This window comes from Gekko japonicus, unplaced genomic scaffold (assembly GCF_001447785.1).
Source record: "Gekko japonicus isolate JY-2015 unplaced genomic scaffold, Gekko_japonicus_V1.1 scaffold1920, whole genome shotgun sequence".
Lineage (NCBI taxonomy): Eukaryota > Metazoa > Chordata > Lepidosauria > Squamata > Gekkonidae > Gekko > Gekko japonicus.
The window spans coordinates 299,526-366,179 of record NW_015173193.1 but is presented as its reverse complement, the minus strand read 5'-3'; the positions used below and the strand labels follow the sequence as shown (position 1 = coordinate 366,179).

The 66,654-nt window shown below is 43.6% G+C and overlaps 2 protein-coding genes across 3 annotated transcripts; both read left to right on the top strand.

Annotated features, from left to right (window-relative positions):
* Positions 1 to 9,555: 9,555 nt before the first annotated feature.
* Positions 9,556 to 13,041, top strand: LOC107119988 (mitochondrial ribonuclease P protein 3-like; the record flags this gene model as incomplete). Its single annotated transcript, XM_015422621.1, has 3 exons — positions 9,556 to 9,704; positions 11,002 to 11,197; positions 12,913 to 13,041. Coding segments are annotated over 3 exons (474 nt in total), but the record flags the coding sequence as incomplete, so codon positions are not given.
* A 5,096-nt stretch (positions 13,042 to 18,137) lies between these two features.
* Positions 18,138 to 32,720, top strand: PSMA6 (proteasome subunit alpha 6). 2 transcript variants are annotated; one of them, XM_015422622.1, is made up of 7 exons: positions 18,138 to 18,346; positions 22,388 to 22,482; positions 24,540 to 24,621; positions 24,993 to 25,148; positions 26,223 to 26,401; positions 31,234 to 31,328; positions 32,529 to 32,720. In XM_015422622.1, exons 1-7 carry the CDS (start codon positions 18,271 to 18,273, stop codon positions 32,584 to 32,586), a joined length of 741 nt encoding a protein of 246 aa, XP_015278108.1. In that variant the 5' UTR covers positions 18,138 to 18,270; the 3' UTR covers positions 32,587 to 32,720. The 2 variants fall into 2 exon arrangements, with proteins under 2 accessions (XP_015278108.1, XP_015278109.1); XM_015422623.1 differs by having other exon boundaries at positions 18,289 to 18,342.
* Positions 32,721 to 66,654: the final 33,934 nt, after the last annotated feature.

Here is a 66,654-nt window from a genome sequence, read left to right as displayed (position 1 = left end):
TCTCGATGCTTGGGGATCCAACACAGTTACAGCAGAAGTAGAAGTTTTGCTATGTTGCTGGGGTTGCCACTGCCTTTTGCAGGGATGGAGGGCAAGCATCTCTTCTCCTTACTGCGTTTGCTGATAACATGACACCATAATGAAATAAAGAAGTTGCCACCTATGCAGTGATGTTATTGACCTCATGGAATATTTAACTATATTTGAACAAAGAGTGACACACCAGCTGTAATTTCAGTAGAACTGTTAAACTTGTGTTTGCTCAAGAAAGCTGGCTTTTTTATTTGTTTGAGGTTCATAGTGGAGGTAGAAAGAAGAAAACTAGGAAACTGGGAGCAATCAAAACATGTTCTTTTCCCCTTTCTCCACTTAATTTCTGAGTGAGCTGTGAATTCTCATTAGTTTAATGAATAGGGAGCAACATCAAGCAAGAACCACGTGTGTAAATTGATTTGCACTGACCCAGGATTGAACAGAGGCTGGGCAACTTTCTGATACACTGAGCAAGTTGTGAATAATGAGCAGCTACTCGCATCTCATTTCCAACTGGCATAGCACAGTTTAGGGGAAATGTACAAAGGAAGGCAAGAGATATACATGTATGGGTAGCGTCATGCAAACCTCTAAGACTGAGTGTGATTAACTGTCAAGGGTTAATGCCTAACAGAGTCTGAGAACCTTTGAGTGACAGGAATTCTGTTGAGAGAGTCAGTTAAGGAATGACAGTTGGGTTAAGAGTTAAGCACTGACTGGGAAAGAGGCTAAGAGAGTGAGTGGATCAAGGAGGATCCTCATTCAAGCCAAAAAAGGGAAATAGCTTCTAGTAAAGAGAAGTGATCTCTGCCCAGTTAAGAAGGAAATTAGTTTCTAGAAAAGAGGAGTGATCCCTCATCTGTGTATAAAAAAGGATTTTGGGAATTTGGTTGTATGTTCCTGCCTTCTAAACTTTACTTGTCGTGACACTCAGAAACCTATGTGTGAGTGTTTAAGCAGGAACTGAAAAGAAAGCCTGTCTTTTCAAAGTTTTGTCAAATAGCAGAAAGACTTGCTTGTTGGCAACAAGTTATCTGGTGTTTTTGTGAATACAAAGTTACCTCAGTTTTATTATCTGTTACCTCATATATCCTAAACCTGATTACGCCTGACCTTTTTGCCTCCAAGTTAAATAAAACATTTTGTTTATTTTTAACTTTCAAAAGCCTCTCGTGTGCCATTTCAAAAGCAGAATATAAGAAGGTGATTTTTTTTCTCCTCCCTCAGTTCCCTGGGCTGGGCCAGCATCAGAATATGTATATTTGGTGGCAGCATCGTGATACAAAAATAAAACCGACTACTAGTTTGAGAAGAATTACCTCAGAATTGTTGTCAGAAATGGCACCACCACACAGACCCAGAGAGGCACATGGTGATAGTCAGGGAGAGGAAGAAACTACAGCTGGGGAAAATCCTAGACAGAAGGTGGAAATTATGAGAATGAAAATTGAATTGGCTATAATAGAAGTTAAGAGAGAAAAGGAAAAAGCCAGGATTGAGGCAGAAAGAGTATAACAAATACAGTTAGTCTGGATTGAGGAAGAAAAGGGAAAGCTAAAATGGCACAACTGGAGAAAGAAGAGGAAGCGGAGATAGAACATGAAAAATAAATGTATACTATGAAGATGAAGAAAATACAGTTTCCACATGCTCCCTGCCAATCAGCTGAACGGCCCTTTAAATCTTGCAGGAGGGGAGGGAGAGGGGTGGCTGTCCCTAGTCAGGCTTGGGGGCAGGGCTTCCCTCCCACCAGCCAGCTGGCCAGCAGCAGATTGGAGCTCCCAGAACCAGGTGAACCCCCACCAGGACCTGGGGGTTGGCAACCCTAGGTATAAATGAAGTAAGTAAATATGCCCAAAGGCCTCAAAAAGCCACTCTGGGATTTAAAGCAGGAGAAGGGCGGGTTCAGCCACTTCCCCATCTGTTGTTTCCCTGCTTCCAACTCTTTTCATCTTCTTGGGGTGGTGTGTGTGTGGACTTTGCTAGCATTCTGTTGGTAAATAAAACTTGGCTTTTTGGAAAGTCTTTCCCGCTGGCTAAAGCTGAATGGACTGTTTCTTTCACTGCTGGAATTATACTAGCATTTCAGTGAGGTTTTTAAAAGTCATGCTGTGACTGTTAATTTATTTTAATTGTACACCCTCCCTCAAGTGTCACTGTATTGGCAGAGCGGGCTGGTGTTTTGCTATTTTGCATAATTTATTCTGGTTGCTAGTCATTGGGAGTGGCCACTCCCACTCATCCTCCAACCAATGGAAATCTTAACTTGGATCCAACAGTGTTTCCACAGATGGCAAGATTTCTTTTCACAGAGCCTCTTCACTTTCATTGCAGCGCAAAGCATGGGGGCAGCAGTGGGGGGGGGGGAGAAAGAATGTTGCTCTGTTTGATCTAAGCCCCTTATTCTGCCTCTCCTGACTGCTGAGACTTCACCAGACATTGCTCACTCTGCAGTATCTTTGCAGCCATAAGGACTACACAATTCTCTTTTAAAGAGACACACAACAGGGAGGGTAGAGTATTCCTCAAGAAGCTGCTGTGGATATTCTGTGTTCTTACACAGAGTTGCCACCCATGTACTTGTCTGTTTTGAGGACTAATTTGTATGCCTGAGTCCCTGAAGCGCTGGAAAGGGTTGGTTCTGACTGGATGGCACAATCTGATCTGACCCGTTCATTTCTTTGACTCTCTTTTTACAAATTTGGTTTATGAGAACTAATCCGTGGTTAACTCATCCTATTGGTGACTTAAGCTGTGATTAGCCATCTGACAAATTGGGGACCGGAAATTGAAGTAAATGTTTGTACTACCTCTGGCCTTTATTATTATTTACTGGCCAGTAAACCAGATATTATGCCAAATTGTTAGAGGGATAAAAGGTATATTGGTTGTTAGGATAGGTGTAGACTGTTGTTATGTTGGATAAATAGGGATAGATTACCTGTTAGTAGCATCAGGAAAACTGTTGGTAGTACCGTCCCCCCTCATATTACATACCTCAATGGTCAGCTAATCTATCATCTGGTCTGCGGCTCTGCGAAGACCATTGATAGATGATGGCTGGGCAGGCTATACCAGTATTCTTGGGGAGGGGAAAGTATAGCAGTGGGACTAGGCATGGAGTTAAGGGAAGGGGACGGAGAAGCAACTTAGCTCGGCCCCCTTCCAGCCTATGTCCCATCCCAAAGGTTGCAGGCAGGGGGGCTAGGATGATTGACCCTCCTCCGACATTGGTGCTGTGTAACGCCAGGTTTATAAACAATGACCGCAGTCCTTCAGGACTTTCGGCAGGAGCAGAATATAGACCTGGCGTGCGTGACCGAACCCTGGGTGCGAGAGGGAGAGACAGTATCTCTTTCCCAAGCTGCTCCTCCTGGGTACTCGGTCCTTCACCAATCCCAGAGTAGGGTCGGGGGGGAGGAGTGGCATTATTCATCAGGGAGGCTTACACCTTCAGGGTGCTCCCGCTGCCAAGGATCACGGGCACTGAGTGTGTTGGCCTGGTATGGGAAGCTGAGGGAGTGTGGCAATTTGGCTGGTGTACCCACCACACAACGCACGGGCCAATAGCCTACCGTCCCTGGTTGAGGTCATATCAGGCTGAGCTTTGGAACATCCTAGACTGATAGTCCTGGTGATTTCAATGTTCATGTTTTTAATCTGTTTTTATGTATCGGCACACAGTGCCCTTGTTTGTGAGCCGCCCTGAGCCCATTCATGGAGATGGCGGGGTAGAAATTTAATAAATAATAATAATAAGAAGAAGCTGACTGTACGCTGAGGAATCAAATGCTAGCACTTTATTATGTTGTTACATTCATGGTTTTAAACTTGTGATTGATTGGATTTTATACTGTATAGTGTATTGTTATATTCTATATTTATATTGTTATGTAAGCTGCCCTGAGCCAGCTTTGCTGGGAGGGTGGGGTAAAAATCGAATAAATAAATAAATAACAAGATGTTCACTATGCAGACAGTTTTCACGTCTAAATACCCAGCTGTCCTGGTTGGCGTAAAGTGATCAGGAAACAAATTTCCCTAGAACAGAACATCTGATTTGCATTCAGTGCAAAGCTGCAATTGTTGCAGGTTAGAATCTGTTCTGCTACTGTATGTTGCTCACAGAAGCTTTTCTGAATATTTCTAACTTCAGTCTTTACAGCTTTATAAAACTATGGTATAATGCTGACCAAGTCTCTGATCAACAGAGCTGGCTCAAGGGTAAAAAAAGGGGGGGAGTACTCCACAAGCAAAAGGTACTATGATCCTTAGAGCCTGTTTGATTTTTGTGTTCCTCCCCTCCACTAGCACATACACTCACTAGAACACATGAATCCAGAGGTCATTTCGGGGGGGATCGCGGGGGAACACAGTTCCCCCAGGTGAGGGGCGGGGGGCGGGGCACATGACGAAGCCCCGCCCCCTGCTTCCAGCCGCCCCGCTTCCGGCCCTCATTCAGCCAGGAGGAGGCAGGAGAAGAGGGAGGGTAAGTTGCTTCCTCCCCGCCTCTCCCCACCCCTGCCTGCCTGGAGCCAGGGAGGGCCTTGGCGGGGCTTCCTCGCACTCCTGCCGGCCTTGCAGGTCCACCGCCGGGCCCCTAATATCAGGGGGTGTGGCATATGCTAATGAGTTATGCTAATGAGTTCCCCTAGCTCTTTTTCTACGAAACGACCCCTGCATGAATCTACCTTGTACCAAGTCAGGTTATTTGGTCTATTAAGCTCCTCATTGTCTGCTCTGACTGACAGAGGGCTGAGGTAGATTGGGAAGTGAAAGTGGCCCTGTAGCTAGCCAAGTACTCAGTATGGCCCAACAGGCCAGTGTTGGAGGAGCCACTAGGCTCAGCAGTGCCAACAAATGGGCATTTGTTCACCCTTTGCGTCATTTTGCAAGCTGGTAGCAGTGCAGGGGGAGGCAGTTGGTGACCTGCAGTAGTTGCCTTTGCCACTGTAGGATCTGAGCCCAATGGCCCAAGAGGCACTCAGGGAGTTGCTGGGGCTTGGCTCTGCTTGCTTCCTGCTGCAGCCCATCAGAAAATTTCCCTGTGGCTCTGGCTAGGGCTCTCCAGAACACAAGGCCTTTGGTATCCACTGCCACCCAATGCTAAAACTAGAGATGTGAAGTACTGTTCCATGCAAAGCACGTGCTCTGCCACTCAGCCACAGTCACTCACTGGCTGTTTGACAGAAAACTGCTAAGTATTTTGAATCACTCTCATGGCAGCAAAGGTGACTGCTCTTGAAGGTGACTTCCTTGTATGATACAGTTTCAGCAGGTGAGTGGCCTTTTAGCTGAGTCATAATCTGTAGTGCTTTCTTACAAAAGTATTCAGGGAATTCCCATCCGAGAAATGTTCCCATGTTTTGAGAAGGAAGGTTGTTGAAGTAAAAGCCTGACCTTTTAAAAATGTATGATGCATAAGTACATTATGTGATTTAGCTCTTAATGTCTGTGATTAAGAATTAAGATTTTTGGATGCTGTACCTTGCTTTATACAGTGATCTGGATCCATTTTAATTCTGTTTTCATTGCTGAATTCCCATTGATTGCAAAAGTGTCAGAAATGCACCTCTGCTAATAATGATGACATAATCCTGTGCTTTTCCCATGTCGATACGTAATAAATTCTATGACGTCTAGGCAACTGAATTCTAATCATGTAAATGGTCTCCTCCAATTAAGCCCCAACTGTTGTCTTTAACACATACTACTCTTTTGAATCACCTATCCTGTTCTTGACCATAAGGCTATCTGCTCCCAGAATTCCAATTTTCAGTTTCTCCCCTGCATTCTATTGTAATCTTTGACCAACAAAAACAGCCGGAGTGAATCTAACCATTTCAATAACACTTTAAATTGACAGTCCTGTGAAAATTGGTCTGTAAATGGATGGAAGCTTTTGGACATGTTTGGGTGAATGAATATACCCTAGGAAACTATGCAGTAATGCTTACTGCAGGTATTTTGTTATTTCCTTCATTTATATACCCTGCCTTTCTTCACAAAGTGGATTCCTGGCTTACAGTATTCTCCTCCCCTCCATTTTACCCTTACAACAAACCTGAAAAATAGGGTAGGCTTGAGTGTATGTGACTGACCCAAGATCATCCAACAAGCTTCCATGGCAAAGTGTGGGTTTGAACCTGGGTTTTCCAGGTTTTTGTCCAACAATCTAACCAGTACACCAACCTGGCTGGTTTTGGCTTTAAAAGAAGTTGGTTTTAAAAAGATGTTAACTGTGCCACTTAGTTTCCAGTCTTCCTCATAAATCTGTTGCTTTAAGCACCTGACAGTAAGTTGAGTTTCAGGTGGACAGTTGTGCTGGTCTTCAGTAGAAGGGCTAGATTTAAGTCTAGTAGCACTTTAAAGACCAGCAAGGTTTCCAGGGTATGAGCTTTTGTGAGTCAAAGTTCTGATGAAGGGAGCCTGGACTCTTGAAAGCTTATAAACTATTATTCAGTGAGTAGAGAGAATGGTATACACGCACATTTTAAAGCAAGGAACTTTTGCCTGCATTCTTACAATTTGCACTATATTCAGTTTTCTTTATGAGTAAAAGGAGGGGGTTTGTCACATATACCTTTCTTGAGAAACAGTTACGCGTGGGAGTAGTACCAGACAGGAAACCTCTCTGCCATGAGGACAGTGTAGCTAAGTATAGACCACCACAGTCCTGTTCAAGCCTAATTTAGATAAAACAGTTCATTGGATGAGTAACAAGTGGGTAGATGGAGGGGTTTTTCAACTGCTAAAAACCAAAGTACTATGTTTCCTTTGGGGGGGTTAAGTAACAGTAATTTTTTATATAAGCATACACAATAGTTTTCAGCCATTCTGTGGTGACTGTCGTTCTTTTTCACTGGTGTTCATGCAACATGCCTAGTCACCCAGAAGTGACATAGGCACGTTGGTGATGTTGGGGGCAACATTATGTTTTTGGGGCAAAACTCTATGGTTAAAATCAGCCTCAAACCATAGAGTTTTGCCCATAAACCAGAGTGCCCCACTCCCTATGTCACTGATGTGCCTATGTCATTTCTGGGTGACGTAGGCATGTCGCGTTTATTTCCAATGACACTGCTGTGGGGGGGGTTGGGGGGGGTTCCTCCTGCCGGCCAGTGGGCAAGGAGCCCACAAAACAGGAGAATCCCCCAACTGAGGAATGGCAACCCTGGATGTGTTCCACTCTGAGAATGCCAGCCCCACTGCTGTCAGGGAGCATGAGGGTCAAGGTGAAACTGGGCTCTGTGCTGAAGAAAGGGGGAATGTGTCCTCAGAAATGACACCTTCTACAGTTTGTGAACAGGCATCCTTACACACCAAGGAACCATCCCTGGAAAGGGAGGAAGGGGGGCTCTTGGTGGTTGGTGATTCGATCCTTAGGCGTTTAGATAGATGGGTTGCGAACCCATGTACTGACCGCATGGTGACTTGCCTGCCTGGTGTAAGGGTAACAGACATTACACTTGGTCTAGATAGGCTGGTAGTAAGTGCTGGGGACGAGCCAGTGGTTGTGGTGGTACATGCTGGCACCAATGATGTGGGGAAATGTAGTTGTGTGGTCCTGGAGGAAAAATTTAGGCTGCTAGGTAGGTGTCTCAAGGCCAGGACCTCCAAGGTAGCCTTCTCAGAAGTGTTGCCTATTCCATGCACAGGGCCAGCTAGGCAGGCATGAATTAGGAGTCTCAATGTGTGGATGAGATGATGGTGTAGGGAGGAAGGGTTTCAATATGTTAGGCACTGGGATTCTTTTTGGAACAAGTGAGACCTGTACAAAAGAGATGGCCTCTACTTGTTCTAAGAAGGAACCAGGTTGCTGGCATTTAAATGGAAAGGGTGGCAGAGCAGTTTTTAAACGAAATCCTGGAGGAAAGCTGACAGATAAAATCGTCTCTGGTTTAGAATGGCTCATCTCTAAGAGATGAAGGGGTAGCTACTACTGTTCAAGAGAGAAGTAGATTAGGACTGGCCACTGAGAGGGTGACAAACAATACTGACTGGCAAGGTCTAGAGGCCACAAGAGGAAGGTTGCAGGCCTAACATGTCTGGGGAATTATAGATGTTTATATGCAAATGCTAAAAGTGTCCAAGGTAAAATGGAGGAGCTGGAATGCTTAGTGTCAGAGGAGAACATAAACATTGTGGGTATTTCAGAAATTTGGTGGGATCGGGAGTTTTGCAAAAAAGATAAGTTGGAATTGTGACAGCGAGAAGTGCCTGATAAGCGCTTATAAGTCAACAATTGCGAGGAGGACCCATAGAGAGTCTGGGAGCGAATATAAAAGCGAAAATGAAATTGATACCATTCTCGAAAATGGGGACCTCCGGGGCATGAAAGGAAGAGGATTTATAGTACATGAACTGAGCGTTTTAACAACAACCCGAAGGAGGATCTAACAAGCCGGAAGGAGAAGACAACAGAGGAAGCTCCTCCACGTCAGCGATAGTAAAAGTACCCAGCATGCAAAGAAGCGGTTCTGAATGTGCACAGAAGAGATCCTTTTTATTAACAGAATCTCAAAGGAACATTACTAACATACTAACAGAGATTACATGTAACAGGACTAAGAAAAGAAGTTTGGCAACACACAGAAGAAGCCCAAGAAGATTAATTGGACATTACTAACAGTTTAATTTACCAGTTTATATATCACTCAGCTTTCTCTTTCTCCCACTGTCTACCCCTCCCTTTTTTTCTTTTAAGCGAAATACCTCCCCTTTTTAGGGGAGCCAATAAAACCTTTATTAAAAAAAAAAAAGAAATTTGGTGGGATGAGGATAATCAGTGGGGTACAGTGATGCCTGGATATAAATTGTATCGGAAGGATAAGGAGGGAAGGGTCGGAGGTGGAGTGGCACTGTATGTCAGAGAGGGTACACAGACCAGTAAAATTGAGAATCTAAGAGAAATAGATATGCTTATAGAAACGCTGTGAATGGAAATAGTGGGTCCAAAAGGAAGCTTAACTCTGGGAGTTTATCGCCCACCAGATTCCAGTCTGACATTCTAGCCATTGCAACACAGTTCCCTCTGATGTCACAAGAGATTCTAGGTTGCACTCAGTTCATGCAAGGACAGCCTCGCCCTGCCTAAGGCAGAAAGGCAACCTAGGTGTGTGCCTATTCTTTCTATGATTCAATTCTGTTTCCTTCCCTTTTTTATCCTACTTCACCCATAACGAACCCCGGTTCAATACAGTTTTCCCCTAACCATCAGCCTCTTTAGCAAGTGACGAATCATGATGGAAACGTAAAGGGACAGAGGCAAGTCAGTGGAGTAATATACATTTCTACACTGATTCTCAAAATGTTTAACCTAGGTGTTACTAAAGAGCTGTTAGTTAAATCAGCTTCAGCAGTGTACAGTAGTAACACTATGATTTAGATACGCTCATAGATCTTTGGTATTAAGCTAGAAAGAGAGAACAGATAACAGAAAGAATTCCATGCATTAAAAACTTGTTTCTCTTGCAGTACCATAAGTTCTCCGGTTGTTTGCTTCCCCCCCTCTTCTTACAGCTGCTAGATGTTGTCCTCTACTTGGCAAATCACAATTTGCGATTGCTTGTGCTGGGGCGTAAACACATGCTGAAAGGATCTCGCTTTTGGGACCGAAAAAATATGGCTGCTATGCAGAAGAAAGCAGACTTCTTCTTTACTGAAAATGTGTACGTACTGTTGCGAATGAACTGTAGCCATTTTTTCAGACCAGAAAAGTAAATGTGGTGGATTCCAAGCTAAACAAATGGTTGGCCCTAGCATCAAAACTGGCCTCTTAACAGAAACTAATCATAAACAACAGTTAAGTCATGTAACAGTGAACTGTATTGTTGTCATTGTACATTCCACTAACAATGGTGTATGGATGTAAAGGAGAAAATGAGAGAAACTAAATAATGAAGAGTTTGATCTTTCAGCTGAATGCTTGCAAAGCTTTCAACTTCATTTCTGCACCATGTTGCTCCCTTAAGACTTTTCAAAACTGGTGCCATCAATTTTGTAAATCTCTGGAATGAGAGAGGCAGCTTTAAGAAGCCCAGCTTTATACTGATAAGTACTATATCAGCTTTTTTGTCTTAATGGCTAGGCAGGTACATTTCCTGTGTTCAAATGTGGTTGATCATCAAAGCAGATGATCATCAGTTAAATACAATGCAAGGCTACCACATAGCAGAGCTACAAGGAAATGGATGGATTTGTTTTACATTTACCCTGGGGAGCGGAAAGTATTGCAGAATATGCTATACAGTAGATCAAGAATATGTTGTTGAATAGATCAAGAATATTTTGTATACTTACTTGCACTACAGGAGTCCAGATGAATGTAGCACTTGTTTTTCTGACAGTGCCATCCTGTGTGGAGTTACTGCAGTCTAAACCCATTCAGATCAGCGGGTTGGATTCAGATCAGCGGGTTGGATCCAGACTAACAGTGAATCCTAAAAATGTTTTCCTGGGAGTAAGCCTAACTGAGTAGATCCAAGTAGGATTCTGAATAGACCTGCTTAGGATGGCACTCTAAATTTTCTGTCAGCAAAATGAGACTTCTGCTTCTCTCTTCCCACTGCAGCCTACTGATCTCCATGAAACACTGCTCATGGGGGACAAGGGATCCTGAGGAGCTACATGAGCAGAGTTTGCAGTGAGAAGGGAAGAATCATTGGAAATTTCCAACTGAGTCTGGATCCAACCCCATGAGTTTAGATTAGAGGACTGCACTGTGTGTTAATCCGCAACCTCTGCACAGTGCTGATGTCTCTCTCAGATGTGTATCACAAATGTATCAACCGATAGTACCGGAAGGAGAAACTTTCTTAAGTTCTGTTTCTTAAAATGTAGATGTTTTGCCAAATAGGAAAAAGTCAAGAATAGTTGTGCAATTAATGACAGCAAACAAAATTTCATTTTGTAGCCATTCACTAAGCTCTGTAGTGTATGATGACTCTTTGTCTTTTCCTTTTCAAGGTCTGAAGATGATCCCTTCCTGCTGTATGCCACTCTTCACTCAGGCAGCCACTGTAAGTTTGTTACCAGAGATCTGTTACGCGATCACAAGGCTTGCCTTCCTGACAGTCTCACTCGACGCCTGTTCTTTAAATGGCAGCGTGGACATCAGATGGTGGTTTCTGATTATGTACCAGGAAGGAGGATAAAGTTTGAGGTATCAGTTCACTGTAGTAATCACTGGTTTGATATGCTCTTGTCAGTGCATCTGATAGTGTATTTAATAAGTGCCCTAAAATGGGGAATGATTTTGGAGGGGGGAATAATTTTTTTACCCTTTGTGGCAGAACTGCCCTGCTCTTACCTGTGAACCCTATTCCTCTGTGTTTTCCAAGGTGTCTGGGCATCAGTGGCCATCCAAGGTCATTGCCTGGCACATGCCACACGCTGGGCTTCACAACACCTTTTCTTTCCCTCTCTTGGTTCATCCACTGCCATGACCTGGACTTTGTAGAAATTGCCTACTGAGAGATCCAGGGCTCCCAGCTTCCCTTCCCTGTTCTGAGTCCTCATCTCTGTGTCTCCTGCTGTCCAGTATCTGGTTACCATGGGGACAGCTTACTGCCTTGTACACCATGGTGGGAGTAGCCACAAGCCAACTGACTGCTTCTCCCCTTCTTCCTGCACTCCTTTTAAAATAGCATGCCCAGAACAATGGAGGTCTCGTGTGGTACAGAGAACCACTACCAGAATTAAAAGTTTTAAAGTATTTATTAAAAAGAAAATGTCCACTCACATACTCTCAGCATAGGGTACCCATTCCCCAGGTGGGGGCGAGGGATCCCCTGCTTTGGGGGGCTTTTACCAGCTGCCAGTTGGCTGGTGGGGGAACTGCACCCCCAAACAGTGATGTCACACAGCAAAGTCCGTGATGTGATGACATCACGTGGAAGTGACATCATCAGGTTGGGGATGTTGTGTAGCGACGCTCTGGTTTTTGGGCAAAACTATTGTTTGAGGGCAATTTTACCATAGAGTTTTGCTCTCATCACCACACGACGTCCCCAAGGAGATGACACCACTTTTGTATGATGTCATCACATTGGGAATGTCGCCATACAACATCACTGTTTGACATCACATTCAAAGTACTCAGTTTGGTATTTTAGTCCCTTAGTATCATAGAATCATAGAATATTAGAGTTGGAAGGGACCTTACAGGTTATCTAGTCCAACCCCCTGCACTCCGCAGGAGCATAGCTGAAAGATAGCCCTACATACCTACAACATACCCGAAAGATGCTCATCCAGCCTCCTCTTGAAAACGTCCAGCAAAGGAGCATCCACCACCTCCCGAGGCAGACTGCTCCACTGCTCAACCACTCTCACAGTTAGGAAGTTTCTCCTGATATTTAGCCAGTAACGACTCCCTTGTAATTTCCACCCATTAGATCTAGTCTTGCAATCTGGAGCAAGAGAGAATAGATCTGCTCCATCTTCTACATGACAGCCCTTCAAATACTTAAAAACTGCAATCATGTCCCCTCTAAGCCTTCTCTTTCCCAGGCTAAACATACCCAACTCTTTCAGCCTTTCCTCATAAGACTTGGATTCCAACCCTCTCACCATCCTGGTTGTCCTCTTCTGGACATGCTCGAGCTTGTCAGCATCCTTCCTAAAATGTGGTGCCCAAAACTGGACACAGTACTCCAGGTGAGGCCTGACCATAGCAGAATAAAGCAGAACTACCACCGCCTGTGATCTGGACACAATGCTTCTGTTAACTCATTTATCAAATCATATAATATTTTATTGTTGAGCAGGTCTACAGAAGTGGCATATTTGAAAAGAGGGAAAATGTATTCTAGGAAATATGCATCATTTGTATTGTTATATATGCTAAAAACTAACATCTCTCTTTATACTCCCCAGCCTATACTGAATTATGATACCATTGTGCAGACTACAGGTAGCACATGGCATATTCCGTATGATGACTGTCTTTTGGAAAGATCTTCTTATGAAGTGCCAACAAAATGGCTTTGTCTTCAACTGAAATAAAGGATCCATTTTTCTAAACTGACATTGTGTGTGTTGTAGCTCTATTATTTTAAACAAGCCAGATGCTGGACATCCATTATAGAATTCACTTTCCATTTCTCTACTACATTTTTTATTCCACCTTTCCTCCAAGGAGCTCAGAGCAGCATACATGGTTCTCCCTTCCTAATTTTGTCCTTACAACAAGCCTATGAGGTAGTTTAAGCTGATAAATAGTGATGGGCTTAAGGTCACCCAGCAGACTTCAGGACAGAGGTGATATATGAATGCAGATCTAGCTCCTTGTCCAGCCCTTTAACTGTTTATTTATTTATATTTATTTATTGTATTTATATCCCGCCCATCCCGTGAACAGACTCAGGGTGGGTAACATCATTTACAATAAATACAGTCAAAATATAAAATTTTAAAACACAGAACTATATAAAACATTAAAATTGGTAGTTACAGCTTAAAATACAAATTCAGCTGGCTATAATGGTTTCTGGCCCATTGATATAGATGGGATGGTGGCCAGCTATCAGTGGATACATGAAGCAACCTCAGGGAGACCATATATGGGTGCCCACTGCCTCAGCTAAAGGCCTGGCAGAACAGCTCCGTCTTGCAGGCCCTGCAGAATTGAAGAAGATCCCACAGGGCCCTAATCTCAATAGGGAGCATGTTCCACCAGGCTGGGGCCAGGGCAGAGAAGGCCCTGGCCCTGGTTGAGGCAAGACAGACACCCTCAGGCCAGGAGAAGGAGCAGGAGAAGGCTCCCAGAGTCCCTTCCTGGTCCGCTCGCAAGGGCACGGGGGGGGATGTTTCAAAGCCTCCCCTTCCTTCTCCTGCCCGCCTGCCAAGACAGACGAGCAGGAGGAGGCTCCCAGAGCCCCCTCCCGTCCCTTCCTGGCCTGCTCTCGGAGGCACGCAAGCCGGGAAGGGCCCAGGAGGGAGCGGGGGGCCTTTCAAACCCTCCCCTTCCTTCTCCTGCCCGCATGCCCAGATGGACAAGCAGGAGAAGGCTCCCAGAGCCCCTTCCTGGCCCGCTCGCCAGACAGGTGAGGCAGGGGGCTTTCAAGGCCTCCCCCTTGCTTCTACCCGCCCACCGAGGCGCATCACCAGGACCCCGCACTTGCCCAGGCCCTCTTTCTAGACCTGGTTGCATTCATTTCCGCAACGGGGCTTTCTCCTAGTTAGTATATAATGCAGAACCCATTTTTCCTTTATGCCCACCACTGATTTGTGACAATCACAAAATTAAGTGACTTTTTTCTATTATTAGATAGACTGCTTTCTTGAAAAGAAAATCCTTTAAAAGTATTGGTATTTAGAAACAAATCGTTCATCAGATGGAACATTATCAGAAGCTGTGTGTGTGGGGGGGTGTCATTTGAGGAGTGAAGACTGAGTTCACTATGCAGCATTAAAAGGTACACTGATCCTTGTTTGTAGATGCATTTGCATACACCCAAACATAACTCTATGAGAATAAATATGCTGAGAAAGAGGTAAGCTTATTCAGATATGGGCTACTGCTGTCCTCAGTAGTTTTCGTTTTCTTCCGTAGAACAAAGTTTGAGTCCAGTGGCACTTTTAAGACCAACAAAGTTTAATTCTGGGTATAAGCTTTCGTGTGCACACGAAAGCTTATACCCAGAGTTAGACTTCGTTGGTCATAAAAGTGCACTGGACTCAAACTTTGTTCTAGTGCTTCAGACAAACATGGCTACCCACCTGAATCTTTCATAGGACAACATAATAAATGAGCTGCAAGATGGAGCGCAGTTGGGTTGGTTCTAAAACTGATCCTCACCCCAGACTCACTGGGGGGCACTGGGCAGGTATCCTCAACTGTATCCAGCAGAACAGAGATATAGCCTGTACAGTTGAGAAAGAAGAAGAGATTGGATTTATACCTGAAGGCGTCTCAGAGCGGCTTATAATCCCTTTCTCCTTCTCACAACAGACACCCTATGAGGCAGATGGGGCTGAGAGAGCTCTCTTGAGAACTGCCCTTGAGAGAACAGCTCTGAAAGAACTGACCCAAGGTCACACCAGCAGCTGCACATGGAGGAATGGGGAATCAAACCTGGTTCTCCCAGATTAGAGTCCGTGTTCTTAACCACTGCACCAAACAGTATACACGTCCCTCCTTCCATACACACCTGACTCATCAAAATGGCAGACATAGTGCTGAGTAACAAGGAGAACATGATGTTTCATTAATACCTCTAGTCTTCCCTGTTCTTCAGAGTTTCTCACAGGTATTCAGCATACATCTCTCCATACAGGAGCAAATAATAACTGGAACATTGAATACATCCAGTCTTGCAGCATATTCCTGATCACTTGCATAGAAAAAGGAAAATACAACAGTAATACATGTACGCTATAGTCAAAGATGAAGAGCGAGAACTCTGGAAATAAAGACAAGAAATCTGGTGTTAATGTAGCAAATGATTGGGGGTCAAAGATGCACAATCTAGTCATATGTGTTATTACTCAGAAGTAAATTTTCCAGTGAATTGAGCAGGACTTATTTCCTGTTAAATGTGCACAAGATCACAGTCTTAAGGCTGTTTCACTCATCAGCTTTCAAAATATATTGTAGCTTTCCATTGTTTGTGCCTAGACCAAAACAGTATATCTTGCTGCTACTGTTCAGCCCTAACAGCATATATTACTTGTGTAGTAAAGGTGATGTGGGATGTAACACTTTATGCATCAGACAAAGGCTATGACATGATTATTTATTATTTGCATTTATATCCTGTCCATCCTGCAGGCGGGCTCAGGGCGAGTAACATCATTGAAATAAATACAATTTCAGTTTAAAACATTAAACATTAAAACACAATAAAACATTATAACAATTAAAACAATGGGTGCAGCTTGGAAGAGCATAAGTTGGCTATAAAATTCTGGCCTAATGGTACAATGAGTTAAAGGCCAGTTGTTGATGGTCAGTAGACAGGTGACAGATGGGTGACAGCAACCTCAGGTTTGGCAGAACAGCTCTGTCTTGCGGGCCCTGTGGAATTGAAGAAGATCCCGCAGGGCCCTGGTCTCAATAAGGGAGTATGTTCCACCAGGCTGGGGCCAGGACAGAGAAAGCCCTGGCCCTGCTTGAGGCAAGACGGGCATCCTTCAGGCCAGGGACCACCAGGAGGTGTTGATCTTTTGAGCGTAATACTCTTTGAGGCATAGATAGGAAGAGGCGGTCCCTTAAATATGTTGGTCCCAGGTCATGTAAGGCTTTAAAGGTCAAAACGAGCACCTTGAAGCGAATCTGGTACTCAACTGGCAACCAATACAATTGGCAGAGCACGTGCCTAACGTGAGCCACACAGGCATTGACGTCAGCAGGCATGCCACCGCATTCTGCACCAGTTGTAATTTCCAGATCAGCTTCAAGGTTAAGCCTGCGTAGAGCGAGTTGCAGTAATCAAGTCTGGTCACCGTTGCTAGATCTTGGGGGGACAGATAGGGCTTCAGTAGCCTGATTTGCCTAAGATGGAAGGGGCGAAACGTTACCTTGCCTCCCTGAGCCCCGGGGTGGTGGCTTTGGACTCCTAGGGGTAAATTCCACCTCTCGTGAGAGGTCATTCTTGCTACCCCAGCTCTCCTTCGGGGCTCCTTAAAAAGTTATGGCCCGCGCTGCTGTTCTTGGCGGCAGCTGCGATGCCCGCGCAGGGGCGCGGGGCGAAACATTTGCCTCCGTGCCAGGGCACCGGGCCTGAAAAACGGCCTGCAGAGCCGCCACCCCCCGCCCACCCCTCCTTTTTCAGGCTCCGCGCTAGAATGCTGGCCTGAAAAAGGGCCAGCCAAATGTCAATTTCGGCCCCATTATATCCTATGGGCCATTGATGTCAATGGTGAAAACATAGGGTATATTCTGGGGGCTGGAGGGAGGGGGTTTGAGGGAGAGGCTCCAAACTCGCAGGGTAGCTGCTGGAGCCCCTCCCCAAGATACCAACCAAGTTTGAAGAACATTGGACCAGGGGGTCCAATTCTACAAGTCCCCAAACAGGTTGCCCCATCCCCTCCATTGTTCTCTATGGTGGGAAAAAAGTAACTTTTTTCCCACCATAGAGAACAATGTTTGTGGGGAATATTGGTGAATTTCCTGCATCGTGCAGGGGGTTGGACTAGATGACCCTGGAGGTCCCTTCCCACTCTATGAGTCTATGATTCTATAATTCACCCAGGCTGGCTGTGGGCACACCAGCACCTCTGTCAGGCAGAAGCGCCTGAGATCCTCCCCCTCCCCTTTTCCTTCGCCCGACTTGGAGGCGAAGGGAAGGGAGTGGGAGAAAAGACTGGATCCCAGGTGCTTCTGCCTGTCAGAGGGGCTGGTGCACACTTCTGGTGATGTCGGGGGTGTGGCATATGCTAATAAGTTATGCTAATGAGCTCCTGCAGCTCTTTTTCTACGAAATGACCCCTGCTGCTTACCCTCTACTGTGTGGACTGGTAATTTCAATGTATCTAAAGAAGTATGCATGCACATGAAAGCTTATACCTTGAGTAAAACTTTGTTGGTCTTAAAGGTGCCACTGAAATCGAATTTTATCCTCTTTTCTGGCAGTGCTCCTATGCCTATTCTGTCACCTGCACAGTAGATCTTGTGAGGACACTGCAGCAAGAACCAACCCTGTCTAATTACGGCTTATCGCTGTCCAAAAAAGATGCCCTTGCAAAAAAGGGGGGGGGGACAAAACAAAAGAGACTGCTCTGATCACATTTCGGCTGACGAAAGAAATTCCAGGGAGATGACCTGTTAGCTGTACAGCAGAAATAATGGCAGATTTATTTGTGCATAACTGTCATAATCTTACAAAGTATTAAAAAAATTCCCTCCTCTTATGTTTCTGAGGCTGGGTAGAACGTAAGATTCCCACGTGTGCCATCAGCAAAACGGATGCAGTAACTTTACAGCAACCATAACGCTGGGGGATGCGCATCCTCAGAAAGCAAAGACTTCTATACATACAGCAGAGGTTTTGCTGACTCTTTTGCGCCTGCGCGTTTTACACAATGAGTAAGGAGGGAAGTGAGTCGGAAATGACGCAACGAATCGTTCACTACTTAGACAGCTAGTTGCCAACTGCGCCTGCGCGAGGGGCTTGTGGCCCCGGAAGTATTTCCCTGTTATCCACAGTTCGGTTGGTGGCGGTGGAGTCTATACGACGTGTCTGTAGACGGTTCCTTTTTCTGTCCCTGTTTTCTCCCTTTTTCTGTGTCACCATGTCCCGAGGTTCCAGTGCCGGCTTTGACCGGCATATCACTATTTTTTCCCCCGAGGGGCGCCTGTACCAAGTAGGTGAGTGTGTAGTATGAACCGCCTAGTCATGGTGTAGGGCCGCTGTGCTCGGTAATGGGTGAAGAGAGGGGGGGAGGATGCCCAATCATAGGAGCAACTATTCCTGCTTTCTGTGGTAGATGGGAATAACGTGGCATAGGTAATAGGCAGCGGCGCTTCTGTTTCTAGAGACGCAGCATCTAAGACGCAGCCCGCGTTATCCTGCCCAGCAAATGTATATCACTGTGGGGAGAAACAGAATGCGCCATGCACGCAGGTTAGATCCCTTCGTTGTAAAAAAATGAGCAACTTAACGCTTACCGGGAACACTAGCCAAACTCAAAAGCGAAAGTGAAACATCCGTCTCTGTTGGGTGGTGTGCTGACGCTAGTAGATGCAAGGCTCTTATTATCTCTCAAGATTTGCTAATGTTCTTATCCTAAGTTGCACTGTCTGCTATTCTCCCGTTTGACACAACTGTTAGAGCTGCAGGATTTCTGACCTCCTTTGTATCAGGTTGTTTTGTTTGGCTCATTTATAATTGGGGCACAAAGGTTAAGAGTAGGGTAAGCAGCTGAAAACAAATACAGTAGGCTATATGCTAGCACTGTTTCAAGCAAATAAGTAGGGCAACCTTGCAGACTTTTATAAATGTAATGGTGGGGAGGGCAGGGTATAAATTGAACAAATAAATAAATAATAAATACAGTCAATTTGGAACAGGTAATCTAAATAACATTCACTCATCTGAGACAATCATACATGGATGATGTAGTCTTTAACATATTAATTTTCTGGTGAAAGAAGGTAACTTTGCCTTTTCCTCCTTTTTTACCAAAGTTTAATGGCAGTATTCCCAGTGATGTCACAATCTTGCATATCTTTATTTTCTTTCCAAGGAATTTGAGATTACTACTTCAGTTATAGTCTACCTTTCTCATTGAATCTCAAGGCAATGTAATACATACAACAAGCAGTGCACTAAAACTAAATTACATAATTAGAGACCACTGAACTAAAAAGAGTAACCCAATAAAAATTCTTTCTTACTGAATATTCCCCTTTTTTCCCGCCATACTATTTCCCTTATAAAAATGCTTTCTTGAACAATTTCCGGTCAGGTCAGGAGTTGATTCCACAAAGTAGGAGTGACCACAGAGAATGCTTCAGTACGAGTTGCTGTTGATATTACTGTTTGCCTGATGGCACTTTCAGAATGCTTTCCTCAGATGAACTAATTTGTCTCAGAGGAGCATATTAAGAGCGTTGGTTGCTCAGGTAACCTATGGCATTGGTCAGGTCCTGTGCGGCTTTTGACCAGGCATTCTGAGCTTTAGAACTTGGATAAAATTCAGAACAGCAGTAGGTGGTTAATCATTTCGTAAGTAGCCAGTTGTTTTTCTAAAATGTCTTTGATTACTTTCAGGTATTCAATTTTGTGCAGAGTACCTACTGGTCTGATCTTATTGTTCTGTTTATTTGAGCAGCTGTAAAGACCTTATTCCAAAGATTCATGCTGCATTTTGAAACTAAGGTCTTTCTCATAACATCTGAAATACAGTGCTGAAAGGGCTTTGAAAACCAGCTCCTGACATTGTCGTTAGTACTTTGCCATATATAGTTCATTTTCTAGATTATAGCCTACTGTAATTAGTAAATAGGAGCACAGAAATTCCCACAGAGTTGTAAACTTCATGATTTGAGTACATGTAATTATGTTACATGTCTAACTTTTGGAGTAAGAACTATCCAGCATACTTAGTTGTCCAAGTGCATGAAAATTTGCTGTGTGTACAAAAGAATTTTTCTTAAACTTTGCCTTGATGTGGCACAAAATAATTGTTTGCTATACTCTTAGCAAAACAATCAGATTTGTGTGCCTGTTGATAGATTTAGAAGATAATCTTTTACATTGCTTTTCACGGTAGAAAGATAATTTAACAGGACTTATAGTTAAATACTTTACCCAGTCATTTATTTCAGCCATGACATTACATTAGTTTTCATTTATAATGTATAAATATGGGCAGACTTTTAAGTGTTTACCTATATGGCATCTTTGAAGAAAAAGTGATGACTACCATCTGAGTTGTTGCTCTTGTTGGATTTATCTGCAGCTTTTCATACAGTAGATTTTGCTGAGACTCTTGGTTACAGAAGTAGGTATCGGGATGTGCTTGGAACTGGTTAAATCATTTCTGACGGATTGGACTCAAAGGGTTGCTGTTAGAAACCAGTTATCCTCAGTGTGGGGCCTATCCTCTGCAGTTTCACAGGGTGCAGTTCTGTCCTCCATGCTTTTCAGTCTCTATGCAAAGCCCTTAGGTTAAATAATTCATAGCTTTGGGGTTGGTTGTCATTAATATGCTGACAATAGCCAGCTCTGTGTCTCCTTATCCAAATCTCCTGGTGATGCGGTAGAGTTCCTGAATAGCTGCCTGGCTTCTGTGATTAACAAAGAAAAAACAAAGTGAAACTAAACCCTGAAACGGACATTTTCCTCCCCACCTTTGATGGAGTTTACCTAATATTTGCTGGTTCAGTTAAAAACCTTAGGGTTATACTGGATCCATCATTATTGCTGGAGAAGCAAGTTAATGCAACTGCTTAGACCATGTGGTGGCCCCTTACCTAGTTATGGCTGATCTGGCCACCTGGATTCACACCACAGTAACATCAAGACTAGACTGCTGTAATGTGCTATACATTGGTCTCCCCTTAAAATCAGTTCAGAAATTCCAGTTGGTGCAGAATGCAATGTCCCAATAATTATCAGAAGTTAGACAGAGCATGCATATTAGTCCCATTCGGCAATCACTCCATTGGCTGCCCATTAGTTACCAGGCACAATTTAAGGTACTGGCTATCAAATGCAAAGCCCTTTGTGGCCAGTCTGGTGTAGAGGTTAAGAGCAATGGACTCTAATCTGGACAACTAGGTTTGATTCCCCTCTTCCACATGCAGCCAGCTAGGTGACCTTGGGTCAGTCACAGTTCTCTCAGAGCTCTCTCACAGGGTGTCTATTGTGGGGAGGGGAAGGGAGGGAGATTGCAAACCGCTCTGAGATTGCAAGTGAAAGGGCAGGGTATAAATCCAACTCTTATTATTATTCCCTCTTATCTGCAGGGCCCTCTCTCTTCCTGTGTTCTGCCATGACAGCTTTGCTCATTTGAGGAGGGGCTTCTGGGGCTGCCAGCCTGCAAATGGGCAAAATCAACAGCTGCCTGTACTCGTGCTTTCTCTGTTGTTGTCCCCACCTTATGGAGTGGCGTGCCTGAGGAGGTCAGGAAGGCTCCCACTCTCCTGGCTTTCTGCAAGCTATGCAAAACTGAATTATTTAAGCGGGTAATAGGGTTGCATGGCACAGAATAGTTTACGATGTTACTTAGATGATAAGGGACTGTAGTCTGTACTACTGTGTACAGCTTGCTGTAAATAGGGTCCTACAGTGTAATTTTTGCATTGCTTAATGTGTCGTGTTAATACTTACGCTGTGCTTCAGTTCTGTTTTTTAGATTACTGGTTCCAGATTTCTAAAACCCTAATCTTATTTCATTGTTTATTGAATGTCCCATCCTGTTGGTTGTACTGACTCACTCTGTGTAATCTGCCTTGATTCTCAGTGAGAAAGGCAGACTATAAATAAAATAAATAAAAATGAAATCCTAAATAAGATGTGTATAATGGAAGATAAGTTTAAATAAGCATTTACTGCCAACTGATCTGATTAACTATTCAGTGAGAAGAGGGGAAATATGTCACTTTGATTCTTCATAGGCAATTACTGCTGAACTAGCAAATAAACTCTGTTAACGTGGAAAAAGTGAAAATGATGGTAGTCTGGATGTCATAAATGCTTTAACAGAGAAATACAAAAAAAATCAGTGTGTGCGTAAAGCATTGCTTTTTTTAAAGTGCTGCTTTCAAGTTGTGTAACATTGTAGATATTTCTTCAGGTATTGCTACATGCATGAGTAATCAGCTCTTAGTGAGAGTTTGTAAATGTTACTGTTACCATAGCATTATTGCCAAATCAGTAACTGTGTTCAATGTACCATTTAGAGTATGCATTTAAGGCCATAAACCAGGGTGGCCTTACATCAGTAGCAGTTCGTGGGAAGGACTGCGCAGTTGTTGTCACACAGAAGAAAGTACCTGTAAGTAGCAGTTATCTTAGCAATATTTGTAATGTGAATAGGGATGGGTACGAATGAGCTCATGAGCCAAAATTCAGTACAAACTTGGGCCGGTTTGGAGCCCCCAAACCAATGTCCAGTTCAGCTGTTCAGTGCCATTTCAGCCTCACAGCTGAGCGGTGCAGAATCAGCAGCTGAGGTTTAAATGGCTGGCAGCCATTTCACTGGTCAGTTTCCTCCTCCCCCCCCCCGCTTTGAAAGGGGGGGGGGAGTGAAACGGACTAGTGAAATGGCTGCCAGCCATTTAAGAAACAAATACTGAGAAAACAATCGTGAGAGTCTGACCCACAAATCAAGATAGTCAACAAGACTTACAAAGACAATATTTTCTGTATATTGTAGACAATAAACACTACACAATAAACAAATTCCATCAAATCATAAGAAAATCCTTGTATAAGAATGCATCAACATCATATCTGGATTTTATAACAATGTTTCAAAAAACGGATCTTCCTCAGGAAATATTCTGTAGTGTATAAAAATACAATTCCTTAGAATATAAACAATATGTGACACAATCTGTGGATGCAAGGATTATGAAGCTTCCTTGAGTTCTCCTCACCAGTAGTCCTTTTCAGCCCCAGAAAAATTGATTCCCAAATGTCTCAGGACCACTGTGGATTAATAGCAACATGGCTCCGCAGGGGCTGTGTTAAGGAGAGGAAGGGAAGAAAAGTTCCTAAACTTCCATTGGAATTGTTCTGTCCCTCCTTTCTTATTCTCCTGATTGGTTAGATCCATTGGTGCACGAGTAGTAATACAATCTCGGCACAGTTACACTTGTACACGTAAAGATGGAGATCCTTTGGCTGGGAGGGAGCTTCCCGTGGTTGGGGTGTCAACTCCCACCACTTGAAGGTGCACCACCGGCATCAACCATCAAGAACTTGGGTGTGCTCCTGGACTCCTCTTTATCAGTGGAGGCTCAGGTAGCACATGTTGCCAGACTGGCATTCTTCTGACTTTGCCAGGTCAGGAAAGTTGTCCCCTACCTCTCTAGCCCTGACCTTGCCACAGTGATCCATGCAGTGGTCACCCCAAGACTGGATTACTGTAACTCGCTCTATGTGGGGCTACCCTTGAGGCTGATCCGGAAATTACAGTTTCCAGAACGCAGCAGCGTGGGTACTTAAGGGTACCCCAATGACTGCACATATTCGACCTGTGCTTCGCCAGCTGCACTGGCTCCAAGTTAAGTACCGGATCAGCTTCAAGGTTTTGGTTCTGACCTTTAAAGACCTCAACGGTCAGGGACTAACATACCTGCAGGATTGCCTCTCCCGGTATGCCCCTTGAAGAGCTTTATACTCAGGAGACCAAAATTTACTGGCAATCCCTGGCCCAAAAGATGTCCGGCTGTCCTCAACTAGGGCTAGGGCCTTTTCAGCCCTGGGCCCAGCATGGTGGAACTCTCTGCCTAGTAACATCTGCATCCTGTGGGAACTTGCTTAGTAAAGCGAAGATGTTCCGCCAGGCCTACAGTTGAGGACAGCAATGGTTCCTTACCATGGCTTCCACCTGGCCTTACCAATCCCAGCAGGTGATGCACCCTGTGGAGGCCATCTGTTATCTGGAGGAATTAGACTGCTTTATCTGTTTTAACTATTTATTATTTCTATGTATTGTTTTTAATTGTTCATGTTTAATTTATGATGTACACTGCCCTGACCCCTACAGGGGAGGGCAGTTTATAGATTTATTAAAATAATAATAGTGCTAAGTAATAGTGCAATACCTGTTAGTCCCTTTTCTCGAGTAAATACTTGCACAATGTCTTGCACGAGAAGTAATGCAAGTTGGGATACAATAAGCTGGCAGCATAGTCTTGTTGGTAATGTTTCTGGTTTCACAGAGGCTCTAGCAGATAACTTTTGCTGGTTCCAACCCAATATATTTCTGGTATTGGTATTTATATAAGTAAACAAGCCCTATAAACAGGGCTGCCCTTGAAGACAACTTAGAGTTAGTTCCAAATGTTGCGCTATTTAAAATTATTTTTCTGTTTCATCCCTTAGGACAAGCTACTGGATTCTAGCACAGTAACTCACTTATTCAGAATAACTGAAAATATTGGATGTGTAATGACAGGCATGACAGGTACTAAAATCACCTACCCTGGTAGCAAAAATGGCAAAATATTTTGGTATTCCTAAACAGGGCACTATATATTTTAAAATGCCACAGACTAGGGAAAGGTCCAGAGGCACTGGGTATGTTTCCCTCTCTGAAGCAAAATAGGCCTGATTCAGACTAGTTCCTCTATTGGAGATCAGCTGTGTTGAGTTTCTTGGAGTGGGGTGTGGAAGAGTGGCATACTAATGTATTAAATACTCAGATTTATGAATTGTAATGGGTATGGGAATGTTCTTTCTGCAGTCTTCCCCCCCCCCCTTTATATTGAGATTATTTTTAATCATATTTGTTGGAAGAAACATGGAAATGACTTCAGTTCCTTTTCTTGGTGTCAGCGGACAGCCGGTCCCAGGTGCAGAGAGCCCGCTATGAGGCTGCAAACTGGAAATACAAGTACAGCTATGATATTCCAGTGGATATGCTGTGCAAAAGGATTGCAGATATTTCTCAGGTCTACACGCAGAATGCTGAAATGAGGCCTCTTGGTTGCTGTGAGTACAGTAAAATATAAGTTAAAACTAATTTGAAACCTTAAGAATATAGGGCTGCTAAGCATTACTTACTGCAGAAGTCTCATTTAAATCACAAGGGCTGCATTTAGGCTTGCCTGTGACTGGCACTGGCATGATTTGTTAACTGTGCTTGGGTGCTTGCCTCCTTCCTCCCATTGCACACTGAGTGAAGGCTTCTACGTGTGGGATGGTTTGAGTCAAGCTTCAGGTTTTTCAGTGGGAAAGGCAGGGTACCTGTATTTGTTTATCACAGTGAACTGAAGCTTGAGTGAAGGTTCCCCAAATTCTGAAGTCTGTCTCTGTGCTCCATGTGTGAATGGAAGAGGGGACAGCAGGGCAAGCATGTAACTATGTTGTCTTGGACTGAAAAGCATGCTTATTCTGGGGCTTTGAATGATGAGAAAAATCTCATCATGTTTAGATCAGCCTCTCTGTGTTGTTGGGAGGTAGGTCTACAATATGAGACTTGGAAAGAGGGGTTCCGAGAATCTGATTAATGGGTCTGCTGGATGTGCAATAGAAGAAAAGTAGCATTTCTTTGGGGGAAGTTCTATTGATCTAAAAAAAATCTGCTTCAAATTCATAAGCAGTTCAAATACTAGATGTTTTCAGGTGTATTTTGGGTCTCACCTGTCTTTTAATCTGAATGTTGGCTTTTTAAGAAATCCAGATTTTGGAAAACGGGGGCTACATAGACTATTTTAAAATGAAGAATTGTTTCGCTTTTGGAACTGATGTTGTGAAAATGAGGTCTAGAAAAATCAACAAAGCTTATATTTCCTAAGATGCATATGTCCTGTTGGGGGGGGGGGGGGCACGTTCAACAGTACAGCATCAAATGGCCTGCGTTGTGCTGACGAAGGTGGCTTTTGCCCCTTCCCCTGATATTTATGCTAGTAATGGAATATATGCAAAACACTTTCTAAAATCACCTCTACCCCCACCCCAGGTAGGAGAGAAGTATAGGTCGCAAAAGCAGGTAATCCCTAAACATCTGAAATTTTTGATTACAATTTCTTCTGGAAAAATGAACACTGTACTTCTTTGTCAAAGGCATGATTTTGATTGGCATTGATGAAGAGAACAATCCTCAGGTGTACAAGTGTGATCCAGCGGGGTATTACTGTGGTTTTAAAGCTACGGCTGCAGGAGTCAAACAGACAGAATCCACTAGCTTCCTCGAGAAGAAAGTGAAGAAAAAATTGGACTGGACATTTGAACAGACAGTGGAGGTAAGTGAATAGAAGCATTTCAGACTTGAGGTGTAACTTTACATACACGTGAACTCATTGGACTGGCCTGTTAAAAATTCTTAATCTGCTATAGAAGACAGGCAGGGTTACTATGAAAAAATTTGTATTGGCTCAGTCCTAGAAAGTAGCCGTTTCTTCCTCTTTGCTCACCTTTTCTGAACATCTTCTTGGACACAAAATATCTAGATGGTTAATTCATGATGTGCCTGAGGTTGGGGAAGAAAGACTTGCCAAACTGGTACCCCAGCAGCTTTACTGTAAGATCCACTCACTATATGCCAGGTTGACTGGCATGTGATCATTTAAGGCTATTCTTAATAGTCCTTTTTACAAAAGCTGTGGTAATCTGCTTTCCCTATTACATTCTCTTCAGTGTGCTTGTTATGAGTTCGTTGGGTTTCCCTTTCCTCAATGAGTATGTGTACTTGGCTCATGTGACATATTTTGTTTGCAGCGTTTGTTGATGAGACTGTTAGGTATTGTGTGGCAGTCGTATAGGTTTGTTCCATAGAAGTTTTAGAATCTGTCCATGCTTTCTTCTGATTGCCGTCCTATGTTTATGCAAAATGTCACTGCAATTTTGCCTTACGATAAGTAGACTCTGTTAGAAAGACCTGAACGTGTAAGCAGAAGGCTAGCACATGTCAGTTCTTGTGAAAAGTTTATGGGCTACTGCTGTTTTAGTAAGCAAAGATGCCCACTGCAGCCGACATGCTGAAATCATAAAATGTCTTTTTTTTTGCACGCCAGTGCATGTTCACAAGTGTACACTATAGCAGTGACTGTGTAGCTGGGTCACTGGGCAAGCAGTGTGTCGGATCCTGTCATCCATTCAGGCAAGTATCTTCACACAAAGATTGTAGACCTTCCTCACATTTTCCTTCCCCCAGTGCAGTCCCTATAAACCCCAGGAAAGATGATTGCTTGACCCCTAGGACTTGCATAGAATAATAGCTACACAGGTCAGCGAGCTGCAGTGGGAAAGGAGTTGAAATAATTTCCTTCTGCCTCTTCCATCAGAGACAGCTCCACTGATCAAAGAGGCAGGAAAGGAGATTTTTCCCCTTCCTCCTCACTGCAGCCCACTGACCCATGTGGCTGTTACTCCACGCAGGTGCCACACCCTCAAGGATCAGCTTTCCCAGGGTCACTACTGGGGGAAGGGTAAAACATGAAAGATCTGCATCCATCAGCACCTTCTGCTGGCAGGTTGCTGGATTCGGTCCAGTATTACTAAGTCATGGTTATGCTAGCCTTGGCCTGGAAGTTAGTAATCTAATTGCTATAGAATATGCTTTTTGTGCTTTTTCACAATAAGGGGCAAGAATTAACATGCACATGCCTTTTTTGGTAGGAAGGATAACATTCAACATGGAATTAAGTGAATTGGGGTCATGCAGCAGTGTAGTTCTTTAGGAAGATGCCTAGGTTTGTGAACAAGAGAGCCTGGTTCATATACCTGTTGAATTTAGGTTAAAAATGAGTGACTTGCCCAAACATTTGTTCATAGGATTGCTGCGTAAGAAAGCACTTTGTGTCATGGAGCAGAGAAAGGATGTAATCTTGATAAGTCTCTGAATTCAGAGAGAGGTGTGCCTAAGGGCTTGCATCTGCTCAGCAGAACTCTATATCGTGAGAGGACTTGAAAGAGCAGCCATGCCACATTATAGGTGGCTTTTGATATTCTCACATATTGATTTGTATAACATGGGGGACTGCTGGATAGTCAGTTGTAAAACAAAATTGTAGAAGAGTTTTGAGACACATTCTTACTAGAAATAACTGGTTCAGACTTCTTAGTAATGATGCTTAGCATTCTGGGCTTGCTGTAGAAAGTAGACATGGCCATCCTTATTTGTAAAACCTATCCTGTGCCATCTTAGTAAAAAGACATATCCTTGAAAATAATAGCCTAGCTGAAGTTTATTTCACAAATCAGTTCAGATAGATTCAGACTATAATTTGGAGAGTAAAAAATGACCTAGGGATGACTCTTAAGCTCCCCCTTCTCACATTGATTCCTTTTCCATAGTTGTATGTTGTAGTTTTAGTTCTAGCCATACTCTACTGTGACATCCAAATCAGCAAACTCTGGTCAGCTCTTTCTTTCCAAACCAGGAGATGTCCAGTTCTGGTTTGGAAGGAAAGTACTGTCCCGATTTGCTGGTTTGGAAATTGTGGCAAACTGGTTACTTCTAAAATGGAGATTGAAAGCTTGGGGGGGGGGTGAGTGGAGTTTGCTGTTCAGTTTCAGCGCTCCAGAGCTGTTGACACTGAACTTTGACGTTGAACATCTTCAATTTTTGACAGTGAAGGTTTACAAGAATTAAAGCAAAGCTTCTTATCTTTCCATCTGCTGATCTGCTCTGTGGTTTTTATATATGTAATTTAATTTTTAAAAAGAACCGGGTTTGATTCTTGGGTCTGAAACTTGGGTTAATCACAGTCAGAACTCTCTCAGCCCCACCTACCTCACAAGGTGATTGTTGTGGTGAGAGGAAGGGAAGGCGATTGTAAGCCAGTTTGAGACGCCTTAGGGGAGAGAAAAGCAGGGTATAAAAACCAACACTACTTCTGCATAGCTTCACAGATGTTGCACATGTGTATTGAACAGAACATGAGTGAGGTGTGGCAGGATTCCGGGACCCCAAGACTATTTTCCCTGGGACCCTCCCATTCCCCTTTAGTGCTTTTATTGGTTGGGTGGAGACTGGCAAGGGACTGAATCAATAGAGAGACTGTAGTTCTTAAACAAAACCAGTTTATTACAATATAGGCTTCTTAAGGACAGAAAGCACTTTAGCACTTACAAATGTTTTAGGATAAAAACATAACATTTCCATATTCAGCTTAGAATACTCCAACACAAACATAGTAAACTAGTATGAAATATAGGTTGCCCTTGTCTAATCAACAAGAGCTCACAGAGAGCTGATTGATGGCCAGCTCAGAGCAAAGAAGTCTTCCAACAATTTATACCCTTAGTACCCACATGGATGATGTAAGGTTAACACACTTTTAGCAGAAGAATGTCAAGAGAACAATTTTCACCCTGAACTCATACCCTAGTTACCCTAGAGAGTCAAGGATGTTATGTGTCAAAATAAAGAGTCAGAAATATCAAAGTTCATTCCAAGAATCTAAGAGCCTTCAGTAGACAAACTCAATATTTAGACTTTATTGTGACCTTATTGGAAGCAGTGTGCATTGTCAGGCTAGGAGAAGGCTTGAGAAATGACAAGTAGCTAAGTTTGCAGAGCCTTATGGGAGAGGAACCAAACAGAGAGGCCTCAACCAATCCAGGCTGTTATACAGAAATGCTGCAGGCTCACTTATTTTTCTGGCACATGAAGTACAGCCTCAAAGAAACTAATAATGCAATCCTAAGAGTTAGACACTTCCAAGTCCATTGAGGTTCGTGGACTTAAGGGTTCAACTCTACGTAGGATGGCACTGGAGGTAACTGCAACTCAGTTTCCTTGAAATACGAGAACAATTATAGCTCAGTTCTCCTTTTCTGATCTTGTCCTTCAGCTATAACAGTGATTTTAGCAGTGTGTTATGAAAGCAATACTTTCCAGAAATGCTAATGGTAAATTAAGTCTTGAAATATGAGAGAAAAGTAACCTGCAGAAAAGTGAAATAAAACTTCTGGCACAAGTAGCTTTTGGGGTATGACCTCATCCTCCACCCTTACAGGTGCAAATATTAACCTTATTAAGTAAAAGATCATTTTACACTTTTATTAAGAAACCACATAAAGTTTTTAAAATTTAATGTTAAGGTGGTTTCATTTTGATCAGGTGGTAATGGAGAGAAATGTGAAGTGATAGCAAAATGTTCTTGGCTTCATTTCTATGATGCTTAAGAAGACTTGGCAACAGAAGCAACTAAAATTAATCTGCAGTTGTCCCTATATCCCTGTGGCTGTTCTGCAGATTTTCACCAAAATAATTAAGCCTTAAGTCTTACCCCATTTCACATTTATGTTGGTGCTCCTGGGCAATGCTGGTGGGATAGTGAACTTTTGTCTTGTTCATACTTGTCAGTAGCTTCTTGTATTCTTCTGTATTGCCAAAGCTGAGTGTCGACATAAAATGCCTTGTGGGAATGTTTCTCCATCTCTCTCTCTCTTAAAACAACCCCTAATTTATTATTGGAATTTGTTTCTGCTGATGTTGAACAAGTAAAATTGCCTTTACAGATCCTATTTTTAATTGAGTAGTTACAAAATACAAGACTTCCAATGGAAACTTGCTGCTTTTGTAAAACTAAGGCCAGCTCTTGTTGGGCTGTGTTACAACTTGCTTATGTTTGAATAACTATCTAGATGTTTTTAATTGTAGATGTGGTCATATTCATATGATAGGCTAAACTGATCAAAATCAATCCTAGTGGGTAGGATTAATCTGTTACAATTTGTTGCTGGAAATAATTAGCCTATGTTTGTGCTCTTATTTTTATAATAGAGGGGAATGCTGGTATGAGAGGTAATAATTTTGGGAAGTCCTTTTTAATCTATTAATAGATGATTCTTGGCACAAAGGGAGCCAACAACAATCTCCCATGCTTGAAAGAATGTATAGCAGTGTAGGTATAAAGGTGAACAAAAGGAAGAAATTTGTACTTGTTTCTGTTGCATCTTTGGTTGGGTTGAAATGTGTAACTTAAATTTATGATGAACAAAATATGCTAAATTCATAGTGACTGGAGTAACGTAAAACTGAAAGAAAAGTAAAATTGAGCACATCTTTATATTAAATGTGACTTCATATTTTCCAACATTTTTCCCTGTATACTTTTATTTCTAGACAGCGATAACTTGCCTTTCTACTGTATTGTCCATTGACTTCAAACCTTCTGAAATAGAAGTAGGAGTTGTCACAGTTGAAAATCCTAAATTCAGGTAAAGATTCACTTTGATTCTCACCTCCCTAGAAATAGTTCAGATACAGTTTCAGCTGGTTGGATCCAGCAGGGGTTTTTTTGCTTCTGGAAAAGGAAGGAGGGGCTTCCTTTGTCTACCAGAAAAGGCTTTGCTAGTGATTATAGGACCTGCATGCACGAAAGCCAAGTGGAACAGGGGCTTTAGAAGCGAGTGGAATTGGGTAGGAGTCAGTAAAAAAATTGACTTGATCCCACCAGTGGTGCTGTTGTGTACCACTCCATATAATTAGTGTTCTGATGGTGGGGAAGGAGTTACTACAGGACATGAAAATGACCAGATAAAAGTAGTTAGGGCTACTTATCACACTATGCAACTTTTAGAAGTTGGCATATTGCTGAGACTCCCAAGAAGCTTCTGGCATGATGGTGGGAATGGGCTGCAGTTTAAATGAATATACAAACAGATAGAGCTGCCTTGTTCTGAGTCTCAGCATTGGTACATTTAGCTCAGTGTCTTCTACTCCAGGGTCTAGTGTAGAGAAAATTCTTTCCCCAGCATCTGCAGCTATAGATCCTTCAGCAAGATGTGCCAGGGATTAAACCTGTGATCTTCAGTGTTTATTCTATTTATTGTTATTTTTCAAATTTATATTCCACCCTCCCGGCGAAGGGCGGATCACAACAATAGCTAGGCCATTCGACCACCTCTTGGTCATGTCTTCAGTAAGGCACAGGTCTTCTCCGTAACCCATGCAGGAAGAAGAGAGCACATACTTTGTGGGGTAAGGTCCCAGATTCAATCCCTGGCATCTCCAGTAAAGCACTTACAGATTAACAAACTTTGAGAGCCATTTCATGCGTTACAGACAACACGGAGCTGGGTGGTGGACACAATATATAAGGCAACATATGTTCATGGGGGTTTTAATCACAAGTTAAGTTGAGAGTGAATGGTTTTATTAGGGTGCTAATGAGGCATGTCTGTTACATACAGAAGCAAGGAGCTGGTCATTGCTTGGAAATAGGGATCTCAAATTTTGCCTGTCCTTGGCAGCTGGCTAGAGTTTGTGTTTGCTGGTGATTTGTCCCTTTGTCCAACTGGAGTGTGTATTTCATCCTTTCTGGTATGGTCTTTGTTAAAGGTTAAGTGGATTTCCTTAACTGTGCAGATACTTGAGTTGAAAAATAAATTTTTCATTTGTGTTTTTCCCTCTTTTAGGATCCTTACAGAAGCAGAGATTGATACACACCTTGTCGCTCTAGCAGAGAGAGATTAGCTCTATTTAGAATTCCTAATTATGTGACTTCAGGCCACAATGTTAGGTGAAAACGAACTTGGTTAATGGATCTGGATTATGGGCTGCAACTGAAATGCTCACTATCTGATGTATTTTACTCTGTACAAATAAAACGGAGGTTTTGGAAAACTTTGTCCTTTCTTGTTGCCCAGTGTTGAATTATAAAACATTTCAGTGATGGTATGACCAAATTTCAGTGTATGAAAGCAGCGAACATTCTTGCAGAAGCAGCTTTGAAAAAATACCTCCAGAGATAACGTGAAATGAATTTACTGCTGTCTTTAAACTGGCAAATTTTTAATGATTGCATACTAATAATGGATTTGTTTCTGTTGCATATTAGACTGCAGATTCTATTCTCAATTTTAACAACACCATGCAACATCTCCTGAATCACATCTGTTTAACTTGTAGTCATGATCTGGTGAATTTATCTGATGCCCCTTCTCCCTGTACAGACTCTCTTCTTCAGGTTGTCACACACAGGTCAAGATGTCACACTCACCACCCTTCTTGTCTCTTTTAAAATCTACAGAGAGTGTGACATCTGACACCTCGGGTCTTGTCTCTCACTCCCAGAGACATCCACAGAAAGAGTAGCCCAGACCCTTTTTTATAATCAGCCCTCACACAGAGCTTTGGGGGGGTTGGGCTCAAAACTCCAATCACTCTCTGCCACTATTGTCAGGAACTTTAGGCAGGTAGTCCACACACCCAGGCTTCTTCAGAAGATAAGTGTTTATTATGGTAACGCAGAACTAAAGTACATGTATACAGCCTGTGTTAGGAATGCCTTGTAATAAGATGGCTACTAACTTTTAGAATATTCAAACAGCCCCCCCCCCCACCTGCAAAGCCAATGAAGTTTTCTCGTGCGCGGGGGCCCTGCCAGCAAGCAAGCAAGCAATTTTGCACTCAAAGCAGTTACGGTTCCCAGGCCTGGTGAAATACAGCAAAGCATCTTCAAGGCCAATGTGCAGATAGCGGGAGCGCTAGGCAGAGAAGCACTGAAACAGGAGGGAGATAAAATCCCCCTTCGCATTCCAACACCATGACAAGGCTACCTGACAACTATTCATATCTTATATGTGTATAGAATGAGGTATTAAATCGTGTGTGTGTGTCTTTCCTATAGATACACAACCCACAGGGTTAATCAAACGAATATTTTATTTATAAGCACAAAACATAGAGGAAAGGAAAGTCTAAGAACCAATGGTTCAGTACCTTTACTGGCATAAATTATAACGTAAGAAAACAAGTACAATTTTAGCATTACAAAGGGAGAAGTTCTCCATTAGAGGATTTTACCTTGTGCTCCCAGATCCTCGTGGCAATTGGAAGATACCTTGCTACTAAATAAGTAATATAAAGATGCTGATCCAACAGAAGATATAAAATAAGCCTCTAACAGGGATATTCATGAAAGTTGTGCAGAAGAGGACTAGTTGCAGTTAAACATAGAAGTCACAATAAAGAAAAACATGGGATTTCTGACGTAACATGGATAAAGTATTTCATGATATGGAACATTTGCACATCTTCCAAACAGAACCACAGTGGGGAGAGCATTAGAACCGCATGATTGGGTGTGATACCAAACTCCAGCAGGGAGCATTTTCTGTTTACTAAAGAGCGGAGAGTTTGTTTCCAATATCCAGAAGTCTCTGTTTCAATGATCTAAAAGCTTTGGATTCTATCATAAAGAAAGAATTAAGAGGGATACCAATAGACTGTATTTTCCTCAAAATTAAATGTGACCAATTAGGGAGGAATCAGATGTACAGCACATAGCTAGAGGATTCTGCCCTATAATGGAGGCCATAGCCAATGTTTCAGGGTTAGGAGGCAAGCTCTGGTCTCTGAAAGGTTCTATCCTGTCTCCAGATACATTGCCACATAGCTTACACATTTTGGGACCCCCAAAATACAGCACAGAAATGTTGCCTGAATTTAAGAGAGAACATAAGCCAATGTGGATCAGGCCAATGGCCCATCCAGTCCAACAATCTGTCTCCCAGTGGCCAAAAACATCAGGTGCCATCATGAGTTCCACTAGTGGGGCCAGGACACTAGAAGCCCTCCCCCCAAGCACCAAGAATACAGAGCATCACCCCAGATTGAGAGTTCCTATCTATACTTTGTGGCTGATAGCCACTAATGGACCTCTGCTCTATATGTTTATCCAATTCCCTCTTGAAGCTGTCCATGCTTGTAGGTGCCACCACCTCCTGTGGCAGTGAATTCCATGTGTTAATCGCTCATTGGGTGAAAAAGTACTTTTATCCGTTCTAACCTGACTGCTGAGCAATTTCATTGAGTGCCCACAAATTCTTGTATTGTGAGAAAGGGAGAAAAGTACTTCTTTCTCTACCTGCTCTATCCCCTGCATAATTTTGTAAACCTCAATCATGTCACCCCTCAGTCGTCATTTCTCCAAGCTAAAGAGCCCTAAGCGCTTTAACCTTTCTTCATAGGAAAAGTGTTCCAACCTTTTTATCATTCTAGTTGCCCTTTTCTGCACTTTTTCCAATGCTATAATATTGTTTCTGAGGTGTGACCAGAATTGCAAACAGTATTTCAAATGAGGTCGCACCATCGATTTATACAGCAGCATTATGATACTGGCTGTTTTGTTTTCAATTCCCTTTCTAATAATCCCCAGCATAGCATTGGCCTTTTTTTATTGTAGTCACACACTGTCTTGACATTTTCAGTGAGTTATCTACTATAACTCCAAGATCTCTCTTGGTCAGTCTCCACCAGTTCGGACCCCATCAGCATGTATTTATAGTTAGGATTTTTGGCCCCAATGTGCATCACTTTGCACTTGGCCACATTGAACCCCATTTGCCACGTTGACACCCACTTGCCCATCCTTGACAGATCCCTTTGGAGTGCCTCACAGAGTGCCTCACAATCCTTCCTGGTTTTTACCACCCTGAACAATTTAGTGTATTTAGCTACTTCACTGCTTACTCACAACTCCAAATCATTAATGAACAAGTTAAAAAGCATTGGGTCGAGTACTGATCCCTGTAGTGCCCTACTGCTTACCACCCTCCACTGTGAAAATTGTCCATTTATACTCATTCTCTGTTTCCTATTAAATAACCAGATTTTGATCCACAAGAGGACTTGTCCTTTTATCCCATGTCTGTTGAGTTTACTTAGGAGCCTTTGATGAGAAACTTTATCAAAAGCTTTCTGGAAGTCAAGGTAAACAACATCTATTGGGTCTTCCTTGTCCACATGTTTGTTCATCCCCTCAAAGAACACAAACAGGTTAGTGAGACAAGATCTTCCCATACAGAACCCGTGCTGAGTCTTCCTCAATAGTTTTTGTTCATCATTGTGCCTAGTAATTCTTTCCTTAATAACAGTTTCCACCAACTTACCTGGTATTGACATCAGACTGACTGGCCTGTAATTTCCCAGATCTCCTCTGAAACCCTTTTAAAAGATGGGGGTGACATTAGCTACCTTCCAGTCCTCAGGAATGGAGGCAGATTTTAATGAAAGATTTCATATTTTTGTCAGGAGATCCACAAGTTCACATTTGAGTTCTTTCAGAATTCTTGGATGTATGCCATCTGGACCTGACGATTTATCAGTTCTTAAGTTGTCTATCAGTCTATCTTGTCACATCAATCTGATTCAGATCTTTCAACACCCCTCCTGAAATCAGGGGTTCTGAAGTGGCAAGCACTTCTAATCTTCCCCAGTGAAGACAGAGACAAAGAATGCATTCAGCTTCTCAGCCATTTCCCTATCGTCCTTCGGTGATCCTTTTACCCCTTGGTCATCCAAGGGCCCCACTGCCTCCCTGGCTGCTTTCCTGCTTCCAATGTATTTGAAGAAAGTTTTATTCTTGGTCTTTATGTGTTTTGCTCAATACATTGGTTGAACGTGCTAATCCAAATGGGAATCCCATAAAGTAATTGGGATACCTATTTAACATTGAACATTTAAAGTGTTTTACTTGTTCAATGTTGCTATCTTTAACAGACCAGTTAAAACATCTCCAAGACCTTGAAAACACCATAGTATTTGATTTTTCAAAATTAATAGATTGTAGGCTGGTCTCACAATAGGATACAAATGCAAGTAAAAGGTGCTTAAGACCGTTCTGGGAGCAAGATGGCACTACTGCATCATCTGCATATAGTAAGAAGTAAACAGAGTGAGGGCCAAGTTTAGGAAAGTGTCCATCCACTGCTCATAGAGTAAAAGCTAGGTCATAAGTTGAATAAATAAGGGGCCAAAATGCATCCTTGTTTGACTCCCTAACTTGAAGGAATCTTATGCATTAAATTACCTAGTGAACTATATTGAACTTGACAGCTAGTAGAAGAATGTAATTTGTGGATAAAGAAAAGTAAACGTTTATCCATTCTCATCATGTTCAACTTATTCCACAAAAGATTCCTAGGTATAGAATCAAAAGCACCCTTTAGATCAAGGAAAGCAGAGAATATTTTTCCCCACCCACACCACCACTATTTCTCTGCCAAGTGAGCAAGGGTAACACAATGTTCCAGGGTAGATTTACCAGGACAGAAGCCAATTTGTTCTAGGACCAAAAGATTTTGATCAGACATCCAGGCAGTAAACTTATCCAGCAAAAGCCTTGCATAGAGTTTACCCACAGCTGGAAGTAGGCTAATTGGGTGACAGTCTCCTGGCAATTTAGGATCACCATGTTAAAAAATTGGTACTACAACAGCATTATTCAAGTATCAAGCATGATCCCGGTTTTATCAGAGTTAAAAGAGTGGCCAGAGGAGGGCCCACCATTCTAGGTGATTTTTGAATAATTCAGGAGGTAGTCCTTTGGGGCCTGGAGCATTTCAACTTTCAATTGATTAACTCAACAATCGTCCTGGTCACACGAGCGGGAAAATCTGTCGGTGAAGGGAGGCATATTAGATGCGGAGCTAAAAGAAGCACGGGAGCGCGATCTTATGCTTCCCCACGGCTCCGTTCTCCATCGGCACCCGATCACACTGGGGAGGCAATGGCATAGTCCCAGCGAGGCAACATGGTGGTCCCGCGTTAGTGCGCATGCGCAGGTCACAGACGGCTGCAGGATGCTATGGGCTGCCGGCGCATCCACGATTCCACACCTGCCGTTGCTGCGGATCTTCCGGTAGGTACTCCATTTTCCCTAGTACCTTTTCGAGCCGCATTTTCGGACGGATGCGACAGGTTAGGGGTGGGTGCACAACGCTTGCCAGATGTTGGTGTCTGATCACGCCGGTTTGATCCGCCCTTAATCCGTCCCCTTGGCGTACCTAATTCTCCGTGTGACCGGGGCCTATGTTTCACTTCAATTTAACTTTTGAATGAAGGTCCTATACCTACAACTGGGCTACTTTAGTTACACGTTTACTGTTTTCAGCCTGTTCTAGCTAGCTCTTCTATATAATTCCCTTCAGTCAGAAAAACCCTCTTTTCACCTCAGTGTTTAAGCTGTCTACTTGTCTGCTGCTAACCCCTAACTGGTTTTTCTAACTGCTGTTTTCAAGTCTCCTCTAAACATTCTGTCAGCTGTCATTGTTTGCTCTTGGAAGAGGCAGAAGCTAGCCCGTCCATCACAAATTCAATCACATTTCTTTAATCTTGCCCCTCTGGAGATACGTGTTCTCTCTATTTTATCCTCATAACTAAGGCTAAGCTGGAACAAAGTGATTGGCCCAAGGCTGTGCCTCATAACGAATTGGCCATTTGAATCCAGTCCCCAAGTTCTAGTTCAACATTCTTAATTGGTGATAGGCTTCCGGTCTGGCTCCCGCGAAAGGCAGACGCATCCTCGGGTCGCTCCCGAGGGCGTCTTGCCCGCCCGCGGTGGAGGAGGGAATCCGCGCAAGCGGAGACCCGAACGAGCCCCTCAGGGGAGAGGAGCTCGGATCCGGGGTTTTACGGGGTTTAGCGGAACCACCGGGCGTCACCGAGTGATGAAGCGGGGGAAAAAATGGAAAATAAAAGACTGGCGTAACTGTGAGTTGTCAAAATACAGAGAAAATGAACTAAGAACGTTTCCCCCCCCCTTCAGCGGAAAATGAGGAGATTAATCCTCTATAAGCGAGAAAGAAAAAAAAGAAAAGAGGGGGGGAATGGACTGAGCGAATAGTGATGTTTTCCTTTGATGTACTTGAAAATAAGCAAGAGGTTTTGTTTCCCTGGAGCGCATTTTAAAAACTTTACTAAAAATAAAAAAACAAGATGTCGGAGCTGGGTAAAGACAAGCGGGGGAGAAGGGAGGGACTTCCGTCTGGGCGTTTGTGTCAACGTGAGTGCCGGCTGTTTAATATTTGGACTGTGTATGGCTATGAATCCAACGGGGATTGTGAAGGAAAAGAAAAGCTTGAATTGTGACAGCGAAAAGTGCCTCATGAGCGCTTATAAAAGTCAACAATTGAAGAGGAGAATCCAGCGAAGGGACTGGGAGCAGATAAAAGCGAAATTGAAATTAATACCATTCTCAAAGCTGGAGATCTCCGGGCATGGCATGAAAGGAAGACGGCTTACAGCACAGGAACTGAAAGAGTTAACAGCGACCCGAAGGAGGAGGGGAAGGAGCCGGAGGCAAGAGAAAAACAGAGGAAGCCCCTCCCGTCACTGAGAGTGGAAAAGTAACCAGCGCGTTAAAGAAGCGGTTCTGAATGTGCCCTGAAGAGACTTTTTAACAGAAATTCAAAGGAACATTACTAACAAATTAACATAGAAAGTAACTGGAATGGAAAAAAGATGTTTGACAACACGCAGAAGAAGCCTTTGATGATTGGACATTACTAACAGTTTAATCTAACAGTTAATACATCACTCAGCTTTCTCTTCCTCCCACTATACACCCTCCTTATCTTTCTTTTTAAGCGAAACTCCTCCCCTTTTTAGGGGAGTCAATAAAATCTTTATACAAAAAACATTCTTAATTGGTATTAAAATAAAATCTGTGGTCAGGGATAATAGCCCTTAACTTTTTGATATTGTGGTACTGATTTTATCAGTATTCAGAGATAACCAGAATGTGATGAAAAATTAAAATTCTCTCTCTAAAGGAACATTCCCTGAATCTCCTTACATTGCTATGGGAGGACATGATGGGCTGCAAGAAATAATGGATCTCTCCCTCCCCCAACACATAGGCCAAAGCTGTCAAACAAGCTGTGTTACAACTACTACAGTTGCATTTTTAAGTGCTTGCCTTTTACTCTGAGTTCTCTTTTGACTGACTTGGATAGGTGCTGGAGTGTTCTCCGTTTGCTTCCCTCTCAAAGCAAGTTCCTGTGTACCTGAAGAGTTTGCACAAGGCATGTTCTCAGCCCGATTAGTCTGCAAGAACTTTCTCGATTACTCGAGTCCAGTGGCACCTTTAAGACCAACAAAGTTTTATTCAAGGCATAAGCTTCATGCATGCACACACTTCTTCAGATACACCGAAATGGAAGTTTACCAGCTCATGCATCGAGGTAGAGGGTGAGCAGCAAATCAGCATACAGCATAATAAAACTGTTTAACAGATGCAAGGACCAAAGTGGAATAACAAGCTTAGTTTATATGGCCAACATTTGTTTGGGTTTAATTCCAGGGGGAAACATAGTGAAGGAAATATATATACCAAAAATGGAGATTGATGAGCAGATGTACCCTTCTTCTGTGGAATGTAATTAATGGAGACTCTGCTATTATGCTCTATCCGTCTACTCTCAGGCATGGAGACAACAGTACAGCATCCTCTTGTCTGGGGTGGTGAGATTGCATCTTTCTCCATTACTGTGAGGACTGTGAGGACTGAAATTAATGGAATTAAAGGCTTAATGCCGTCCTCACAATCATGATCTTCCCTTCAAATACGTCTTTGAATACTGAGCCTGAGGAAGAGTTCTATATAATTTTAAAACTTGCTGCATGGTAAACTTTGCTCGTAACAAAGGAGTGCTTTTATTCTCTAGTGATTCAACAGAGTTGAAAGTGATTCGCACTTTAAAGACCAGTTAATGCAAATCTGCTACTTAGGGAACTGGTTTTAAACAAATTTGATATGACAGCTTACCTCCTTTCTTGCTCTGCTTTTGAAATGACTGGATGATCTGTACCCCCTTCCTGTGTTGTTGGGGGACTGTATAATTTTCTTGAATTAAGGAATCTTAAGAAATTGTTATACCCATCCAAAATTGTTATCCCAAAGCTTCCTGAATATATGAAATATGCAAGCTTGGAAAAGGCAGGGGAAGCAATTTTCAACAAGTTCACCCTCCCACTGTAGCCTCCCATGCTGTTCTGGAGGGGGCGTTCCAGCGATGTTCCAGAGTATGACTTCTGGAGGATGTATTAGATGGGAACAAAAAGCTCCTTTTAATCTAGCACAGCTCTACTTATACTAGATAGCATTTTGTTGTTCAGTTGCACAGACGAGTCAAACTCTTCGCAACCCCATGGATCACATCATGCCAGGCCCTCCTGTCTTCCGCTGTCCTCTGGAGTTTGCTCAATTTCATGTTTGTTGCATCGGTAGCACTGTCTAACCATCTCATCCTTTGCTGTCCTCTTCTTTTTTGACCTTAAATCTTTCCCAGCATCAGGGTCTTCTCCAGTGAGTGCTCCCTTCTCATTTGGTGGCCAAAGTATTTGAGTTTCAGCTTCAGTATCTGGCCTTCCATGGAACAATCAGGGTTGATTTCTCTTAGGATTGACTGATTTGATCTCATGCAGTCCAAGGGACTCTCAAGAATCTTCTCCAGTACCATAAATCAAAAGCATCTATTCTTCGGCGCTCGGCCTTCCTTATGGTTCAACTCTCACAGCCATACGTTACTACTGGGAATACCATCGCTTTGACTATGTGGACTTTTGTTGGCAGTGTAATGTCTCTACTTTTTATTATGCTGTCTAGGTTTGCCATAGCTTTCCTCTCAAGGAGCAGGCGTCTTTTAAGTTTATGGCTGCAGTCACCGTCTGCAGTGATCTTGGATGCCAGGAACGTGAATTCTGTCACTGCTTCCATGACCTCCCCTTTTATTTGCCAAGGAGTGATGGGGCGGGATGCCATGATCATAGTTTTTTTGATGTTGAGTTTCAAGTCAACTTTTGCTCTCTCCTCTTTTACCCTTAGCAAGAGGCTCTTGAGGTCCTCTTCACTTTCTGCCATTAGAGTGGTATTGTCTGCTTATCTGAGGTTGTTAATTCCCCCCCCGGCAATCTTAATTCTGGTTTGTGATTCATCCAGCCTGGCATTTCGCATGATGTACTCTGCATATAAATTAAATAAGCAGGGTGACAATATACATCCTTGTTGTACTCCTTTTCCTATTCTAAACCAATCAGTTGTTCCATGTCCAGTTCTAACTGTTGCTTCTTGACCCTTATACAGGTTTCTCAGGAGACATGTGAGGTGGTCTGGTACTCCCATCTCTTTAAAGACTTGCCACAGTTTGTTGTGGTCCACACAATCAAAGGCTTTAATGTAGTCAATGAAGTAGAAGTAGGGTGCGTTCAGATGGCATGCTGAGAGCAGTTTAAACTGGTCCAGTTCTGACACAACTATTTTTACTCTGGACAATCGCGATCACACGGGAGCGTGTGTTGGGGAGGTTTTTTTGGTTTTTTCTCAGTTTGCGCATGCGCATAACTGTTCATTCGTGGAATTGAAAAACTTATCCTCACGCATGCGCAGAGCCACTAGGGCAAATCACGGATTTTGCTTGACAGTTCTGCAGAGCACCGTGATTTTCACCGCTTTGACAGAAGACTGTCAGCTATAACTGCCATGAGTGTGGTGTTTGTTTCTAATTGCTCTGCATTCTTTCCCATGCGCTTAATTGCTTCTGAGCTGTAACGCATATCTCTCTAGGTCACTGCAGGAGTTGATAGTGTCTAGGTTTCGTGGGAGCTTCTTCTTTTCCCAGCTTCGCAGCCGTTAGAGAATCTGCCAAAAGCCCATGCGCAGGAGCCCATCTAATTGGGTAGTACTTGGGGGGGCGCATACGAATGCCCTATATCCTATTATGCACATAGGTAGCCCGCCATTCCTAACAGTGTTCATGTTACTGCATCTATGGCTTTTCAATAAAAGTAAAACCTTCCTAGAAGTGTGTACTTCGTTGTTTTGCTATGGATCCTGACAAAGACTTCCTTTTAAACATTTTGCCCGAAACTGGCCTCTTTGGGATCCCGAACTCAAAACTAGTGACCGTTTAAATGTTGGTTTTAAAAACGTGGGAGCGGAGCTCCGCTTATGCGCATACCACTGACGCACAAAAAAAACGGCAGCCGAAAAGCGGAAGCCTCAGGCTTCCGAGCAGGGAGGGAATTTAAATAATCGGAAGTGGCTTGACACCGAAGGAGCGATCACACAGGGGAAACTGCGGCTTTAAACGGAAGAGCTGAGAAAACACCACTTTGGGACCTGGTAACAAAATACTCCGGGTTAAAGGGGGGTTGAGCCAGAAACCAATGGCTGGGGACAGAAGGCAGATGGTGACTGTGTGATGGTCCATATAAAATCCGTTGCTGAACTGTCACGACACCAGATCAAACAGTGCATCTGAACGCACCCGTAGAATGTTTTTTTAGTACTCCCTTGCTTTCTCCATAATCCAGCAAATGTTGGCAATTTGTTTTCTTGTTCCTCTAGCTCTTCAAAACCCAGCCAGTTCTCTATCCACATACTGCTGAAGCCTAGCTTGTAGGATCTTGAGCATGACCTTGCTAGTGTGTGAAATGAGTGCAATTGTGCAATAGCTTGAACATTCCTTGGCTTGAACAATCCCTTCTTTGCGATTGGAATGTAAACTGACCTTTTCTAATCCTGTGGCCACTGTTGCGTTTTCCTCTAGATAGCATACACACCATTATTTTATCATGTTCCTACCTAAGAAAAGGGCACACTTGAGAGTCTTCTCTTGGTATGTAGTGATGGCCACAGACATAGACAGCTTTAAAGGGGGATTAGATAGATTTATGGGAGATGGGTCTATCAGTGGCTACTAGCCACGATGGCTAAAGGGAACCTCTACATTCAGAAGTGGTCAACCTCCAAATACCAGTGCCACCAGGAGGCAGCCTTGAGGGAAGGCCTCACCCTCTATGTCCTGTTGTTCACCCTCAGGAGGAACTGGTTGGCCAGTGTGTGATATGACAATGGACCAGATGGACTATTGGTCTGATCCAGCAGGGCTCTTCTTATGCTTTATGCGCAGCTTAACCCAGGAAAAAGTGTTTTGGTTTATCTATATTTCCCTGCTAGGCTTTTGGTGTTATATAATAAAGTTAATTACATTACTGTCCCGCCAGTGGGCCTCCTGCAGCCCCCCCGGTCCTACCAGACACCCCAATACCACCGAGTGGGCCCCCCACAACCCTTCTGCTACCAGTTATTGCCCCAATACCACCCAACGGCCCCCCGTGGGCCAACCTCCCACTCACCCGGAGACCGGGGGGGGGGCGTGGAACAAAGCTGCAAAGGAGCCCGTTGGTTTCCCGATGGTCTGCAGTGAGGCCACACTCCAGCGGCCCAATCTGCGCCAGCTTGGCTCCGGTAGCCGCGAGGAGGGAGGGGAGACATCGCCTGGGCCAGAGGCTGCCTGTAGCTTGGCGCAAGGGCCTGCCCCTGCCTTCAAGCTTGGCAGCCCGGACGAGGCGAAGAGTGTGCACACGACCCTGCCCAGCAGGAGACACCGGAAAGCATGGCCTCTCCCGAGGCTCGGCATCTCCCATTAAGAATGGGGGCGGACTAGGGAGGCCAGAGGCGGAGCCAAGGAAGGAGAATGGGAGGGGGAGGGAGGATAAAAGGAGGGCACTGAGCAGGGGCCAAGGAGGATTGCCTGAGGTCTGTGGAGCCATGCAGAGAGAGAGAAGGTCAGCGACCCAGTAGGAGTGTGTGTAGGGTGTGGTGACAGAACCCACCCTCTCCACTTGCACAGCTGAGGCCCCTGCTGCCCTTCGGGCCATGCCACCAATGTGGCTGAGCTTCTTCGAAGCTCTGACTCCAGCGATAGCGAAGTGGGGCTCCACGGACTCATGTGACAATTACATGTATAAATCATAGGTGAACAAAATAGAAAAAACACGGAGTAGCATCCTTATTCTTATGACCACAATAAAACACTTTAAAGAAGTGACCCCCCCATAATAAGCCATGCCTAAACAAGCTTCAGTTAATTATTATGGTCTTTTTTCTCCCTTAAATTTTACCAAGCGAGTACAACATTGTTATTGGTCTTTTCTAGGTTTGCTATAACCATTATTCAATTAATACTATTTCCAGTTTCCCCACTTGAAGGCAATTTTATTTGGAGATGTATTGGAATCAATTCATAATCTTAATACAGAAAATGATAACCCTAAGCTGTAAAAAGGAATTTTCAAAATGTCTTTGGATTTGTTTGGATCAAAAGCAGTGTTCCCTCTAAGCTGAGTTAGTGTGAGCTAGCTCACAGTTTTTTAGCCTCCGGCTCAAACATTTTTGTCTTTGCTCAGGAAGGATGGCTCCAGAGCAAACTGATTTAGGCAGTAGCCAAATCAATTGCTCACAACTTTAGTGCCAGAAGCTCACAAAGTAGAATTTTTGCTCACAGGACTCCACAGTTTAGAAGGAATATTGATCAAAAGGGTGTTTTTGCTTGGGTTCACAAACCTTACTGGACAGTATAGATTTATGGGTAGCCTCCAAAGTTATCTTAGAGTCTTCCCTGTTAATTACCAAATTTAATAGTATACTATTGCCTTAAGATGTCCAAAAAAACAGCATGAAGTATAATTGATTTTACTTAAAGCCCCATCCTTTAATTTTCTGTCATGCCATTTGAAAGAACCTTTGTTGGTTTCATTTATTACTGGAACAGAACAACATTGGTAGTCTAAAAAAGTATTATGATGAAGTAGCTAATGTCCTACTGTCTGGGTTTTTCTTATTAATTACATTTTTTAAAAATTGTGCACTTCCTCCAAGGAATTCAGGCTAGTGTTGTTCCCTCTCCTGTGTCCTAAGAAAGCACACATATGGTGCTGCCCTTGTATTCCACTGGCAATATGCGGACCTGAAATATGTGTTACTCAGTGCTATCTTTTCTCTTTTTGGCTGCTGCCCAGGGTTTACAAAGAGCAATTAAATAGTGTTGCTGCAGAGCCAGTTTCTCTAGTTTTAGTTTCAAGCATGTAGGGACTAAACCTTCACTTGTGCCCATAGGTTAGTTTAGTCCTCTTGCTCAAAATAGTTTCGTTGCTTACAGCGGTGAAGAATATGAACTGTGAGAAAATCAAGTTAGCAACCTTGGGAAAAAAATTTTTCATAAAAACACTGTATATGATACAAAACAAACTTTTGCATTGGTTGGCATACCTATCCAACATTCTGAATACTGCACATTTGGTAAATTTAGGATTATAGCTTAGAGGAAATTGCTAGGCAGTGCCCTAAATGTGCACTTTGTCTGTAGATTGGTTAAGATACAGCTCAGAGATCTAACTCATTAAATAAGGACCTACTTAAATATATGAATATAATCATGCAACCAATACAAAGTTATTTAATGAAAATTTAAGATTTGCCACTGGATAATAGAGGAACTTTCTAAGAAACATGATCCATATTTGGTATCCTATATGATCATTTTTCTGTTACTGCATAAAAGGAACTTGACTGTTTTTCAGGCTCCCTTATTCTCAGGGCTTTTTTTGTAGAAAAAGTCCAGCAGGAACTCATTAGCATAATAGGCCACACCCAACAACAAAAACTCATTAGCATATCCAGCCACACCACTGACAGCATGGCTCATTAGCATATTCGGCCACACCCCCATGTTACCAGAAGTGTGGTCATCCAGCCACACCCACCTTTTGCTTCTTATTCTGTTTACCTTGTTTGTTGTCAAAACCCAGGTCTTTTTTGTAGCAGGGACTCCTTTGCATGTTAGGCCACACACCCCTAATGTAGCTAATCCTAATGAATTCCTGCCTGCTATTGGGTGTGGCCTATTATGCTAATGAGTTCCTGCTGGGCGTGGCCAACTTGGGAGCCAGCCGGAATTCCATTCCTGTGCGTTCCTGCCCAAAAATAGCCCTGCTTATTCTGATGCAATTCATTTTGTTGTGTAAATCAAAACACCAGCAATATCGAACTCCTGCTATTGCCATATTGTGGAATCATAAGCACATTTTTTAATATACTCCATTAATCCAATGTGTTTTTATTGCTGTAATGTGTTTTCAAGGAGCCTTTTCTTACCTTAAGCTATCTTAACCATATTGGCTTTGATCCCAAGAACTGCAAAGGAAGCAAAGTTAGCTGAATGAGGTTTTCCCCAGTTCACACTGCCCTTCTCCCCATGTGATCAGAATTGTACCCTCATCTTGTTAGGTTCTGATTATGCTGCAATAAACTGTTATGCTTAAACCATATGTTGCACAGTAATTAGTCCGGACAAGCAGAAGCTATATTTAACTGGGTTGCAAGACAGAACTGTAATAGGGTTATTTAGACCAAGACAACATATTTACAAGCTCATGTGCCAGGTTTCATGGAGGTTACTGTGCCTAATGAAAAACTGAGCAGGCTTTCTTATGATTGGGTGTTGAAAGTTGTGACCATAGAGTCCTTTGCTCTGAAAGGGGGGGGGTGTCAACCTTTTTTCAGCTTCATCTGATGTATTCCTTTCTCCTCATCCCTACATAGTTTATATTAGAAAGAAGGCAGTAGGAAAACATGAACAGTCCTGAGTTTCCATACCACCTGTTTCAGCTTTCTTATGTCTGCTGCATGGGATACATCAGTGCCACAGCCAAGATACTTTCTGCCTAAGAAATAAGAAACACCATGGCACTTGTAAGGTTGCCAGCCCCACCCCCGGCCACCGGCTGAGGATGGGGGTTAGGGCTGCCAGATTCAGGTTGGGAAACTCCTGGAGATCTGGGGGCGGAGCCTGGGGAGGACAGAAACCTCAGTGGGGTACAATGCCATAGAGTCCAACCTCCAAAGCATCAATTTTCTCCAAGGAAACTGATCTTTCTAGTCTGGAGATAAGCTATAATTCTGGGGGCTCCCCAGGTCCCACTTGGAGGCTGGCATCTCTACATTTACTGACTACTTTCTGTGCAAGTACAAGCCTGGATAAAGAGGGTTCAGCTGATAGGACTATACTTTTTTTCTTTACAAAGCTGCAGACATTGCCTTCCTTTCTGCTTTGCTCACAAAAATTATTCTTTGACGGGCTACTTGTTTTCATAGTAATTGTGGGGAGAAAGCAATAATTCATCCTTTTCACAAAGCAGACTCCTCAACATATCAGAGTTCATCTGTTACCTGGAATGCTGAGGGTATATGTGAGCAACATTTCACAAATGCACCTCCAGACTCCGAGGTCAAGGGGTCTTTGGTCTGTGTTGGAATGGGCACAACATGGGCAATACCTCAGGTAGGGAAGTGGAATAGCCAACAGTGAAGGAGACAGTACATGAGTCTTGACTGAAGAATAACAGAAGGAAAAGCACAACATGCAGATAAATGGGAAGAGCAATGTAAAATTTGGGAGATTACCGAGCTACAGATGAATAAGCAACAAGCAAGTCTGGTGATCTCTTGTGAAAGCTGCCCTGGTCACAAGTGTACAGTGTCCTTAGAGAGAAAGAGGTGGGGAGGTTGGATAGTGAGGATTAAGGTTTTGCAATGATGGAGGACCAGCCTAGGATGGAGAACTGAGCCCATTTTGCTCACTACACGATGCCATTTTTATCTTATTTTTTCCGGGAAGTCATTATTGGAGCAAAATTCTATTGGTGGGCTTTCTGTCATTGGGCCAGATTTTGAATCCACTATGTTGGATCAAAGACTGGATAAAATTGGAAAATACTAGGACTCTTCCGCAGGCTTTTGATTAGGAGCCGCCACTACCACTATCACCAACGATCCCTGGTAATAACGGAGACGGCCCTCTATGAAGATCAAACTACAGCAGGACAGTGGATCAGTACCGCTGAACTGGGATTGTGTAATAACTTCAGGACACCATCTTGCTTTAACTGAAGATAAATAGCATTGAGCACTTTATTATGTAAAATTATGTAAAATTGTTGTTTTATTCTGTTTTTATGTATCGGCACACAGTGCCCTTGTTTGTGAGCCGCCCTGAGCCCATTCATGGGGAGGGCGGGGTATAAATTATTATTATTATTATTATTATTATTATTATTATTATTAATCACAACACACTTGTCTCTCTCAATCATTCTACTCTACTAACACTGCACTCCAACCAAACTTTTAAAGGAACACACACACACAGTAAAACAAGGAATCATTACACCAGGATATCTGAAAATTGTCTGGCAGCCACAAGTTATAGCTCTTAGCATTATGCTACTGGTGAGCTAGACTTGTTTTTAGGGGCTGAATGCCCCCTCTAAGCTGTGCTCCCTCTAACCATAGAGTTTCTCCTCCGGTGGTCGTGGCCCCGCCCCCAATGTGCCCGGCGTCATAACATCACTTCCTGGTGACGTGCACACCAAGGTGCGGTTCCCTCCGGGGCCCGATCCGCCAGTGGCGGGGAACGGGCCTCTGGGGCGGGGGGTTCCCCGCCCCCCGGGGGGACTTGGCAGCCCTAAAACAGGAGCAGCATAAACATTTATGAGTTAGATCTCCCTTCTTCAGATGCATGAAGTGAATGTCCATGTCACATATTTATACTATGTAGCTGGTATCAAATTGCAGTTTCAGCCTTCTTGGAAGAAGGTACAAGAAAAACACCAAGTCACTTGATAAATCTCTCTCTCACACTGCAGAATGTACACTTCCCTAGGACAGAAGTGACACCACAGAAAGTGATATGATAAGAAGGGGTGGGTTTGGGAAAGTGACCAGGAAGTGACATCACATGTACCATCACTTGACCTTTGACCAGGAAGTGACATCACAGGACATGGCATCACACAGTGATGTCACATCCTTAGTAAGCACCACCCCAAAAATCTCCAGGTATTTCCCTAGCTACCAGGGACCAAAAAGTCTTTTTTTGGGGGGGGGGGGGCTCTTTTCAATAGAAGATATTGTCAATGCTGTGACAGGAGGAGTTCAACAACAAAATGTTTTTCTTTTACTATCAAAATTAGTTGGTTGTGAATAATCACATGAAGGTCAATATTTTGCTTTAGTCTCTTTGCTAACATTTCACTAAAGTATGTCATTTTAAGGGGGCAAAAGCATAATGGACTGGTGTCATCAGAAGGGGAAATTGTCTGGTATGCTGTTTAGACTGTGAAACTGAAACTTAGAAAAGGGATGTGATTTTAAAAATACAGGAAAATTTCCTTAGTACTTGGTACAAGTCTGATACCAGGTTAGTTTCTAAATAACCTCTGAGCCACTGGAAACAAATAATAACCAAGGGAGCACTGACCTTGCTGCCCATCCCATTCCAGGGTTCTTACTGCCTTGCCTTGCTTTTGAATCCTAAGACTGTTGCTAACACACAGGAGGAGTCCATTACAAAACATTTGCAGATAACAACAATGGCTATCCCCTTTATGGAACTGAGTACATTTGGCAAAGCCAGGGGTTTCCTCCATGTGGGGTGTGGGTTTTTGTCTTCCTCATCACAAGCAACTGGAATTTTGTTGCAGCATTGCCGATTATGGTTGGTTACTTATTTACTGTCACAGCTGGATCACAGGTACATTCACAGATGACTGTGACCACTTTCAAGGCAGGGCAGCTGGCCCGCTGCTGGGATGGGTCATTAACTGCATCTGCTCCCCCAATTAGGGGAAATGACTAGAGGCTGTGGAAACGAGCGTCATCGTTATCGTATGGGCAAAAGTTACTCCTTCTTTCAGGATTGTCTTCCAGTCAGGATGGGTGGATACCCAGCAATCAGGATGTGTGGTGTGTCCTGTTAGAATCTGGGCGGTCAGCAACAGCTGCTGTCTCCACCTTCTTTATGCCAAATAATTGGAAGCTTTCATATAATACGTGACCTGTTTCACGCCCATCTCTCTATGTGTGCCTCCTGTTTTTCTGCCCTACTCTATAGGCACAAGGATAAAAACAAAAGAGCATTAAAAAAAATCTCTAAATGTTTGTATGTTTTCCTGTTTGTATTCTTCTTGAATCCAATATGTATATTAAAGTTAATTTAAGTAGCAACCTTTTAATTTTTTAGTTTGTTTACATTATCCTTTCCAACACACCGAAATATAAAGGCGCAATCAGAGGGAACAGGACGTGCATGATGTCACAGAAGCAGTTTCTAAATGATGCATACATTATCTCATCAGCTTGTTATGTTCTAAGGTGGCCTTCAAAGCTAAGTACTGTGTTGTCCTGGTACAAATGTTCCAGGTATCTTTCAGAGTTTCCATTGCTGTATTTAGGTGTCCCCCGTCCCCCCCCCCCGACCAGTTCTGCTGTAACCTTTAGGAACAATTTCAACAGATATGTCTACATGGAAAGGTTTCACCAGAATAAGTCATTGCCCAGGCATCTTGCTCAAATGCAATCTCATTAACTGTTTTTCCCCTTTCATTTGTTTGTAATCCAGCTAAAACTCATAATATCCCAATTTAGAAAAAGTTGTATGAATTACTGGTCCAGGCAAAACATTTTTAGGTGTCCATATTCACCAGAAATATTCCAAAAGTTATACTGTGTATGTAAAACTAGGTAAGGGCCTTCTAGTAACAAAACAACATGAGAGACAGAGAGAAAGCGCTCTCTCCAGTCCTTGCATCTGCTATTTCCTCCTCTATCTATGTCCTGTCAGCTTGTCTTGACTCTCTTGAGGCCATTGGTGGATCTGCTCTGATGTTGTAACAGGTCTGGGTTATTCACATTTGTGGGCTGTTTGGTCCTAGGCGTGCAAAACCTGTTTGGGTATCAGAGAGCATCATGCAAACTCGAGGCTTCACTGCTTCTCTGGCTGCTTTGATATCACAGAGAAGAGTCTAACAACATGAATCAGGCAACTCAATAGGTACTCTGAGAAAATATTTGGTTATGGATACAGTCATGCAGGCCACATGACCACGGAAACGTCTTCAGACAGCGCTGGCTCTTCGGCTTGGAAATGGAAATGAGCACCGCCCCCTAGAGTCGGATTCGACTGGCTTTCGAGCAAGGGAAACCTTTACCTTTACCTTACAGTGGCCTTAGGTTACTTTGGCTTAAATTTCAGCAGCAGCACCAATTATTTACACTCAAGCATTTCAAATAACAACTTGCTGGTACACTTCAATTCAGTGACCTTGGAGTCTACAGTAAGATGTTAAGGCAGAACCGGTTTTCAGTCTGATGCAATGCTTAGTATCTCTGTATTTTAGATAAATGCTTTAATTCCTCCCACTTGCAGAAAGAATCTTGTTCATGAGCCTAACAGTACAGCTGCAGCACAAACATGGAAAATTGAATGGTATTTGGCCTTAAGAAATGTTTATTGCATGATAACGTTAAAGTGATTGTGTATCTCTCTCTCTCTTTTTTTAAAAGAATCAGTACTGAAGAAGAGGAAGGATGTCATAGCCAGGGATTTCCCTGCTTTTCAGCCACCATCTCACAATTATCAGATTGGGGGGGGGGGGCAAACTGGTTTGTAGGTTTTATCACTTCAGACTAAAGATGAGAGCTCATATGGCTAAACACTTCCCTGTCCAAACCAGAGGAAGACCCAACATGAGATGGATTCACTCAGTCAAGGAAGCCATGGCCCTCAGTTCGCAAGACCTGAGCAAGCCTGTTAAAGACAGGACGTTTTGGAGAATGTTAATTCATAGGATCACCATAAGTTGGAAGTGACTTGACAACACTTAACACGCACACAGGCAAAAGTCTTGCATGGGAGTGCTTGTCAACTATGGGCGTAGATTAGAGTAATTCTGCATAGGATTGCATTGAAATTATATGATTCTACAAAAATAACTTTATTTCCATTAGCAATGAAGAAATTATATGTTTCTACAAAAATAACTTTATTTCCATTAGCAATGAAGAACGAGTGCTAGATAATGCAAAGTGTGTGCTTAGTTTCTCGAAAGTTTGGGTGGCCTGCTCTGAATCATTCTTGTTTTGTTACTGTTGTAAAATAAAATTATACTTCTGTGTTCTGTTATATTTCACCTAATCAGGGGGAACCTTTAATATGATAAACAGTTAAAATGTATTTCCCAGCTGTACTTCTGTCACCAAACCCTATGTGAAAGCCCCTATGCCGGCGTAGGAAAATCCCTGACTATCCTCTGCTCTCTGGACATTTTTAAGTGATCAGCTACCTACAAATGACTTAATTCATTACAGATCCATGTATTGAAGGCTGGACTGCAGATGGAGGACATAAAGCCGCTTATTTGGTTTTTTAAATTTTTATTTATTTATTTGCATTTTTACCCTGCCCTCCCCGCGAACCGTCTCAGGGCGTTTTTTTAATTTTTTAACCACCTTTCTATCTGGAACTCAAGGCAGCTTACAATATAAACAAAACAAAAACTTAAATTATTTAAAATATGTATTAAAATCAGAATCTGCCAATCATTGGGGGGGGGGACTAAATTAATCAAATGCTGTCTTGAATAAAACAGTCTGAAGCTGCCTCCTGAAGATCAAAAATGAGGGGGGGCCAGGCTCAACTTCCTGGGGAAATTACTCAGCTGTGATACTTTGGCAAGTTTTTTCGCTGATAAAATATCAAGAATACACTCTGATCTGGATGTCAGTTACAGCATTGGTATACTAGAAGAAAGGAAGGTTCGCGGGGAGGGCAGGGTAAAAAACCCGGACTATTTATGGATAATTTTGACTCAGTTTCCATGATGGATGTGGACAAATTCCTGGGATTTGTGAAGGCCACTACTTGTACCCTGGATCCTTGCCCAGCCTGGCTGGTAAAAAATCATGTAAGGACCACATCAACAAACCTTTAGCATCTCTCTCTATAATAATCCTGTTTTGGTAGTGGCACTCTCCTGAACATTCCACATGCTCCTAAATCAGTTGACTCCCTGATCTGTCACTCAGAAGCTGTGCCTATCCACTGGCTGCGTTGCCTGAGTCTTGCCTCCAATATTCTAAATAGTTTGCTGTTCCTCGCCCCCCAATAGCCAGTCGGAACACAGAGATCATTTGCATATGCGGCCTGATTGGCCTTTGCCTCTAACATTCTAAACAGTTTGTTGCTGCTGTTGGGAGTCATTGAATGTGTCCTGAGGTAAAATACATATCCCAATTCTCCCTTAAACGGTCACTGGAGTTGTCAAAATACATATCCCAATCTTCCCTTACATGGTCACTGGAGTTGTCAATCTCTCTGTGGGGCCTGGAGAGCTCCCAGAAATCACTGTGTTCCCCAGCCACAGCACATCATTTTCCCTACAGAAAATTTCCAAGCTATTACAATGGCTGCTTTGGGCAGTGGACTCTATGGCATTATACCCTGCTGAAGTCCCTCCACACCCCAAACCCTGCCCTCCCCAGGCTCTACCCCTCAAATCTACAGATCTGGCCCTCCTCTTATCATTGCTAGCCTCTAGGCAGCACCTGGAGATCTCCAAGATCAGTTCTCCTGGAGAAAATGGCTGCTTTGGGCAATGGACTCATTATACCCTGCTGAGGTCCCTCCACATCCCAAACCCTGCCGTCCCCAGGCTCTACCCCTCAAATCTACCGGTATTTCCCAACCCAGAGTTGGCAGTCCTGTAACTGGTTATGGGACCGCTTTCCAGACCCTTGGAACCCAGAAGACATGGCATAGGAGGAGGTGCTTTTCTACCTTAGCTGCCATCGCATAACCCCAAATCAACATAAGTCAGGGGTGGAGGGAACCATACCTGTTACCATGAGGCTGTCCCCCACCCCCATACTACTCACTTGGGGCACCAAAATGACTTGAGACAGCCCTGCCTTATAGCTAAGCTGAAGGAAAGAAACATGGCTTGTCTTCCTCTATTTCCCCCCTTCCCTCTGCCACCCCACCAGCCACAGCCGGGACACTCACCTGGAGCTTCCTTCTAGAATTCGTCCCACAACAGGCCTTATGCCTAGTCTCTTATAAATCAGTCACTAACTTAGGGCACCTTCCCTCGGCCAGTCTACGAGGCAGCTATTAATCTGCTGCTTATAAAACCATATGTACATAAAAATTACATGGCAAATTGTTGCCTGGTCTCTAATCTACCTTTTCTGGGCAAAGTGCCTGAGAGAGTAGCAGCAAACCAACTTCATGGAAAACTCATCTGCCCTAGACGTCAGTTTGGCTTCAGACCATGATGTGGGACAGAGACAGCTCTGCTAGCTTTGGCAACCTCAGTCTGAGTGTCAACAAAGGCCGAGCCTGTCTGTTGCTTTTATTGGATTTATCTGCAGCCCTCAAGATCATGCCATCTTGTTGAGGCACCTGGAGGCAGAAGTAGGTATCAGAGGATATATTAACTGATTCTAATAATTCCTCATGGATCAGACTCAGAGGGTTGCTGGAAACCTGTTGTCATTGGTGTGGGACCTATCTTGTGGGATTCCACATGTTGCAGTTCAATCCCCCATGCTTTTCAAACTCTATGTAAAGCCCTTATGACAAATCATTCATAGCTTTGGGGTTCATTTTCATCAATATGCTGATGATATTCAATTGTATATATATATACTCGAGATCAGGCAGCTCTTTCTTCAACCAGTGATTTCAGTATATTAGAACAGAATGCACACAACACAGAGAACAACCCCAACTTATATACAGTTTGGAACTGGCTAAACCACACCCCCTAGCAGAGGTCATTCCAGGGAGGGCCTTCGCGGGGCTTCCTTGCACTCCTGCCGGCCTTGCAGGTCCACCGCTGGGCCCCTCATGGGGCTCGGCAATGGAGCTGCAAGGCTGGCGGCGGCGGCCGGGACCATTGGGGGCGGGGGGCGTGGCCTTATTACACACGTCCGGTGATGTCAGGGGGTGTGGCCTTATGACACACTTCCGGTGATGTCAGGGGGTGTGGCATATGCTAATGAGTTATGCTAATGAGTTCCCCTAGCTCTTTTTCTACGAAATGACCCCTGCCCCCTAGAACAGTAAGGTCCAATCATAGGTGAGTGTTTAGGACCAATAGGGTTTGTTCCCACCAAAAGTCATTGTCTTCCTTGATTGGTCCATTGCACATGGCAGCAATCAGGCTGTTGATTTTAGGATACTGAGAATCTATGGAGCTTGTGACTGAAGCTCAGGCTCATTCTACAATTCAAGCTACCTATATAACACAATACATAACACCGAAACAACCCTGAATTTATTTATTTTATTGATTGATTGATTTGACTTTCACCTCGCCCTCCCCGCCAAAGGCGAGCTCAGGGCGGCTCCCATAAAACTAATAAAACAATATACATCTTATAAAATTACAGATACATCAATTAAAAGCATTAAGATTGATGGCGATACAAAACAGTTAAGTGCAATTAATATCAATGGCGATACAAAACAGTAAATTGCAATTGGAGACATGTTCAGCAGTGCCACCGCGCTAAGTCACTTCTGGGTCTGAGTCCACATAGGGCGCAGGTGGTAAGGTGCTGCTCCTATCGGAATGCCTGCCTAAAAAGCTCCATTTTCACAGCCCTGCGGAACTGTGGAAGGTCCCGCAGGGCCCGGATCTCGCTAGGGAGCTGATTCTAATAGGACGGAGCTGCCAGAGAGAATGCCCTGGTCCTTGTTGATGTCAACCTTGTGGCCTTCAGACCAGGGAGGGCCAGGTGGTTTTGAGTTCCTGATCATAGTGCTCTCTGGGGAACATGCGGGGAAAGGCGGTCCCTCAGGTAGGCCAGTCCCTGACCATAAAGGGCTTTAAAGGTCAAAACCAGCACCTTGAAGCGAATCTGGTATGCTATTGGCAGCCAGTGCAATGTCTTTAGCACAGGCTAGATGAGCTCCCACCTGGGGAGACCCATCAACAGCCTGGCTGCCGTGTTCTACACCAGCTGCAGCTTCCGGAGTTGCACCAAGGGCAGCCCCATGTAGAGAGCATTGCAGTAGTCCAACCTCGAGGTGACCATTGCATGGATCACTGCAGCCAGATCATTGTGTTCAAGGAAGGGAACCAACTGCCTAATCAGCCGAAAGTAGTAGAAGGCTGCCTTGGCAGCGGCTGCTACCTGGGCCTCCATTGTCAAGGAAGCATCCAGGAGCACTCCCAAGCTCCTGACCCTCAGCGCTGGCACCAACGGTGCCCCATCAAAGGCCGGGAGTGGGATCCTTACCCCCGTACCGCTCCAACTCAGGCACAGGACCTCCGTCTTCGTCGGATTCAATTTCAATCGACTCAGTCTAAGCCATCCAGGCACGTCCCGTAACGCCTGGTCCAGGTCTTCCAAGGTAGAGTCAGACTGACCTCCCAATATCAGATAGAGCTGGGTGTCATCCACATATTGGTGACATCCCAGCCCATGCCTCCTGGCAATCTGGGCAAGGGGGTGCATATAGATGTTAAATAGCATTGAGGAGAGGCACTCCACATACTAGCGGGTGCCTTCGGGACTGCTGCTCCCCAATAGCCACCCTTTGTTCCCAACCTTGGAGAAAGGAGACAAGCCATTGCATGGCAAGTCCCTGAATTCCCATGTCGGCGAGGCTGTGGGCGAGTAGCTGGTGGTCGACCGCGTCGAACGCTGCCAACAGGTCTAACACCACCAGCACCACCATCCTGCCCTGATCCAGGTGCCTCCGTAGGTTATCTGTGAGGGCAACCAGTGCTGTCTCCGTCCTATGGCCTGGGCGGACGCTGGACTGGAAAGGATTTAGCATGGAAGCATCATCCATAAAGCTCTGCAACTGTATCACCACCACCCTCTCAATTAATTTGCCCAGATAGGAAACTGGCTGATAATTAGCCAATTCTGCCGGATCCAGAGAAGTTTTTTTAAGGAGAGGACAGATCATCACTTCCATTTTACAAACTTGCTTGGATAAATTGTTAGGAACTGTCATGTAATTTCTGTTCTGCTTAATGTGTCATGTGAATACTTATGCTGTGCTTCAGTTCTTTCTGGTAGTTCCCAACTTCTAATATCTAATGCACTGGTTACTAAATGTCCCATGTCGTTGATGTAATCTGCCTTGTGTCCCTGTGTGAAAGGTGGACTATAAATAAAGTAAATAAATACATTTCCAAACAATGGGGCTGCCACTGAAAGGCCCTCTCTCAAGTACCTACCACACAACTTTCTTTGGTCAGTAGCACAATCAGGAATTGCTATGCTGGGGATTATTAGGAAGGGTATTGAAAACAGATCAGCCAATATCATAATGCCCCTATATAAATCAATGGTGCGACCTCATTTGGAATACTGTGTGCAGTTCTGGTCACCACACCTTAAAAAGGATATTATAGCTTTGGAAAAAGTGCAGAAAAGGGCAACTCGAATGATAAAAGGGTTGGAACACTTTCCCTATGAGGAAAGGTTAAGGCGCTTAGGGCTCTTTAGCTTGGAGAAACGACGACTGAGGGGTGACATGATTGAGGTTTATAAGATTATGCATGGGAAAGAGCAGGTAGAGAAAGAGGTACTTTTCTCCCTTTCTCACAATACAAGAACTCGTGGGCACTCCATGAAATTGCTGAGCGGTCTGGTTAGAACGGATAGAAGGAAGTACTTCTTCACCCAAAGAGTGATTAACACTTGGAATTCACTGCCACAGGAAGTGGTGGTGGCTACAAGCATGGACGGCTTCAAAAGGGAATTAGATAAGCATATGGAGCAGAGGTCCATCAGTGGCTATTAGCCACAAGGTATAGATAGGGACTCTGGGGCAAGTGATGCTCTGTCATCTTGGTGCTTGGGGGGGTCAACAGTGGGAGGGCTTCTAATGTCCTGGCCCCACTGGTGGACCTCCTGATGGCACTGGTATTTCTGGCCACTGTGTGATAATGAGTGTTGGACTGGATGGGCCTTTGGCCTGATCCAACATTGGCATCTCTTATGTTCTTATGTTCTTATGTTCTTAAGTTCTTATGTCTAAAGCAGTCCAAATAGGGTTCCATACCATCTCCCACACTTTTTGGTGGCTTTCAGTACTACTTTCTGGATGGCTTTGAGCCAGTCAGTCATACACTCTGCCTGAGCTACCTCACAGGGTTGTTATGAGGATAAAACAGAACAAATAATAATAATGTAAATAGCCTTGGGTCCCTGTGGGGAGGAGGCAGGGGCATAAATAAAATTTTATGGATGGAGACCTTGATTATGATTTAGCCTGCACATGTGTCTTATAATTGTCACAATACCCACATGGAGCAATGTCACAAGTGTTAGAAATATGTGTCTGTTGCAAGGTCTAATCCAGTCATTATAGGGTTAATCTGTTTACCTTGTGTGCTATTGTTTAGACTGACTTGGAGCCAATGGGAAGAAAGCCTGGGAAATCTAAGTCTATTTACTAGCAATCATTGGTTAATGTATTCAGGTGATTTCCTTCTAGGGGTCAAGAAGAAGAAGAATCTCCATTGTTATTGTTGCGGTTGTTGTGAGACCATGTGGTCGGTCTGCTCTGTAGCTGTAGAAATGTAACCTTAGGTCTTAGTTATTTTGTAGATTTTCCCCTTCCCTTAGAAATAAAGATTTTTACACAGAAAGAAATGCCTCCTCTCCAGTGAAGCAAAGATCCATTGCAAACTCTGAATATCTAAGTATTTTTGCCAATTTTTCCAACAACAAGGAGGCATTTTCCAGCTGTGTCTATTAAAGTGAGAATTTATGTATGAGGCAGACCTGAGATGGTATCAGAAAATGAGCAGGCATGGGCCTGACCCTTATCCAGCCTGGCTTTGTGAGACTGGTTTTGTGGACAGTTTTCCCCCCAATGTCTTCTCCTATGAAGATGTATGTCTTTGCCTCTCCCTCTCTCTCCAACTAAGGTAGAACATAAGAAACTCATAACAGTGTATGCAGTTCAGAGCTTTAACCACACCTTTCACCTTAAATGTGCTGCCATGAGTATTGAAAGCTTTTATACACACAGAAAGGCTCCTCCATTATGGCCATGTGAGTTGCCCCACAAAAAAGAGAAGAATTGTAATTTACAAACTGGTACTGAATCATCTGGGCAAAAAACACCAATTTTTTCCCCACATCTTGCTATTCCTGTTGTCCCTCCTGACTCCCAGAAAGGTTATTCTCAGGCTCAGGGACTCACATAGAGGAACAGTTGTGTAGGCTGGGGACTGGACTGGGGATGGTCGAGGGGGGTGAAACTGCACTTCCTCTCTGTTCTGCAAGCACAATTTCATTGTCCTCATTTCTTCAGCCCTCTGACCCACACTTTTCTCAAGTGTCCAAAATACAGGAAACACCAAAAATAGACATTCCAGATTATGACGCAAAATATTCTAACCAACTCTGCATGCTTGTAGTTTGCACAACAGTTTTACTACAGACATTGTTTGCTTCTATTTCTGTGCTGTCTCCCTTACTTTGTGACAACAGACAGTGATCTCTCTCTAAAGCTAAAGAAGATTTCCTCAGCCTATGTCTTTGGTGGAAGAATCAATGAATGCCTGCCTGTTCTATTGGATGATATAGAAACTGTGCCGCTTATGAACCACACATTGCTGCAGCAAAATTATTAAAGGAACAAAGATACAGAGAAGCAGATGTCACCATGTACAGAAAGAGACGAATTATGTTTAGACTTTTTTCAGACTTTGTAAGAACCTGAAGAAAAATTATTTCCCTCTGTGTTCTATTGTTTCTTTTAAAGTTAATTGTTATAGGATTGCCAGCTCTGGGTTCGGAACTTCCTGCAGATTTGGGGAAGAGCCCAGGGAAGGTGGGGTTTAGGGAGGGGAGAAGCCTCAGTGGGGTATAATGCCATAGAGTACACCCTCCAAAAGCAGCCATTGGCACACCCCTTTCTTTGTCCCATGCAACCACCAACATGGTGGCCATGCAGGAGGAAGGAGTTGGTGAGCTGATGCTCATAATTGTTGCCACTGAAAGATCTAAGGCATGGAGCCTCTGCAGTACAGCGGAACTCCTGGGTTTGGCTCTGCTTGCTCCTAGCCTGACAGTGGCCCTTCAGGATGGGGGTCCACGAGGAAGTTCCTCTGAATATTAAGAAGAGTAGAAGAGTTGGTTTTTATTCTAAGGAGTCTCACAGTGGCTTACAACCACCTTCCCTTCCTCTCCCTACAACAGTCACCTTGTGAAGTAGGTGGGGCTGAGGGTGTTGTCAGAGAACTGTGACAGGCCCAAGGTCACCCAGCAGGCTTCATGTGGAGGAGTGGGGAATCAAACCCGGGTCTCCAGATTAGTCTGCCACTCTTAACCACTACACCACACTTGCTACACCAAAGGGCCAATCTGCCCTTGGAGTCCAACAGTTAGGAGTGGGCATTGGACCCATATCTATTTTAAAATGCCCTGGAGGATATGTTGAAAGATCTGTTTCCAGCCATTATCCAGGGATACCATGCTTCAGAAATTGCATGGTTGTGGGCATACTGCTCACAACAGATGCTTTGTCCTGTTGGTATGCCATTGGGGTAATGTATAAGCCTGGTCCACAAAATCTCTTGCTAAGATTTTACCCAATAAAAGGACCCCCAAGTTTTAAGGCAAAGGAATCAATTGACTGATTTTCCCCTAGCTGAGATGAGAGGAAATAATGAGCAGAGATTTGTGAGTTTCTGTATGAAAGTGATTTTATCTCCCCAGGCTGTTCCCTGTGGCCATTGTCTTTGTACTCTTACATGTACATTTCCCAGGGACTTTCCCACCAGCCTTCTTCCCCTATGTCTTTTCCCCAAGAAGGAAGAAAGGGTTGAGTTCCTATCCGGGTCAAGCTTCAGCAATGCTAAACAGTCACTTTTAGCAGTAGGGACATTTGCACTGTTTTCTCTCACTTATCTTTTTATCTTTCACACCTGGATGGGTGTGTCATGACAAGAGTTTGTCCCAGCTGTGCAAACTGTCCTGTCCTGTTTGCAAGGTGTTTGTTTTAAATAAATTGTAACTGGCTGTCCATTTCCAAGCTGTAATTTTGTACCTTTCACCTAGCATGTGCTGCCATGTGTTTAAAAACATTTTCTGTACAGTATATGAGGAGGGGCCCTCCATTATGGCTGTGGGGGCTGCCCACTAGCAAGAACAGGAAAGAAAAAATGCAGGTATTTGAGTTAATAGTCACTTCACTGTCTGGTTTGTTTTCCAGATTTCTGTTGTTCTTTCAAAGAATCTAGCATGGTGGATGGAGCATTTTGGACTTGATGGGACTGTTGTGGCGTGCATGTGCCTTTTATGTGTATGAGTCGTTACACATAGTACGCACTTCTTCAAGACACGTTTGCATTTTTCTGTCCTGTGCTTGTTTTTGGATGCCATATGAAAAATAAAACAAGCAAAAAAAAACCCCAAGTCCCCCCACCCAAACCCAGCCCCTGATAGCCCCTGGTAGCCCCTGGTAGCCCCTGGTAGCCCCTGGTAGCCCCTGGTAGCTCTACCAAACTCTGGATTTTTTGAGTCTTTGTGCAAACTTCAGTGGCCCATGGGACCAATAATCTGGTAGAGCTACCAGGGGCTGCTGAGAGGCTGGCTGGGGGACTTGATTTTTTTGTTTGTTTTATTTTTCATTTGTGCATGTTTGTATGTATGCAAGTGTGTGTGGACCTGGAAGTCCTGGCAACCTCTGGTGACTGACCCCTGCTGGGGGCCTGAGGGATATTCAGAGAGGTGGATGAATAAAGCCTGGCCTGCCTCCTGACTGCTGGTACTCCAAGGAGGTCTCCCATCCAAGTACTTGCCAGAGTTGACACTGCTTAGCTTTCAAGATCTGACAAGGTTGGGCTTGCCTGGGCTATCCAAGTCAAGGGGGAGACTTGACTGAGTTAGAACAAAAGGTGGTTGGACTGATATTGTTTATGTCCTACTTCCCTCTGTGACTCAGGATACCTGATTTTATTTTGGGTGAAATTAATTTGTTTAAATCTCTAGGAGGGGAGTGAAACATTCACAGGCATCATCTGGGTGGAGTTAATGTAGGTACAAGGCATCCAAAGTAGGCCCATGCCAACAGGTGTTCCAAGGGTCTCAAGAGCTGGGCTGGGCTGGCATATTGTTTCCCTGTTGTTGTTGTTGTTGTTCAGTCGCACAGTCGAGTCCGACTCTTCGCGACCCCATGGACCAGATCATGCCAGGCCCTCCTGTCTTCTGCCGTCCTCTGAAGTTTGCTCAATTTCATGTTCGTTGCATCTATGACACTGTCTAACCATCTCATCCTTTGCCGTCCCCGTCTTCTTTGACCTTCAATCTTTCCCAGCATCAGGGTCTTCTCCAGTGAGTGCTCCCTTCTCATTTGGTGGCCAAAGTATTTGAGCTTCAGTTTCATTATCTGGCCTTCCAGGGAACAGTCAGGGTTGATTTCTTTGAGGATTGACTGATTTGTTCTTCTTGCAGTCCAAGGGACTCTCAAGAGTCTTCTCCAGCACCATAGTTCAAAAGAATCTATTCTTCTGCGCTCGGCCTTCCTTATAGTCCAACTCTCGCAGCCATACATGACTACTGGGAATACCATTGCTTTGACCATGCGGACTTTTGTTGGCAGGGTGATGTCTCTACTTTTTATCATGCTGTTTAGGTTCGCCATCGCTTTCCTCCCAAGGAGCAGGCGTCTTTTAATTTCATGGCTGCAGTCACAGTCTGCGGTGATCTGGGATCCCAGGAACGTGAAGTCTGTCACTACTTCCACAGCTTCCCCTTCTATTTGCCAAGGAGTGATGGGGCCGGATGCCATGATCTTAGTTTTTTTGATGTTGAGCTTCAAGCCCACTTTTGCGCTCTCCTCTTTTACTCTGAGCAAGAGGCTCTTTAGATCCTTTTCACTTTCAGCCATTAGAGTGGTATCATCTGCATATCTGAGGTTGTTGATCTTTTCCCCAGCAATCTTAATTCCCGCTTGTGATTCATCCAGGCCAGCATTTCGCATGATGTACTCTGCATATATATTAAATAAGCAAGGTGACAATATACATCCTTGTCGTACTCCTTTTCCTATGCTGAACCAATCAGTTGTTCCATATCCGGTTCTAACTGTTGCTTCTTGACCCTTATACAGGTTTCTCAAGAGACATGTGAGGTGGTCTGGTACTCCCATCTCTTTAAGGACCTGCCATAGTTTGTTGTGATCCACACAGTCAAAGGCTTTAGCATAGTCAATGAAGCAGAAGTAGATGTTTTTCTGGTACTCTCTTGCTTTCTCCATAATCCAGCGAATGTTGGCAATTTGATCTCTAGTTCCTCTACCTCTTCGAAACCCAGCTTGTACTTCTGGCAGTTCTCTATCCACGTACCGTTGAAGCCTAGCTTGTAGGATCTTGAGCATGACCTTGCTAGCGTGTGATATGAGTGCAATTGTGTGATAGTTTGAACATTCCTTGGCATTACCCTTCTTTGGGATTGGAATGTATACTGACCTTTTCCAATCCTGTGGCCACTGCTGTGTTTTCCAAATTTGGTGTCAAATTAAGTGCAGCACTTTAACAGCATCATCTTTTAAGACTTTGAATAGCTCAGCTGGGATACCATCACCTCCACTGGCTTTGTTGTTAGTAATGCTTTCTAAGGCCCATTTAACTTCACATTCCAGGATGACTGGCTCGAGGTCAGTGATTATACCGTCGTGGTTGTCAAGGACATCGAGGTCTTTCTTGTATAGTTCTTCTGTGTATTCTTGCCATTTTTTCCTAATCTCTTCTGCTTCTGTTAGGTCCCTACCGGTTTTGTCCTTTATCATGGCCAGCTTTGCATGGAATGTTCCCTTGATTTCTCCAATTTTCTTGAAGAGATCTCTAGTCCTTCCCATTCTATTGTTTTCTTCTATTACTTTGCATTGTTCATTCAGGAAGGCCTCCTTATCTCTGTATGTTTCCCTGTATGGTATGGCTAATCTTTCAGTGGTGGCTGTTTTCCCTTATCCAGTATGGAGGGACAGAACTCCAAGGCTGGGGGCCTCCTGGGTCATAAACCCAGTTGGGAGAGGCTTTCTATGCAATAGAAAATAGAACTATTTAGAAAGGTAAAGTGGGAAAGTGCCAGAGAAAACAATGTCTGAAGAGAAAATGTTTTCTTGGTTTTATTGATATTCAATGGGATGTTTGGATAGGTTGTTGTTGTTGTTTTTAAACTATATAGCTGATTTTTAGAAAGCTAAGAGTCTGAATATAGGGGTTGATCCACTATGAATTAACTCGTAATGCCTGACCCAGTGTTAGCCAGGGTTCCCCAGAATCTGTCTGAAGTGCCACAGGTTGGCTTTGCAACAAGTTGTATAACACTAAAAGAGAGAGTTCTAAGCACATGCAGAGTGTCTGCTCCATCCTCACTACTGAGCAAGCCAAACCAGTCTGCACACAGTCCTTGAAAATAAGGTCAATGTTTCCAGGTCAGGATTTGTGGCTTCCTAATGAATCATCCTCAGCACCTCTCTCCCCCTCTCTCTACCAAGCACTGCCAAGTTCATCTCTTTGTACTGTTATGTTTTGTAGTTATACTGAAGCTCAGCCTGCTCTTAGAAGAGAAGATGGAACCTGGGAAAGAGAGAATGATTTCTCCTGCCCCATCCTGTCTTCTCCTACAGGAGGGACAAGAAGGCAACTGAGCTCCAGTCCTGTAAGGCAAAAGGTTGGCTTTGACCTCTTTCTTATCTCAGCTGTTTTCAGCTCAAGGAATACAGATGGGGGAAGGGGTAGGACTGAACTATTTGTACTCAAGTTTGCTTCAGACATTCCAACTAGGATTTTATTCACATCACATCTTTCAAATATTTCTCTCCTTGGTGTTACTATTTTTAAAGCACAGGGCATGAAATTACTGGCTACTGCTACTCATCTTAACTTCCTGACAATTGCCCCACTATCTGTTGTCCTGAAAAGTAATTCCTTCATAATTCCTTGTTGAAGGATACAGTCTTCACCATGATGTTTTCCAGATGGCCTTATTGCTGTGGTTCTGGTCTCAAACAAAATTCCTTTTCATTTGTTAGCTTCTATACTGTTTCATTTCAATTACACATCTGTGCCAGTTTTCACTTGCTTTTCCCTGGAGGTTTTCAAACCTCCTTTTCTCCAATCTTTTCCTCAAAAACCCCTTTGTTGCACTTTTCCCCCTTATGGAAGATTTGCTCCATTTCCAGATGTCACCCCCATTCTGTGCCATTTTTGGATGCCAAGTCATGATTTTTTTAAAAAATCTGCCAGTTTGGTTTTTTTTTTTTTTAAGACCACAAATGGAGAGAGATCAGAAGAAGAAGAAAAAGAGGAGCAGGAGGAGATTGGATTTATACCCCGCCCTTCAGAGCAGCTTACAAACTCCTTTCCCTTCCCCTTCCCACAACAGACATCCTGTGAGGTAGGTGGGGCTGAGAGGGTTCTGACTGAAACTGTTCTTTCCAAGAACACCTCTGACAGAACTATGGCTGGCCCAAGGTCATCCAGCAGCTATGAGTGGAGGAGTGGGGAATCAAACTCAGTTCTCCCAGATTAGAGCTGGGCACTTAACCACTACATGTAGAGACACACTTTCATACATACTGAATAATGTGTATTGAATCCACTTTCAGTGCACTCTGGGCCCATATTTTACTGTGTGAAATGGCAAAATCCACTTGCAAAGAATTAATGCATTGAAAGTGGATTGAAAGTGCATTATTCAGTGTGTGAAGATTGTGGGGGTGGTGGAAGGGGGCAAGGGTGTAGGCTTTCCAATTTCCCGGGGGGGGCTGGGGCTGGGCCAGAGGCATTGCTTTGCTAGGAGCAAGGGTGGCTCCCGGGGGAGGCTGAGTACCTTCCTGAAAATTTCGGCGGGGGCTGAAGCCCCGCCGCCCCCACGAAGATTACGCCTATGGAAGGGGGTTTCCTTCATAGTTGCTTGCTGATGCTATCCCAGCATGTTGCTACAGTGCATGTGCACAATTTTTTTTTAAAGGAAAATGGTGTTTAGCTGGGGAGGTGAGTAATGAAAACATTGGAACACACATGGAGATGGTGATGGGAACTACACACCGTGTGGAATGCTCATCCCCAAAGTGCTCAGTTAGGAGCCAC

What these genes read in the sequence shown, in the direction of transcription:
- PSMA6 (XM_015422622.1), top strand. Translation starts at nt 18,271, where the DNA reads ATGTCCCGAGGTTCCAGTGCCGGCTTTGACCGGCATATCACTATTTTT. An exon ending in GGGGCGCCTGTACCAAGTAG is followed by an intron (nt 18,347 to 22,387) that starts GTGAGTGTGTAG and finishes TGTACCATTTAG; the next exon opens with AGTATGCATTTAAGGCCATA. An exon ending in TCACACAGAAGAAAGTACCT is followed by an intron (nt 22,483 to 24,539) that starts GTAAGTAGCAGT and finishes TTCATCCCTTAG; the next exon opens with GACAAGCTACTGGATTCTAG.